Source organism: Durio zibethinus, chromosome 8, assembly GCF_047325235.1.
Source record: "Durio zibethinus cultivar Kanyao isolate XHJ-2024 chromosome 8, ASM4732523v1, whole genome shotgun sequence".
Taxonomy (NCBI): Eukaryota; Viridiplantae; Streptophyta; class Magnoliopsida; order Malvales; family Malvaceae; genus Durio; species Durio zibethinus.
The window spans coordinates 23345831-23407997 of NC_143169.1; the positions used below are offsets into that span (position 1 = coordinate 23345831).

The following is a 62167-nucleotide window of genomic DNA, read 5'->3' on the forward strand; positions in this document are numbered from 1 at the left end:
AACCATTGTCGATTCTCGAGTGCCCATGAGAGAGTGTCTCTATAGACTTTATAGTTGGTCTACTCAAGATGGATGGGTATGGCAGCATCTTTGTAGTGGTGGATCGATTTTACAAGTATAGAACCTTCATCCCAATAACCAAAGAATGCCTAGCAAAAGAAACAGGTCGATTGTTCCTCAAGAATGTGGTTAAGTACTAGGACATTCCTTAATCCATCATCAGTGTCGAGATGGTTGATTCACGGATAGGTTTTGGAGTGAGCTATTCAAGCTTTTAGGATCATATTTGAGGTTTTCCACCACAGTGCAGCCTCGGACGGATGGGCAAACTGAGAGAGTGAATGCCTTATTAGAGGTTTATCTTCGACACTATATTAATGCCTCACAACAAAACTAGCCTAAGCTGTTGGATATAGCCCAGTTCTCTTACAACCTTTAGTGGAGTAAGGCTACAAATCAAAGTCCTTTTGAGATCGTGATTGGGCAACAGCCATATACACCTAGTGTCATACCGTGGGATATACACGACCAACGTCAGTAGCCTACAAATTTGTTAAGGTATGGTAAGAATAAATCAATTTAGCTTGAGTATATCTGCACAAAGTAGCAAAACGATCGAAGAAGTGGGCTGATCGAAACTGATAGGATATCCAATATCAAGTAAAAGACTTGGTACTAGTCAAACTGCACTTAGTGCTATAGAATGTAGGGATACACAAAGGGCTTACTCACAGGTATGGTGGTCTTTTCAAAGTTCTAAAGTGAGTAAGCAAGGTTGCATACAAGCTTGAGCTTCTTTCAATGCTCAAGGTACATCTGATCTTTCATGTAAGTATGTTCAAACCCTACTATGAAGACTTGGATGATTTCATTTGAAGCCAATTAAAAAGAGCACCAGTGGGCATTAAAGCCTCTTATGATCAAGAAGTTGAGTGTATCCTAACTGACCATATAGTGTGATAGAAACAACACATGTCCAAGCATGAATGCTTGGTAAAATAAAAAAGCCAGCCAGATAGTAAGATAAGCTGAAAGCCAACTGAAGCATTATGGTAGTTTCAAGACCAGATCAATAAGTTCCACGAAGCAGACATGACGAGGGCATTAATGGAATAGGTAAGGGAGAATGTCACACCCTGCATAAGCTCCAGTAAAGCCAAGGCTTAAACATCAATGTAAGAAGGCCAGACCCTTGGCCAAACACTAGGTCGTATAACAAGTCCCTACCAGAATTGCCTGATGTTGAGCTTAAGGACCTTGCACTAAAAGCTTCTAGAGAGCTCCAGAATGGTGGTGCAGGCAGTGGACATGAAAAGGCTCTAAATAAGCATCATCCAGGCCAAAGGGGTGGGCATGAAACCTTCTGGAAAGGCCAAGTATGCAATTGGGTAGAAATATTATAGCGCCAAGACAGTGAAGCTTCAGGAAGGCCCTAGGGTATGTCACTCTGTCATGAGCTTTCAAACCAGTGCACCACAGAATGCTTGAAACTAGTTTCCTTCTAGAGACTGTCTAACTGACCTAGTATGTAGCTAGAAGCCTTGAAACCCTCTAGAATGTAAATGTGAACTACACATAGGCTATGGGGGTTTATGTATAAATAAGGGTGCCCCCTCCCCTTAGGAACATATAGGAGAATTAGTGATCTTGTAAGCCACCCAAGATACTCAAGCACATTTGTATAAAGCCACATCTGTTTCCAATAATAAAAGATCTTGTATTCTTTTCCCAAGTGCCTTCTTTGTGTGCATACTCACTCAACTTTGTTAAAGGCTGACTTAGGCGTACTTGAACATAAGTTTTCAACCTAAGGCCGCACGATTGCTAGGCTCAAGACCAAAGCACGTGACAAATGTATATGCTTGGACTTTTTTGTTCTTTAGTGCTTAGGTGCATGAGCACGATATGCTGTGACAATCCAATGATAATCACAGGATCCTAGTTTTAAAAAATGACTATTACCAATGGTGATCTAAGTGGTTAAAGAGTTTGATTTTCTTTATAATAAGATTTTGGTTATGAATTTTGTGAATAGAAAAAACAAGTGTTGGAAGAACTTGTTTTCTTTATGAGATTCGACCTTACTTGACTCTAGATTAATTGAGACCCAAAATAGTTATCGAACACCGAGAGATTTTAGACAAAAAAAATTAACTATTTTTGAAAATTATGTTGTGCAATGAAAGAATGGAAATTATGTGTTACGATTGTAGATGTAGATATATTTCAAATGGTGGTCCAGGAAAATTTGAATGTGAAAATGAATTATTTAGGTTCTGCCTATTTGATGGATAGAAATGGAATCATATTCATATTTTGGGAGTGAGTCAAACCAGGCCAGCATGGTCAACATCCCCCAGCGGCTCAACTTTGTGATTAAAAGGGACCATGATCTGATGATCCAGGTGTGACGTTTTCTCGCCTGCCCCTGACATGACATGGGTATCGAGTTAGCCTTAGTGCTCACTAATCTAACTTTGTCTACCTTTCTAGTTTTACTGGCTCATCTCAAAGGCTTGCACAAATCATCCACTTTGTAACCGAATTAACAATTTATGAAGAAAAGATTTCTCTTCTTGCGATGGCAGCCAAAAATTAAACCAAGCAACACCGAGGCCATTGCTTGCGCATATTTGCCATGAAATCCTTGATCTGTTGCCCCTTTCTAAAAGTGTGTCCTTTGAACTGGGCTATTGAAAAACTGCCCTCCTTTAAAGAAGTTGCCAAGTTGCCTGCATTCACTCGGGATCTTAGTTAGATTGGGTAATTTGTGTTTTTGTTTCATGTTTGACATATATTATAATATAAATTATTAAATAAAAATACTATACGAATTATAAAATATGTTTAAATTTTAAATACGAATAAGACATATTTATTATACGTGTTACACGTAACACGATATGATTAATAAATATATAATTAATTTATTTAAATATGATATAAATAAATATAAATAATACATATATATATATATAAATAGATACGACTAACACGAATATATACAAAAATATGACTAAAATAATAAATAACTATAAATTATTTATAATTTACAACTTAATAAAGTTGGCATATTAATAATATAAAAAAGCAATTACATATTAAAAAATTTTATGTGGTAACGGTTTTAGGACCGTCGGATGAAAAGAATTCTAAAATCAAAAAAAATAAAAAGAGTCGCCACCAATCTTTTTTAGGGTGTAATTGGTCACCCAAGAGTTTATCTTTTTAATAAAATTATAAAAACGAGTTTAAAGTTTATCAAAAAGATAAATTTCGATCTACAAAAATCAAGTTGGGTCATGAAGTTGGTTGCGTGTGAAGAAGGATTAGTACCCCCACAATGCTCATAAATTGATACCATTTAATCATGCACTATTTTCGATGTTGGATGAAATGGTTTTGTTTGAAATTTAATATTAATTCCCTTCATTTAAAAAAAAATATTTTTTTATGAAAATTCTTTATTTAGAAATATTGAAAAAATCTTTAAGTTAAATAATTATCTTAAAATTCTTCAACATCTAGGCAGAATTTAAAATAACTCTTTTCGTTTAAGATTTGACGTAATATTCCTTAAAATGAAAATAACATTCTTAGTGAAAGATAATTATTGATGACTTTTCAACATCTAAGCAAAGTATCGAGAATTATTTTATTTGAAATATTATTTTCATTTTATTTTATAACAATTTTAAAATACGTATATATATATTTTTTGTAAAAATATTTTATATGTGAAAATAAATGAGGTTATTATCAGGTAGCAAATAAGAGTTAAAGACTAAAAAAATGCAAAACTAGTGCCAACAATAATATGATAACATATATATGATAATGGATGCTATGTAAGGAGATGAAATGCAATTTAAAATGGATTCTTAAATATAATGAGACCATATTGACTCTCCAACATTTAGACAGAGCTTAGGTACGACTATTTATATTTAAGATCCCATTTTGTTAGTATACTTTTATTATTAATCAGTTATTAACCCCATTGTTAAAATGAATTAAGGACCCGCTTGAAAAACTTAATAGAATAAAGTTTCCTAAATACCTCATCATCTAGGCAGTATTCAGGAATAAATTACTCCACTTAAGATATTCACACGTATCCTTAAAGTTTAGGAATGGTTTTGAGTATAGATTTAGGTCATGGTTTTAAGATTTGGTGACTTTCGAATGATGATTCGGGATTATGTACCAAATTTGGTGTTTTTAGAGTTTTGGATTTTAAGGTTTTGGACTTTAGGGCTAGGGATTTTGGATTTTAAGGTTAGGGTTTCAAGTTTCAGAGTTTGGGATTTAGGGTTTTGATTTTAAGGTTTGGGATTTGAATGTTTAAGGTCTTAAGTGCTTAGGGTTTTGATTTTAGGATTTTGATTTTAGGATTTGGGGTTTTGATTTTAGAGTTTCGATTGTAGGGTTTTGATTTTAGGATTTAGGGTTTAGAATTTTAGTTTTAGGTTTGAAAGATTTAGGGTTTTGACTTTAGGGTTTGAGGTTTGAGGTTTTGACTTTAGGGTTTGAGGTTTCGATTTTAAAATTTGGGGTTTATGAGGATTTAGGATTTTAGTTTTAGGGTATCGAGGTTTTAGGGTTTTGTTTTAGGGTTTGAAGGTTTTAAAGTTTCGATTTTAGGGTCTAAGATTCAAGGTTTCGATTTTAGGGTTTGGAGGTTTAAGGTTTAGTTTTAGGGTTTGAGATATGAGGTTTTAAGGTTTAGAATTTTGAATTTAAAATAAAAAAATGAACATCTCTAAAAATCTTGAACATCTAAATGGACTTTAGGAGCAAGTTTGGTTTTTTATAATTTTTGAAAATTAGTAAAAAAAATCTTATATATTTTCTTTTTATAACAACTTATTATTAATAAAATTACTAATTTACTTAGTTTTTTTTATAATAATAATTCTCTAACATCTAGGCTTAATTATTATTATTATTTAAAACATGATTGTATTCTTTCCAACATTTAGGCAAGGAACATTTCCTTATAACTAGTTTGTTGTATAATTATTATTATTATTATTTATTATTTAACACTTGGGTTATAAAAAAAATATTAAAAGGAATTAAAAGTTTTGAAATCATTTTTATTATTATCATTATTATTGTTATTATCATTAATTATTATCATAAAACAACAAATATTTATTCTAATAAACTCTAAAAGTTTTAAAACATGCATAGATATAAATAATAATAAAGTTAAAAATTATATAAATAATATACAAAAAGTAATAAAAAAATTTACCTGAATTGCACTAGTCAACAGTACGGTTAATGCTGGTTCGTTTGGATAGGAAAAAGGTTAGGTTTAGCAAGCAGTTTGGTTGAACCAGCTGAAAAGTGGTTCGATGAGCAGTTTAGTTGAATCGGTTTAAGGCTGGTTGAAGGATAGGTCACTGGGTTAGGTCACACGGATCCCGGGTAGGGTTTGGGTCCATGCAAAGATCCTCTTTTGCCTAAAACGACGTTGTTTTGGACTTTGGTCTTCTGTATAAAACCAAAATTTTTTTTAGCTCATTTTATTTTTTCTACCAAAAAAAATTTTCAGAGCTAAAAAAAGTCTCTCTAGTCTCGCCAGAATCCGACGTCGTGCCATCTCACCGGCCACTGCTAAGGTCGTTGTTGATGGTCGCTGATAGCTGAAAAATGCAAAAATGCTTCAAACACTTGCAATTGACCTTCTGAGCTCAAATCTGCCATTCTTTTTGCGAGAAATAGCTCCGATCAATGTAGATCAAGGCTTCAAGTTTCAGTGTTTTTTTTTTTTTAACTCAACTAAACTGATGATCTTTTTTGCTTGTTTGTAGGGGGTTTTGGCGTTAAGGTTCCTCTATGCGGGAAGGCCTACGTGTTTGTTTTTTTTTTTTTGGTTCGTTTGCTGTAGAAGGGTAGGTTTTAGATTTTTTAGAGTGAAAGCTTGAATTTTTAGGTGTAGAAGTTATGGTTTTACTGGGTTTGAGAATGTCCAAGAGCTAAGTTTCTTCCAAACCCTTGGGTGTGTCCGAGCTTAGTATTTAAAGGGACTTGATGTCTGGGAAATAAGGAGTGCTGATGGAGCTACAATGCTCTAGTGAAGGGACTAGACATGAGGTGATAGTATTGGGGCATGATTCCTAGGGCATAGGGCGTGGGTGGCCAGTGGTACGGTGCATGGCACCCATTAGCACCAACCATACCTCTTTGTTTCTTCTTCTGTTTGAATTTTTTGTTTGTCTCTTTTTTTTTAAATTTTTTATTATTTTAAATTAATAAATAAATAAAAGATAATAAGGCTTTGGGCTTAAAAAAGAAAATGTGGTTTTGGGCCTGATTAAATCGAATTGGGCTTGAAGCCCAATTGAATCAAAATCAAGCCTGAAACTCAATTGAATCGAAATCGAGCTTGGATCCGAAGACCCAATACATCCAACGAATTTTAAAACAAGACTCAACTAAAATCCGGATAAATTTAATGTTTACAATTTAATATATATATATTTAAATTTTAATATATATTGCATAAATATATTAATTTTTAGTATCAAATTTAAAATAATAAACTATTAAAGATTAAAGAATAAAATAATAATGTATAAAACTAACATTAATATTTTATTGTATTTATATTATTAATATAAAAATAATCTTATAATAATTAATAAATGAGTATCATAATTAAATATTTAAAATAATTTTCATATGATATTAAATAATTAATAAAGTATCATAATTAAATTAAAATAATTTTTATATATTTATATTAAATTAAAATAAATATAAAAATATATTAAATATATACTTATATGATAATATTAAATTAAATATATTATTCATATTATGTCACATATTTAAATGTATCAATATATATATATAAAATATGAATTTTATCATATTAAAATTCGTATTAATATAAATAAACATAAAATATATTTTTTATTTAATTTTCATATTATGTTATCTAATCATATCTAAAATTATCTTAACTACGAAATTCAATAAAAAATCAAAATCATTCCCTTCCGGGAACCTTTTTTCACGTGGTTTTGATGGAAACTGTAAAAAAAGAAAAGTCAGGATATTTCCCATTTTGTCAAAAAAAAAAAAAAAAAAAAACACCTGAACAAGGTGTATTTGCCACGTGGAGGCAGTTTGTCAAATTTTGATTTCGACAGGGTCGTAGGTGGCGGGTTAACGCCTAGAAAGGAAAAAAAAAAAGGAAAAAGTTAATTCAATTAAAAGAGTCGTGGACAAGTCTAAGACCAGCCACCAAAATAACGGTTGTGGCTCGTGGGACACTGTTGCAACTCGTGTTCTCTTCCATATCCTCGTACACTTAGGTAGCCATTCATATTCCCTGACTGGACCCATTTCATTCAATGGGGTTTTGGCTTTGCAGATTGAGACCCCATTTCATTCTCGCCTTGGTTGCACCTCAGTTACACTTCATTAATAAATTAATTTTAAATAGTAAAAATCAATAAAAATAAACATAAATTTTGTGTGCAGTCGCCGTCTGCTGACCATCTAGCAGGGGTCCAAGTTTTCAAAGTTATAGAAGGTTAGCCCTGGGTTAAAGGTTCAGGTGGTTTTGAAGCCTCATGGATTGTTTACTGTGTATGTAAGGACATGAAACCTAAGGAATTGTTTGAAACGGTTTCCCAAGCTCTCCTTCATCAGTAGATCGTGTCAGTCTCAGTGGTTGGGGAGGACATGTCCATTTTGTCGCACCGATAGAAGTAAAGGAAAGAATCTTGAAGGGAAGGATGGATTGAATGCAACCAAGTGTCTTCAAGTTCATTGCCAAACCATAAAACTTTCGGTTTATTTGTCATTCGCTCGAATATGATATACTCTGCTCAATTTTTTTTGAAAAATGATAAATTAAAAAAAAAAAAAAAACACCGAACACTAGCAAGAAACTCACTAGAAAATTTTAAAATAATTTATTGTTAAGGTTATTTTAGGATTCAAAAGGTATTTTGATCAATTTTTTTATTAGAAATTGTTAATAAATAATCAAATATATTTTAAATTTTTAAATTGATTTGATATATGAAGTATACTTGATATGTTCATTGCTTCATCGACTTAATTACATCACATTATATCTTATACATCCCACATATTTTATCTATAAATAAAAACATGCAAGTATTATTATTTCATTCTCTTACTATTTTTAAATTTTTATTTTTTTCTCATTTCGATTTTCTTGTACTGTTTTTGACTTAGAGCGTCGTTTTCTTCTATTTTCTGTGATTTCAAGATTTAGCTCTTGAAGTCCAAACTCGGCACAAATAACCGTATATGAGATTTTGAAATCTATCAGGAAAATTTGTTTCATGGAAGAAAATTTTGAAATATATAGAGAGTATCAAATATAAATCTAAATAATAATTATAATAATGATAAACTGAACTTGGATAAAGCACCGAGCCAGGCACAGCACGGAGTTGAGTTTTTTTTTTTTTTTGCCTATAGTGGCAGTATTTCATCATGTTGCCAACTTTCCAGGTATAATTGGGAACATAGGGACAAATAACAATGGTACGTACGTAGAGTCGTGCCAAAAATCAATAGATAAAATATAATAAATTATAATAAAATAAAAGTTTTTGGTTTCTTTGGATTGGACAAAAGGCGTCCCAGTCATCACTGCGGTGCGTCCGTACAACTAAATGTTAATATATGCGGTGAGTGAGAAGCAGTCATCCAATTCCAATATCCTGTTTGTGAAGAGCGAAAATATGAGTTTGAGGCTGAAGCCACCGTCTTCTTCCACATTCTTGCTCTGCTTCTTCTTCTTCGTTGTCTTCTTTTGGTGCAGCAAATCCAATGCCCAGAATGCCACCACTGACCCCTCTGAAGGTAGTCTCTCTCTCTCTCCCTTTACATTTCTTTCTTTGCAAAATCCAAAGCCATGCATCTTCAAGCATGTCAGTGTAGAAATCAGTTGTCTTTTGATGATTAATCTTTGTAAAACCCTCTTGCTTTTCTCTTCCTAGCTCTCCGACAAAAGTTACAGACAATTTCTGTTTTTCTTTTGGAAGTGGTGGCTTTCTGTCAACATTTTATACAGTACTTAATTACTTCTAACTAATCATCTTTTAAAACATTATCTGAATCATTATATGTTTGTTATTTGAATGCGAAGCAACATTCAGACCTTTACATTGAAATTATCAGTTTGTCCATATCAATCATCCATTTTTTCTCATCCTGACAAATCCATAGATGTAGGCGTGCTTTTATTTGAAGTTCATCAAGTTAAAACTGGTTCAAAGATTGCTATTTTCAAAAGGAATCTGTCATGCACTTATATATTGGTTAAAGAAGAAAAAGCAATAGTACTAAGTAACTCATAGTTATTTAATTATGTAGAACATTTTGGCCAAAAAAAAAGATTATATAGAACAGACCCCCCTTATCTTAATGGTGCAAAAAGATGAATTGATTTTTAAATATATATATATAATTATTTAATTCCATCGGCCAGTTAAGTCTTCTTCTATTACATCATCTCATCTGGGGATTTAATGATTGATATCCATTTTTCATCGTAGTGCGCAAGCATGCTGAAAATTTTGAAGGCTTCCATTGACCTTTTTTTTTCTTTTTAATTTTTTATCTAACCAAATCCTTTATCTGCCTAATTCATAAGAGGAGGACAAAGGTATAAATCCGTTCGAATCAGTAACTTAAAAAATATCTGTCTAAAACTAATACTTAGATGACACTTTCTTCTTTGACATGTCATCAAAGAAGTTAATACATTTGGCAATATTTAAGTTATCTCTCGTTGATCTCTTTGTCAAACATTTATTACAGGTTGTTGACAGTTTCTATAATCTTCCAAAGTTAATAATTCAATTGTGTTTCAACATTATGTTAAAAAAAAAAAGGATTCTAATTAGTGTTTTATAGATAACCCTTTCCCTCAGTCAAGCTTGAGAATTTAGAAGTGTCGTTTTCATCACCAAATGTGAATTCTTTGAACTTTTGCTTTATGAAACATCACTTTAATTGGTTCTTAATGTCAATGGAAATATTTTTCATCTTTGAAAATTCTCTAGTCTAATTAATTAAAGTGCTAATGGGTTACGCATGGGTTGAAATCTTGATATCACCTACTAAAAACGTTAACTCATAATTTTTTTTTTCTTCTTGTGATTCACAAGTTAACTACACATGAAAACCCATCTCTACTTTGTAACTGATAAGTTTATTGTGAATTGAGTTTTGGATTTTAATTATTAATTTAAGTATAATATTTATCATCCTGTTAATCTTGTTTATAAAGTTTAAAATTTTGACTGTTAGCTTGATAATTTCTATTAATCTAGATCAATTGTAAATTGTAACCTTCTATATACTTTGAAGCTGAGATATGAAAAGAAAATTAATCTTTTATATATTCACATCTATGTAAAAAGTAAATCAATTAAAAATATAAAAAATAAATATAATTTATTAGATAAAATATTTTAAAATTTAAATTTAATAAACTAAAATAATTAAATGTAAGACACATGTCCAAAAAATAAACCACATTGAATGTTTTTCTTTTTCGCTAAAGTTTAGATTTTTATATATTTATGGGTTCTATATTCTTAGCCATGGTTGTTTTGTTGGTAATAAATCGCCTAACATGTTTTTGCTCGGAATTATTATTAATGGGAACCAGTGAGGGCATTGAACTCAATCTTCCAACAATGGGATACACAAGCAGTGGAGTCATGGAACATCAGTGGAGAGCCATGCAGTGGACTTGCTCGCAGTCAAAGTGACTCTGTCTTTGATGATCCTTCTAATAATCCAGCTATCAGATGTGATTGTTCTTTCAACAACAACACTCTCTGCCACATCACTAGACTGTATATGCTTGCACTCTCACTCCTCTTCTTTTCCTGTTTTGCTCTACATAGTTTTAAGCCATTATTATCACAGTATAGTAACTGTTAAAATACGGCCAGTTAGGTCCAATTCCAAAGCTAGTTCATTCAATTGACTAGTAATAAGTTGAAAATGGGTTTTCAGGCAAAATTTGAGCTATGGTTTTCATATTAATAGACAGCACAGATTTCATTAGTATTTGTCAGATGATGTGGAGAGATTTGCTTCCCATGTTATGGAATCCTTTCGAATCACATTGTGTTGCAAGCAATCCTGCCACTTACTCGCTACAGTCTTGCCAGATTATGACCAGAATTGAATCAACAGCCTTTTGGGAGGTTTAATGAAGCAGGGAACTGGTGGAAGTTTTTTGAGTCCTTTTCTATATCAATTATAGTAATAGTTTACATGTTTATACACTTTTGTCAGGAGGGTATATGCTCTAGATAGGCGAGGAGTGATACCAGAGGAGCTTTTGGATTTGCCTTTTCTGACGTACTTGTAAGAATGTTCTTTTCCTTCTTTTTTAATCATGTTTGATCTGTACAAACCTGCATTGATTTTTAAGATTTTCCAAATGGTTGCAGATTATTTTTCATCATAATATTTGCATATCAGTAAGGTTATGTCTTTTAGTCATGGAAAATGGTTAATTATGTTCATTATAATGAAACAGTTTTACAGTAACAGTAACTGATTATAATCATTCATTGTTTGGTGATGCAGGAAGATTGATCAAAACTTCTTCTCTGGTCCTTTGCCCGCATTTATTGGAAATATGTCTAGACTAACCTTTCTGTGAGTACTGACAGATGGTCTTCTAAAAGCATTTTAATTTTTGTAGACATTAATTCTTTGAAAATTTTCAAAATCTATCTAGCTTTTTAATGGTTTTCAGGCCTTAACAACAAGTTTCCAATAACATTTTTTGGATTATTTATTAAAAAAACACTATTCATTGGATTGTTTATTTATTTTTATTTTAATTTGTATAGGTCACTTGCCCACAATGACTTCACTGGACCCATTCCAATGGAGCTTGGAAATCTTAAGGAGCTATATTTGCTGTAAGACTTGAAGAAACTCTCAATGAGTCCTTCTCTCACCATATAAAAGCATCAAATAGTTCTGTTTTTAAGCAAACATTTCCTCTTAAATGCTATCATATTCCCATGAAAGGATAAATTAGTTGATGATGTCTTGTCAATAACTTCAATTAGTCTAGCTTTTGATTGGAAGGATACTGCTGCTTGTAGTTGCAGTTGCCTTGTACATATTCTACTATTATGCTGTTGCTTTAATATCATATGGATCTAAACTAGAGGAAATCTGTTCTTCTCTTCATTAAATTTTTACTAATTGCAATGATGATGATTTAAAATCTGAGGTATAATCAAAACAAAAAAACATAAAAAGAACCACATTACAACAGAAAATTTGGTAACACTCAAATATATTTTTGAGTACACCTTATTTATACTAGATTTTCCTGTGACTCCTCAAAAGGGTTAGCTGCAAAATTTCTTGAAAGGGTTTTTTCTATTCCTTCTCTTCTATGTTAAAATTGCATGATTTGCATGTATATGCAGGTATATACATTGTATGGTATAAATCCAAATGGGTTTTTTAAAGTTTTTGCAAATAATATTTTATGTGGATCTATGTCATGCAGGTCTTTTGGTATTAATAGTTTCTCTGGGACACTCCCTCCGGAACTTGGTAATTTAGTCAACCTTGAACAACTGTAAGTTCTCTGGAACATGAATGTGTTTACAGGTTTACCATATGAAATTTTAACAACATTGGTTTATGAATTTGACAGTTACATTGACAGTTCTGGATTGGGTGGTGAGATTCCCTCAACTTTTGCGAATCTTGAAAACCTGCAAATTGTGTAAGAAAGACCTAGGGATTGCAATCCTTCTATATGTTTATGGCCTTTTCTGTCTTCTCGACCTGCAAATTACCTTACCTTATCATATTAACAGTGAGCTTATGTGAATTTTAGGTGGGCATCTGACAATGCTTTCACTGGCAAAATACCTGACTTTATTGGCAATAACTGGACAAAGCTTGCATCATTGTAAGTTGTTGAAGCATCTTGGTTAATTTTCAAATAAATTCTCTCTGAATCAGCATCAAGAAGGATAGCTTTGTCTTGATTTTTCATCAGTTTGACTAATCTGTAAAATAATACAGGAGATTTGAAGGGAACTCCTTTGAAGGGCCTATACCGTCCAGTTTTGCAAACTTAACCTCATTGACATCTTTGTGAGTAGATATATTGTTCTTCCTGATACTCCCACACACCGAAGGACTTTCTCGCTTTATCTGCATGTTCATACATGTATGTATATATGTACTTGTATTTGATGCTTTTATATATTCATGCAGGCGAATTGGTGGTATTTACAATGGGAGCTCTTCTCTTGATTTTATAAGAAATCTAAAGAACTTGACTGACTTGTGAGTTAAGCATACTCTTAACTTCTTGTACTCATCTGTGGAAAAGAAAGTGAATATTTTTGTGTAAATTTATTGACTAACGGACTTATCTCATTCCTTTTTCTTTTTTTTTGTTTCTTTTTATTTCCTGTAGAGTACTAAGAAATGTCTTACTCACTGGTATTATGCCATCTTATATAACAGAATTACAATCTTTACAAAAGCTGTAAGTTTTATTTACAAATTAACTGCTTCAGTAATTTATGATATTTGCTTCTGCTTTATGTTTTTAATTTCTTTTCTCTTCCAGGGATTTGAGTTTCAACAACTTAACAGGCCAAATTCCTAGTGCTTTGTTCAATATGAATTCTCTTAGCTACTTGTAAGCTACAAAACGAAAACCATCCCCTTCAATGGCTGAAAATCTCATGTTATGACAGTTTTATGTTGGACTTTTGGGTCTGGCCTTGTGATGCTTTTCGCTTGACATTATTCTCCTCCGTGTCATTGAAATGGCCAGGTTTCTTGGAAATAATAGTCTTTCAGGTTCAATTCCCAGCCAAAAGAGCGAAACTCTTCAGACTATGTAAGTCATCCTATCACACTAACTCATTCGTTGAATCAGTTGGGCACTATTCTGACAAGTAATGTTGTGAATTCTCATATGACGCAAAAATTTTCATTTACTGTTACTTTTAAACGTTCACTATCTGATATTCACTATAGTTGTGAAGCCATCAGTCAGCATCTTCCATCTAGTGAACCTGCATGAAATTGTAAAAGCAGTTAAATTCTCCTGATTCTGGTAATATGTTCATACTTCCTACTTACGTTCTGCTAATTTACTTCTCAGTGCAGAGATTTATCGTACAATTTGCTATCAGGAAACTTGCCCTCATGGGTAAACTTAGGCTTACAACTGTATGTATCTCAAACCATGATGGCTTCCTTTACTTTTATTTTCTAATTTTAACACTTTGCTTTGACGCTTAATACTTTTTTGGTGCCCATATGGAGCTTAATTTCTTATAGTTGATATCATAATGCAAAAAGGAATCAATTGCAAATCAATGCCAATATTCAACAACTAATCTGTTAGCTCATTGTCTTAGGAGACACGGGACATATTATTAAAGACATTGATAACAGATTGTTTCATGGTATTTTATGGAGGAATTTTGTGGGCAACAACTTAACATTTAACAGCTCAAACTCAGGGTAAGTTATCGTTCCCAGCACCTTGTTTTACCCTCCTCCTATACATTTTCCCTAAGAATAAAAGTGTAAAACTTTCTGGAAAGAGTCCTTGTACGTCTATGAAACCAAACGTTCCCTATTATCTCTACCATGCAATGCATTCTTTTAAAGTTCATAATCCAGAAATTGTTTTGCAATTCCGCAGGCTTTTACCAGGATTGGAATGCCTTCAAAGAAGCTTCCCATGCAATAGAAATACTCCACGATGTAAGCTTAGCTAAAACTTTGGAATCAGCATCTGTTATTGAGGTTTTAATTATATATAGATTAATCATGACAAATGCTTAGTACTCTGTTGGAATTGGCAGATGCAAACTTCTCGATCAAGTGTGGTGGCCCACAGATGATTTCTAATGGAATAGTTTTTGAGGCTGAAAACAGAACTCTTGGGGCGGCAGCATTTAATGTAACCAGTACACAGAAATGGGCAGTTAGCAATGTAGGTTTGTTTGCAGACAGACAAAATCAACAGTATGTGCAGAATACCTTGGCACAAGTGAGAAGTACCAACACTCCGGAGTTGTATCAGACTTCAAGGCTATCCCCTGGATCACTCAGATACTATGGCCTAGGCCTTGAGAATGGACCTTATAGGATAACCTTGTTCTTTGCAGAAACAGCTTTCCCAGACAGAACCACACAGTCTTGGAAGAGTCTGGGGAGGCGTGTGTTCGATGTTTATATTCAGGCAATATTTCATTTCAAGTAGAAATTCGTACCATTCTCAGTTGCAGATCATACAATTCATGCCCTCTATTTACAGTATTTCTATGTCACAATTATGTTCACTTAATTTTACATTTAGAAATCTTACTGCTAAAATATCTCATCAATACTTCATCAGGGAACCCGCAAATTAAGGGATTTTGATATATCAAAGGAGGCAGGTGGTGCTGAGAGAGCAATAACTAGGAATTTCACTGCTAACGTAATGGAGAACCATCTTGAAATTCACCTGTTTTGGCCTGGTAAGGGTACCTGCTGTACACCTGAACAAGGTTATCATGGTCCAACCATTTCAGCTATTAATGTTGTTTCAGGTAAGACACCTGAACACTTATGAATCTTAATGTAATAGATGCTTCATGTGCGTATCATATATTTTCTGTTTCTAACACCTCTATATTGTTGCTTAGATTTCACACCAACTGTCAGTGGGATACCACCGGGCACTAGTAAAGAGAAGAACCATACAGGATTGATTGTTAGTATTTCAGTTCCTGTTATTTTCGTGGCTTTGATACTCATATTTGCAATTATTTATGTTATGAGAAGAAAAGAAGATGTTGATGAGGAAGGTAAGAGACTCAGTGTATCATAATATATATATATATATATATATATATATATATTATACAGTCATATAGTAATAGTAGTCATTGTATATCAGAAAAAGGTGCATCTTGACATAGAAAAATGAATCATCTCCTTGATGATTTTGTGACGAAATTTGAGTCACTTTTCACTTTTCAGCTAGGCCTAGAGGTAGTGGATACTATGTGTATAATAATGAAAAATGAATCATCTCATTGAAGATTTTGTGACGAAATTTGTGTCGCTTGTCACTTTTCAGCTAGGCCTAGAAGTAGTGGATACTATGTGTATAATAATCATCTACACTTTCTTGACGGTAATGGAGAATGGTTTAGTTTACTGCAATAGACAAACATAATTTTTCAAAGGCCTTAAGGGCTGTGGTCAAGGTTCAATGCAGCTGTTCTAGCCTTTATATCTCTGTTCAGTATAATTTTTTTTTGCATTTCATCCCTACAACTTATAGCCTACTAATTGCCTTACTTGACTCTGCAGTGCTTCTTGGCATTGGCCCCAGACCAAACACATTTAGTTATTCTGAGTTGAAAGCCGCCACAGAAGACTTCAGTTCTTCAAATAAATTAGGAGAAGGGGGGTTCGGACCTGTATACAAGGTAAACTATTTTAGCTTGTAACTATGGTAGCAGCTTGGCATGTGATGATGAAAATTACTGGGATAGGATGATTTATTACAATGTTACTGAATTGTTGTACTACATTTTAGGGTACGCTTTCTGATGGGAGAGTTGTGGCTGTGAAGCAACTTTCAGTAGCATCACACCAAGGGAAGAATCAATTTGTTGCTGAGATAGCTACCATATCAGCAGTGCAACACCGTAATCTTGTCAAACTATATGGGTGCTGCATTGAAGGAAATAGGCGCCTCCTTGTTTACGAGTATCTTGAAAACAAAAGCCTTGATCAGGCACTCTTTGGTACGAGAACATTCTATAATCTTTTCATGCTTTCCACCTTTGGAATCTGGAACCCAAGTCTTTTTCTGGTACCAAAATTATCAAAATGGATCTAACTATAATTGTACAACTTTATTTTGCAAACAAAAAGTAAAAGAATGGATTTGAATGGTATGATAAACATGTGCAAGATTTATTTACTCTTCAATCTTTTGACATGAATGCAGTATATGTGTAGTACAATTTATTCCTTTGCTGATTAATGAACATGCTTATGAGACTTCTTGCTCTATAAACAGGACATAATGACTTACATCTTGATTGGCCAACCCGCTTCAATATCTGCTTGTCAACAGCAAGAGGGCTAGCTTATCTGCATGAGGAGTCTAGGCCAAGGATTGTCCATAGAGATGTCAAGGCAAGCAATATTTTGCTTGATGCAGAGCTGTGCCCGAAGATATCTGATTTTGGATTGGCAAAGCTGTATGATGACAACAAAACTCACATCAGCACTCGGGTTGCAGCAACCATGTAAGCCTTTCGACCTCTTGTTCTGGAGTCCTTCCTTAATGTCATGCATGTGATTTCTGTACCCAAGTAGCTAGATTCAATAATCTTCACAATAAACATTATTCACCATGTAATTTAATTATCTTGAAGTGGCTACCTGGCACCAGAGTATGCAATGCGAGGGCATCTCACTGAGAAAGCTGATGTTTTCAGCTTTGGTGTTGTTGCTTTGGAGGTTCTCAGTGGTAGACCAAACTCAGACAATACCTTAGAAAATTACACAATTTATCTTCTTGAATGGGTAATGAAAAGGAAATCTTTATCCCTTTTTTGTAGTACTATTTGTTCAAGTACCTGTTAAAATTTGAAGGACTTGCTCATGGTTATTTATTTCTATTTTCTACAATATCTCTAGACATGGAACCTGCATGAAAATAACCAAAGCTTGAGTCTGTTGGATCCAACTTTAGTAGAGTTCGATGAAAATGAAGCTCTGCGAGTGATAGGAGTGGCACTTTTATGCACTCAGGCATCACCAGCAATGCGGCCATCCATGTCTCGTGTGGTGGCTATGCTTGCTGGAGATATTGAAGTGAGCAATGTTACGTCAAAACCGAGTTATTTAACAGACTGGGATTTCAAGGATATAACAAGCACCTTAATGAGTGAAGAAACACAAACATCCATTGTATCCGATAGCAGCGACATGAACAAGAGTAAGAGCAAGACTGTTTCAGGGACAGAACCAATTGTCTCCCCAGTAAACGTTACTGAATTAAGTGACATTATTGGAGAAGGAAGGTAAGAGTTGTTTATTCCATACTGCTACTTATACTATGTCATTATGTTGGAACACAGAATTTTGGTACTTTTCTTATGCTGTTTCTTCGGCTGCCTACTTTGAAGTTCTAGAAACTATCCTTTCTGTTCATATATATAGTTATGATCTTGTAATTAATATACTTTGGCAATATTTTGAAATTCAGACCACAAAAACTTGCGGTTGTTGGAATGTAATGTATATGCCATAAATATAAGGGAGAACTACTTTTCAAAGGCAAAAAAAAAAAAAAATCATATTGTCACTGTCATTTAAAAATGTCAAATGAGTTAAACAGGTCATGATGCGATTCGGTATAATATAAGTCGTGTTTAATACGATTTGTTATTAAATGATTAAATTGGGTCAAACATGATATATTTGAGTGTCATGTTGAGTTAAAAGTTTTTAAGTTCATGGATAGATGTGACACAGTCCGTTAAGATCCAATGTCAACACATGATACGTGAATTAACACGACATGATATATAAATTTAAATGTGTTGTATCATGTTGGTTCGTAATTGTTATAAATTATTATTTTAAATATACGTGGATTGTATTTATGTTATTTTTTATATTTTAATAAAACTATATTTATTTTTTGATAATTTATAAAATAAAATTATATTAAAAAAATTTACTTATTAAATATTTAAAATTATTGATAAATAAATTTATATTTAATTAATTTACGAACTGTTCAATGCATCGATTATTTTTATTTATTTAAATTTATGTGAAAAAATTTAACATTCCTTCAAAAGTTATCAAAATCTTCAAACTTATAACATATATATATATATTATATAAAGATTTTCGTTTTAAAATAAAAGGACGGATTAATTGTTTGCAAAAAGCATAAGAAAAAACAAGAAGTTTTATCTGTTGGTTCTAATGATCTCATGCAAATTATATTTAGTCAGTATTTTAATGATTTTTAAGTACATTTTATTTATCACGAGATAATTAACATAATCAATTAGTTAAATTTATAGTACAATTTGAGCAACCATTTGTTTTTATAAATGATTAACATTTAAATGATTCAGTTAGTAATGATATACCATCCAATTATAAAACAATTTCAAAAAATACAATTAGATCAAATGCTTTTAAAATAAATTTTTCTCAAATTATCAAAAGTTTCCTTTAGAATTTTACTTATGATATATGGACCAATTGTTTAAACCTTAGTTACTTATATGTATATTACTTGGCATTGGCATTGGATAGATGATGTGTGTGTGTGTTTTTCAATATTAAGATTATAATTTCAATATTTTTATTTAGTAGATTTTATTATCTATCCCTCTAAATGTAGATATTTTATCAAATCACGTAAATTATGTGTTTTTTTTTATTTTATTATGTATTTATTTATCTTTCGTATATTATTTTTAATAATAATAAATGAATTCTCTTAAAATAATTAAAATTTAAAAAATATTAATGGATTATATTTAATCCAACTCAATACAAAAAGTAATGTTATATTCAATATGACACATCCCTTGATAATTATAAGTTATGTGCCATGCAAGATCATATTCTAACCTTTATAGGTTGTGTCGACAAGTTAAAAAATAATACTAAACTTACACCATCCATTAACATATAAGCTAATATTTAAATGAGAATATGGACTATTTGCACCTTATCTTTTACTCAACACACCCATTGTTTTTAACATTCCATTATTTACTCAACACACTCAAAACACAAATTTATCTAAAACTCAAACATCCCATCTCCTTTTCCTTACACCCCAAACCTAAACCTTAAACCCTAAACTTAGGATTTGAAGCTCCAAATCATGCCAAATTTTATTCATTTGAAATTGGAATGTATAAAATCAAAGGTAAATTGTTTGTTCTTTTTGCTTTTTCATTTGATTTGGTGTTTATTTTGTATGTTTTTTAATGTTGAAATGTTTGGGTTTAGGATTTCGAAACTTTTAAAAATGAATTTTTGAAAGTTTTCAAATATTTTCAAAAATTTATATTAGAAAGATTTTAAAAATTTTCAAAAATTTATTGTCGAAAGTTTTTTAATATTTCTGAAAATAAATGTCAAGAAGCTTTTGAGAACTTCCGACAATTAATTCATTTATAGAAGTTCTCAAAGGCTTCTGGACATCTATTTTCAAAAACTTTTAAAAACTTCTGATAGTAGATTTTTGATACATTGAAGAAGTTTTTCATAAAAACTGCCAAGCAAATGTAATGATATCTAATTTAACATAGTTTCCTTACTCATGCAAATCCATGTCCCAAGAATTGTTTATTGTAGGTGACTACAACTTCTTCACATGATCACTAGTGTTGGTGGTTCCTTGAAGTCTGGTACTGCTTTGTCTAAGAGGAGAAGTTGATGCCTATTGGAAGTGGATAAAGCAGTGAAATGGAGCTTGTCCAAACTAGTGTTATTTTCTGGAGACTAGCTCCATTCTGCTACTTCATCCACTTCCATTAGGTCATCAACTTCTTATCCTAGACAAGCAGAATTGGTTTCACCGTTAACACTAGTGACCATGTGCAGAAAGTTGTAAACATCCATTCCACCCATTTTCGGGGTTTTCGTGGCACTAATGATGAACCAGATAAATCACTTCAAGAATTGTGTTCTAGTGTTTGCTAATGGTATGAATGAGGGGAAATGGGGGTGATTTGATGTGTATGGGACTGAATGCAAATGTCATTGCTTTAAAATGTAGGATGTTACTAAGGTACTTAGTTAAAGTGGTTGGTATTAAAAATTTGTCAATTGTCATTGCTTCCAACTTTTCTGAAATAAAAAAAAAATAATAATAAAGAGGTTTTAAACTTCTTGTATTGTATATTGAGATTTGAGAATAAGGCATTTGTTGTTGGGTTTGGAGTCTTTTTGGGAAAGGAAAAGGAGTGCAGGACTCTAGGCGAGAAACAATTTCACAAGATAAGGTAAATGAGGAGGTGTTCAGCAGAGGTTCCTAAATGCATTTAATAGTTTGTAACATGGTTTCAATATAGAATATATCTTTCCATGCAAACTAATTCACTAACTTTTTCTTTTGCTTCCCACCCACCTAGTGGTTCCAATTATCCCCTGAAACTTCTTAATTTGTTGTATCGCTTTTCAATTATATTGTTTTAATACATAGTTGGTGTTGAATTGAGTGGTTTTTAATCGATATAATGGATTGTTTGTTGACTGTTTATGTGTGTTTTACTTTTGGGATTTGGTGTTTGTGTTTTGGAAGGAATAGTGAGAGGTTTGAAGGGCTTATGGATAATGATGGGTGTGTGGTTGTGCTATGGACAGGCAGGAGGCATCAACAATTAATGTGTTGGTTTAAGTGGTGTTTTTGCTGAGTAAGTGTTGATAAACATAAGTTTGAACATGAGTTCAGAAAACAAGAGCCGAAAGTGGAGGAAGAGCCGGAGCCTCATGGATTGTAAGATCTGATTTTATCTCTTTTTTTTATCATAATACACCTTATAGGAGGGAGTCTCGTCGGGGTTTAAGGTTTTCTATTTTTCAATCATTTGGTTATTTTTCTTTCCTCAACTAGTTAAGTGGCCTGAGGAAAAAAGTGTTAATGTATTGTTTTGAAGAAATTTTCTCTTCTCCTCATAATTGTGATGTAAATCGTTAAAGAATAATGAATGTCCTAACTCTGTGGAGGAAAGTACATGGATCTGCATGTCATTTTCAATTTGAGCTACTTGTCTGGAAATTCACTTGGTTCATTTCACAAATAAAGGAACTCATGTTTCTCAGTTGTTTTAAGTAATGATGGTTAAGTGAAAATAATTTGGCTCTAGATAATTTGTCCCTTGTTTCACACCGAATAGGAACCTATAACATGGTTATTTCCTATAATATGATTATAACAATAAAAAAGCAATATTTCCTAATAATAAGAAAATCACTATCAGTAATGTTAAAAGTGTTATATAAAAAAAAATATTTAAATACTATCTAACAATTTCATTTTACATAAACCTAAATGAACTAACAGAGAGTTGAATCAAGAATTGATTTACTTTCGAAAATCAAATAAAATCATAATTTTGGAAAAAAATTACTTCATAAAATATATTTTCGGATCATTGTATTATTTTTTAAAAATGAATCTTTGGTATATTAAAAAAATTTTTGAAAATAAATTTTCAATAACTTTCGTTCACTTTCAGAAATAAAATTTTGGTAAATAATTTATTTTTTATTAGAAATGAATTTTTGAAACTTATTTAACCATTTCGGATATGCATTTTTTATTATTTTTACATTCTTCCTTAAATTTATTTTTCATAAAGTTTATCCAAAAAAGAAAAAGTAAAAAGTTATGAATAACAAAAAAAAAAATAATTAACGAGTATTTAAATAATTTTTTTAGAAGCTAAAATTTTTTAGATGTAATAGAAAAAATTGAGCTACAAATAATCCTCTCTTAAATGAGTTGTCATTTTGTTTCGTGACATTCAACTTTATGTATCCTAAAGATTGGCCATCAAAATAGCCGGTCTTGGGACATTGGCGACGAATATTCTTTGGTGTGTTAGTCTCGAATATGCTAGGTAGCCTAGCCTACCCATTTCCCTTTTTTAATAGCTCTCAAACTGTGACTTTTCCAACTTGAGGTACTGACTTTTCCAACATCTGTTTTTGTCTTGTGGATAAATTTTTTTGTAAAATACTCTCTCTTGACTAACAATGCGGTTTTTGCCTTTTGTCTTGCATAAACGACATGGCAGTTTACTAGAAAAATATACAAATTTGGCATGTGAAATTACAAACTAAAGTCGGATTGGGATGGGAACTTTTGTACAAGATTGGCTCCCATAATTGAAAACTTGTTTTTTTGCAGAAAAAGAAAAAGATTCGTGAATTAGGCAGACAAAATATGGAAGTTTATTTGGCAAGTGGCATGGTGGATGTATTATATGTGGAAGGTGGGCAAGCCATGCCAGCCAAATCTGGTGGCGATTTTAAGTGGAAGGTTCAAGTCACCCAAATCTGGCGGCTTGATTGACTTTCCAGTCCATATAATCCACCATCCAACTTGCAGAAACTGCTTGCATGGTTTAAGAAAGGGACTTCTAAATATACCATAAATTTTTTTTATATATTTTATAAATTTTTTTAAAAAAATCTACATATCAAATGCTAAATTTAATTTTTAATAAATGATAAAAATATCCTTATACTCTTATACACTTCATATCTCCCTCTCTTTTTCTTTTTTTTTCCTCTTTCATTTTTTTTTTCATATATTAAATCCTAAAATTTTAACACTAAAATTTAAAATTTAAAATCGAGCATCTCAAAAATAAAATTTTAAAAAATTTAAGACCTTTCGAAAGTAAATTTTCAAACAACTTAAAAACTTTTCAAAAATGAATTTTTTAAAAATCTTTAAGTTTTTAGATTTTTGAAAAACTTTAAACCCTAGTAGAAATGGATATATAAGAAGTTTTAGGATTTTTTAAAAATAAATTTTTAAAAAACTCAAAAGTTTTTTAAAAATGAATTTTTGAAAAAAATTTAAGTTTTTAGATTTTTAATTAATTTTAAAGCTTCTCAAAAATTTATTTTCAAAAAACCTTTAAATTTTTTGAAAATTCATTTTTGTTAGTTTGATTTCACTTAAATTTTATCATAAACTCTAATTTATACTCACATGTATTTTAACTAAATTTTAATCAAATCAATGAAAAATAACTTAGAAATTTTATTTTTAATCAATGTAAAACTTAAAAACATAAGTGATTTGAGATAAATTTGATGAATTTAGGATTTTTTTTTATTGAAAATGAAGAGAGAAAAGAGATTGAAAGAATGAAAAGGTAGAAAATGAAAATAAAAAAATGAGATATACGATGTATTTAATAACAATAAAAAATTTAAATTTAAAGTATATTTAATAATAAAATGTATGAAACAAAAATAAGATGTAAATACAATTTCCCTTTACAGAAACCACTTTCCTGGTTTTCCCGGAAAAATTGCTCGGTCAATTGAAATTAATTTTGGGTCAACAAAAAAAATACTAAAAAAGAGATGCACAAGTTGTCTGTCGTTTCCAAAGCGGAAGACACTATTCAAGAATACTGAAGGCCCACGAGCAACCCCCCCAATATTTATCATTGCTTCCCTAGTTCTTCCACCTTCATTCATCTCTTTCTTTTTGTTCTCCATAACTCAAGCCATGATTCTTCATCTCTTTCTTTTTGTTGTTTAATCTTCTCTCAGAATTTTTCCCAAATAATTTATTTACTCCAAAAAAAACCATCAAAACTTTGAATCAACCGCCACCATTTTTAATCCTACTTCTCTTTGTTTTCCTTCATCTTGCATTATTTTGTTTTCGGTTGAAACAAACAAGGAAAATATTTTATTTGAAGTCTTCTAAACAAGACAAAATTATTTCTTTTTTGAATAGTATCTTTTAGAAAATTTTTTAATTTTTAGAAGTTGTTTTCATAGTTACCAAACGTGAATAATCCATCTTGAAAGCAATATCTAGCACTGAATATATGAATAGATGAATTTGGATAATGCTTCAAAGCGTGGGTCAGGACCTTGAGAACGCATTTGTCCCTTGGAGTTTGGGTTCTTATTGCCCTAAGTTCTGCAAATCTCAAGAGGCCTCGGTGCCCCCACCAACACAGCAAGAAGTTACTAACAAGAAGTTCATATATTTGTGTATATTTGACCATGTAGCTCCCTCCTAGTAGTTGCTTTCAGATACAGAGTGCAAGGCTAGATGTTAAAAGTTGGCCACCAACTGCACTTTTATATACACACACACAGATTCCCAATAATTCTATAGGTGAAGAAAAGAAGAAAGATGATTTTGAGTGCGAAGCCGCCATCTTCTTCCAAATGCTTCTTCTTCTTCTTCTTCATCATCATCATTTTCTTTATTGCCTGCTCCAAATATTCCAATGCTCAGACTCAGAATGCTACCACCGATCCATCTGAAGGTAGTCTCTCCCCTTCTCTCTTCCTGATCTGTATCTCTGCACATTTATCTTAGCAAAATCTCAGATTAATTTGCTTTGTCCATCTTCAAGCATGAAGTGAAAAAAGAAACTAAGAAACAAAAGAACATCTTCATCCAAATTGAAATATATTTAGAAATCTAGTGAAACTATCCATGCTATTTATGCTGGGATGCATCAATCCAAATCATTAACAAACTCAACAATCAACATATTTCTCTACACTACACCCAGTCCCATTGTTTGTTGGGTTTATGCTTGGCTTTCAGGCTGCTACTGCATGCTCTGCTGTTACAATCCATGCTTGCTGTTACTTGTAATTAACTTAGTTATTTTTGAAAAAAAAAAAAAAAGAAAAAAAAAAACTATCACGATTAATAGCACCTATATTTTTTTTTATCATTTAATTGTTTGAATTGCTAGCTGGGTTTATAAGATGGAAAGTTTTACTTTCTATTCATATAATTCAAGTTTAATGGGTTTTCTCATGTACTAAAAAAAAACTTAATATTTAATTAATTGATTTATACAATAATTTTTAATCAATAATATTCAACAAGTTTAATTCAAATTTTAACAATTGTAAATTTTTTTTTATTCCTATATGGTCTTCTATAAAACAAAAAAAAAAAAAAACAAAAGAAAGAAATGTGTAATTAGAATGTAATTAGGACATTTTTTAAATTCTTTATGTAAGAAAAAAATGAAAAATAGAATAAGACAGTCAAACATGATAATTCTTACCATATTTTTTTATGTAAAAATTTATTTTTTACTTTAATTAATAAAAGATTTGTACTATTTTCTTGAGCTTCAATGGTCATGTTTTAATTATAACGTTTTGCAATTCCATTTTTTCATGTGTCAATGCGTTATTATCTTCTTTAATTTTCTATGCCTATATGTATATATTTATATATATGACAATGTTTACAGCATTTCTTTTTGGTTAGTCAATTGTTTAAAATATAGTTTCTACATTATTAATTTAATTTAAATTTGTTATATTAACTTTGATTTTAAATGAAAATTTGAAAGATACAAAATTCATATTGATATATCTATAATCTTAGACAAAGGGTAAATTAATAATTCTTGCATTTTCTAAAACTACAACCCAATTATTTTTTCTCTTGATTCTCCTTGAAGACTTCAAAATTTCATTTTGTATGAAAAAGATCGCAATTTAAAAATAAAAAAAAATTATAAATATTAAGATTTGAAATTTAAATATGTTGAATACTATTTGTTAAAATAAAATTACATGAATTAATTAAGTTAAATTTCGGATTCAAACTTAAACATTTTGAACATGTCCTATTTCTTCTACATGGTCAATCAAAAGGTCATATAGACACACACATAGGCACTAAATAATTATGGGAAAAAATTAAAATTATTTTTGATAAACTCATCAATTGATCACATGTTTGACTAATATATTTAAAAGTCATGAAATGATTATTATAAATATATTGCTTATGATTTGTTAATTTTCTTGGACTTCTTAATTAACCATATTATATATAATTTTTTTGGAAAAGCTTAATTAATTTATAGTGTATATAATATATTTTGATAACATGTAGCATATAGTAGCATATTAATCTTTTGCTCATTGATGATTATATATATGTATGAAGTGAGGGCATTGAACTCAATATTCCAACAATGGGGAACACAAGCGTCGGAGACATGGAACATCAGTGGAGAGCCATGCAGCGGACTTGCTCTTAGTCAAAGTGATTCTGTGTTCGAGGATTCTGCTAACAACCCATCTATCAGATGTGACTGTTCTTTTGAAAATTCCACCGTCTGCCACATTACTAGATTGTATATCCCGATAAACAATCATAATCATGCAGAAATATACTTGGATTCATCCTTTATGTAATTAATAATATGTTACTGCTTTCAGGAGGGTATATTCTCTAGAAACACGAGGACAGATACCAGAGGAGCTTTTAGCTTTGAAATATCTCAACTTCTTGTATGAGCAATATTAATCTGATCTCTCTTCTCCTCAATCCTCATGCATGCAGATACAATTCATTTTTATATATAAACCGACTTTTTTAATTTGGTGATGCTGCAGGAAGATTGATCAGAACTTCTTCACTGGTCCTTTGCCAGCATTTATTGGAAATATGTCTAGACTAGGCTTACTGTGAGTACTGAAATATGATTGTCTCCTAAAATAAAAACGTTTCATCATCACTTGATATTATTCTGAGAATGGCAATTGTGCTCATTTGAATAGTAACATGCTACAGATTTAAGCTAGTGTAATTGGTTGCCAGGTCAGTTGCCCAGAATTCATTATCTGGATCCATTCCAAAGGAGATTGGAAATCTTAAGGATCTCTATCTGCTGTAAGACTTGAACAAATTCTCCGTAATGGAACATGAATCATCATCTTCTTCATGAAGCATATATATATATACTATAGTTCTATTATATATGTCATGCAGGTCTCTTGGTATTAATAATTTCTCTGGGACGATCCCTCCTGAGCTGGGAAATCTAGTGGAACTTCAACAAATGTAAGTTGTAACTTTCTCTCTATTTAGTTTTTACGCATGTAATTAAGTATTGCATTAATATGTTTGTCATTTGAAAGTAAGACAACTTTGGTTTATGATTGTTGTTGACAGTTACATTAACAGTTGTGGATTGAGCGGTGAAATCCCCTCAACATTTGCAAACCTTCGAAATTTGCAAATTGTGTAAGAAGGGTTCATGGTTTTTGTTTCTTCTGATCCTGGAAATTGCCTTAGCTTATCTTGGCTTGTTGAATTTCAGGGGGGCATCAGACAACGCTTTCACTGGCAAAATACCTGACTTTATAGGAAATAACTGGACAACGCTTGCATCATTGTTAGTTTTCAGAACATTTCTTTTAAAAAAAATAAAAGAAAAATAGCCCTGACTAGCTTCTGCTATTTTCTTTACTAGTCTGTCAAATGTTTCTGCAGGAGACTTGAAGGGAACTCCTTTGACGGTCCTATACCATCCAGTATTGCAAACTTAACCTCACTGACAATTCTGTTAGTAAATATTTTGTTTTTGATCCCACCCTCCAAGACCCCATCCCAAGGCCCTCTTTCTCTAACATACTACACATGAATGCATGCTGATATATATATATATATATATATATATATGAATGTGTAATTTGATCACTTGTGTACAATCATGCAGGCGAATTACCGGTATATACAATGGGAGCTCGTCTCTTGATTTTGTTAGAAATTTGAAGAACTTAACAGAGTTGTGAGTTAAAACATAACATCTTGGTCTCATCTGTAACTTTTTTTTTTTCTTTAATTTTTCACGCTTTTACCTAAATTTATTGACTAACAAGCATTTTCTTTTTCTATCTTTTTTCCTGTAGAGTTCTAAGAAATGTTTTACTCACTGGTAGCATTCCCTCTGACATCGCAGAATTACAATCTTTACAAAAGCTGTAAGTTTTATTCACAAATTAACTGCTAGTACTGTAAACTAACAAGTTTTCTTCTGCTTTATTTCTTGCTATTAATTTCTTTTCTTATCCAGGGATTTGAGTTTCAACAACTTAACAGGCCAAATTCCAAGTGAATTGTTCAATATGAATTCTCTTAAATACTTGTAAATTCGAAGAACCCATCTCCTTTAATACTCAAAAATCTCTTCTGTCAGGTTTCTCTTTACCATTTGTGTCTGGCCTTATGATCTTCGGTTGACAATGTTCTGTCTGTTGTTTCTTATTTTCATGATGTTGAAATGGACAGGTTTCTTGGAAATAATAGTCTGTCAGGTACCCTTTCGAGCCAAAAGAGCGAAATTCTTCAGAATATGTAAGTCATCATATCACACTAATGTATTAGTTGACAGCAATTATTATGATGAGTGATGCTTTGAATTTTCACTCTATGAATCACTTTGAAATCACTTTGAATCCCAATCAAAGTTACCTCTGCCCGGTAAATATCTATAGTTGTAAAGCCATCAGTCAGCATCTAGTGAACAGAAGCAGTTGAGTCCTGGTAATGTGTTCCTACTCACTTTTTACTACTGTACTTCTCTGATGCAGAGATGTATCTTACAATAATCTATCAGGAAATTTGCCCTCATGGATAGACTCAGGCTTACAACTGTATGTCTCTTAATTCTTAATCCATGGCACTTCCTTATCTTTGATTTCCAATTTTAATACTTTGCTTTAAGCATGAGTCTTTCTGGTGCTCAAATAGAGCTTATTTTCTTATAATCACCGTGAATGTTGATGTAAATATGAATATAGAAAACATTGAATGTGTCAAACAGTCCCATATTTGAGGGCCTGTATACGTGTGGGATTAAGAGAATAAGAGATTGTTTCATGGAATTCAATGCAGGAATGTAGTGGCCAACAACTTCACACTCAACAGCTCAGACATAAGGTGAGATATTGCACCTAGCATCCTCAGTTTTGCCCTTTTCCTTTCCATCTTTTCCCCATGAGTAAATGGCTGCTATCGGTTCTGCTCTGCAATGCATTATTTTCAAATGTCAAATCCAGATGAACAATAAGTATTTTCAAATTCCACAGACTTTTACCGGGATTGCAATGCCTTCAAAGAGGCTTCCCGTGCAATAGAAATGCTCCACGATGTAAGTTAGCTAGAAGTTTGGTATCAGTGTACATTGTTGAGGTTTGAATTATATATAGAATCATAGCGAGATAATGAAAACTGCTTTGAATGTTGGCATGGCAGATGCAAACTTTGCAATCAAGTGTGGTGGTCCACAGATGACTGCTGATGGAATAATATTTGAGGCTGAGAACAATTCTCTGGGAGCAGCAGCATTTAATATAACCAGTACACAGAAATGGGCAGTTAGCAATGTAGGTTTGTATGAAGACAGGGAGAATCCACTGTATGTGCAAAACACTTTTGCACAAGTGAAAGGCACCAACACTCCAGCGCTTTATCATACTTCAAGGATATCCCCTGTATCACTCAGATACTATGGCCTAGGCCTGGAGAATGGGCCTTATACTGTAAACTTGTTCTTTGCGGAAACAGCTTTTCCAGTCAGAAGCACTCAGTCTTGGAAGAGCGTAGGAAGGCGCGTTTTTGATATTTATATTCAGGTAATGTTTCCTATTGAAATTCAAATCATTCTCAGTTGCAGATCATAAACTTCATTGTTTCCATTTGCAGTGTTTCTGTGAATACAATTATGTTCATTTAATTTTAATGCTTATGCCTATATCTCATCACCACTTCCCCAGGGAGCCCTACAAGTGAAGGATTTCGATATATCAAAGGAGGCAGGCGGGGCTGAGAGAGCAATTACTAGAAACTTCAGTGCTAATGTGACAGAGAACCATCTTGAAATTCACCTGCTTTGGACTGGTAAAGGGACCTGCTGTGTACCAGAACTAGGTTATTATGGTCCATCCATTTCAGCTATTAGTGTTGTCCCAGGTAAGAATGTTGGCACACATGAATCCTTCTTCATGATTCTTCCAATGTGCTTATCTTTTGTTTGCTGTTCCTGATACCTCTATTTTGTTGCTCAGACTTTATACCAACTGTTAGTGGGTTACCACCGGGCACTTCTAAAAGGAAAAACCGGACAGCACTGGTTGTTGGTCTTGTAGTTCCTGTTGTAGTTGTGGCTTTGATGCTGATCTTTGTAATTATTCACTTCAAGAGAAGAATAGAATATGATGATGACGAAGGTAAGAGCATCAGTAAATCACAAGTCTCCATTCTAGGTTATATGCAGCTTTTCTCACCTTTAGATCTCTGTTCAGTATCAATTTTTGAAAAGGCATAAGTTTGTTTCTTTAGAAAAGGCCTTCTGCCTTTAAATTTGGGATGCTTATGCAATGCTTGCACCATTATATCAAATAATGGTAATCTTAGAAAAAGTTTTTTGCATTTCATCACTACAACTTACGGCCTACTACCTGCCTTACTTGACTCTGCAGTGCTCCTAGCAATTGGTCCTAGACCAAACACTTTTAGTTATGCTGAGTTGAAAGCCGCCACAGAAGACTTCAGCCCTTCAAACAAGTTAGGAGAAGGGGGATTTGGAGCCGTCTACAAGGTAAACTATGTTTTACATTTGTAGCGTGGTAATCATGATGCTGGCATGACATATAATGAAAGTTTTTGAGAGGATGACTTGTATTTCAACATTACTGAGCCAGAGTACCTTATAGGGCACACTTCCTGATGGGAGGGTAGTAGCTGTGAAGCAACTTTCAGTAGCATCTCACCAAGGAAAGAGTCAATTTATTGCTGAGGTAGCTACCATATCAGCAGTACAACATCGCAATCTTGTAAAACTATATGGGTGCTGCATCGAAGGGAAAAGGCATCTCCTTGTGTACGAGTATCTTGAAAACAAAAGCCTTGATCAGGCTCTCTTTGGTATGATGACAATGTATAAAAGTCTGGACCTTGGAACCATAGATAGCAGATTCTCTTAACTTAAAAAATTACCAAAATGGATCTAACTTATTATTTTACAACGGGCTATTGCTGAAAAAAAAAAAAAAAAAACTATTACACAGAAGATGGATTTGAATGATCATATGATAAACAAGTGCAAGATTTATTTTCCCTTCTGAAGCCTTTGGCAGGCAGGAAAATGCGTTTATGCGGAAGCCAAATTATTCCATTGTTGATTACTTATTAATGAACAACTTAATAAGTTTTCTGGCACTATATATGCAGGACGCAGTGACTTGCATCTTGATTGGCCAACCCGCTTCAATATCTGCTTGGCAACTGCAAGAGGGTTAGCTTATCTTCACGAGGAGTCTAGGCCAAGGATTGTGCACAGAGATGTTAAGGCCAGTAATATTTTGCTTGATGCAGAACTGTGCCCAAAAATATCTGATTTTGGATTGGCAAAGCTATATGATGACAAAAAAACGCACATCAGCACTCGGGTTGCAGGAACCATGTAAGCCTCTTCAGCCTTTAGTTCAGGAGTCCTTCCTTAATGGCTTACTTGTTTATCATTATATATAATCTTCTTATATACTGACCACACTTATTAATGCAATTGAAGTGGTTACCTGGCGCCAGAGTATGCAATGCGGGGGCATCTCACTGAGAAAGCTGATGTTTTTGGCTTTGGTATTGTTGCTTTGGAGATTCTCAGTGGTAGACCAAACTCTGATACTACTTTGGATGGTAACAAAATCTATCTTCTCGAATGGGTAAGTACTAGGAAATCCTTTTCTTTTCTAGTACTCGTTGTTTTATTGCCTTCTAAAGGACATATAATTCCTGATACATGAGATATTTTTTTCTACAATGTTTCCAGGCATGGGCTCTATATGAAAATAACCAATGCTTGGATCTAGTTGATCCAGGTTTAGTGGAGTTTGATGAAAATGAAGCTCTCCGAGTGATAGGAGTGGCACTTTTGTGCACCCAGGGATCACCATCGATGCGGCCTCCCATGTCCCGTGTAGTTGCTATGCTTGCTGGAGACATTGAAGCGAGCGGTGTTATAACAAAACCAAGTTATCTAACTGACTGGAATTTTGAGGATTTAACCGGCAGCTTTGTGACAGAAGATACACAAACATCCACTGCATCTGAGACAATGACAACAATAATCAGAACAAGATGAATCCAGGGGCAGCACCAATTCCCTCTCCAGTAAATGTCACTGAATTCAGTGACATTATTGACGGAAGGTGAGAGGTGTATATATGTGTTGCACCATTATTTTGGATTTCAAACGACTAAGACTTACTGCAGTTTCTACTATTGATGTATGCTAAAACTATAAGGGAATACATTTCTAAGTAGAAATGAAATTTTTGAATGGTGCATACCCCTGATAGGTAGTACATTATGTAGAACGCCTGCAAGAGCATCGACGACAATCACCTTGTCAACCTTCCTGGAAGAAGAAACCATTGTAATTATTTCTTTTTACAAAGAAGGCTGCAGTCTTTGGATAAGAGATGGGTTGCATGTGGTAAAATTTAAATTTCAGACCTGTTAAATGTCATCTTTTAAGATAATTACATGAATCAATTGAGTTAAATTCCGGTTCTTATAATTAATTCTTTGAATAATACTTTTTTTAGTTGGAATTTGCTATGAATTTCAGTAAAGTCATTATCAGGAATATTTGCTATCTAGGATCAATTTCTTCCTGGTATACTTGGCTGCAAAAGTACTAGACAGTTAGAGATAAAAAAAACTAACTCAAGAGTGTAAAACCGAACTCTGTTTTTGCGTGTGCGTGTGTGTGTGTGCAAAACATGCATTAATTTGTTAAAATAATTAAGCAAGTTGTTTGGCAGGTGGGCAAAGTATTATTGGCCCATTTTCCTTTAACTTAAGGAAGGGGCAGGGAAGCAATAGCAGAATAGAAAATAATCAAATGACTAAATGAAAACACACATCAAAAGGAATTCAGAACGTGATAAAGATTTTGGAAGGAAAAACTAGAAAATTAAGCCCACTTGATTTTAGTTGACATTTGACAGGGCAAAAGTCAAACCCAAAACTTCATATTTAGAGTTTAGAGAACATGCATAGAAATTCTTCCTGGAATAGTTTTTTCAACATGCTTAGTTGTAAGAACTTTGAAAGAAAAAGGTCAACTGGATGCAATTTTCTTTGAGCACACAGTTCCTCGTAAATAGACATACATGATTTAAGACCAAAGACACAATTAGTCCCTCTGTGTTTGGTCTCTCTTTCTAATTGATGAGTGTCATAACATATAAATTCGAAGTTAGATTTAATAAAATGGATAGAGTCATTACCAATTTTTTTAATTTAAGTGTGATTAGCTACATAAGGAATTTATCATCTTAAAGAACTCTTAAGTTTGACGAAAGGTCTTTAAAAGAATAGGCTTAGATCTACAAACTAAAACAAAGTTAGGGAGTTCAGTTACATGTGAAAAAGATTATAGCACCCCTACATATCTATCTAAATGATGGTACCATTTTATTTTAAATTTATCTTAAGGTTATGGTTCTAATAGTTTTAAATTTATATGTGTAAATATTGAAAATAATTCTTAAAATTCTCTATCAATTTGATAGAATTCTTAAAAATATTTTCTTACCTCAAGAGTATTCAAGAATCACATTTGATTACTTGAAAAGGCTCCGTCGTCGGAAAAAAGTTTAGTTATTTTTTTTTTTGTTGAAAATATATCTAATCATTCCATCATTTTTGGTCATATTAAAAAAAAAATTTAATTTCTAAATTTGTCACCATTTGGGCCTATTTAAATTTTTTTTACTTTTTTTTTTGGAAAAAAATAATATAACAATTATTTTTCTTGAAATTTCATTTAAATTCTTCCACTATTTAGGATAAATTTAAAGAAATTTCTCACCTAGAGATTTTTTAGAAGATTTACCATTTGAAATTTCTAAAAATCTCATCTTTGGATAATTATCAAATATTTTCAACCAAAATTTTTTATTTGAAAAAGAATATAATTACTTTTATTAAAATTTCATCTAAATTATTCCACAATTTGGGACAAATTTATAAAAAAAATTTTACTTAGAGATTTCTTAGAAATTTATCATTTGAAATTTCTAAGAATCTCATCCTTGGATAACTTACATTAAATTCCAATTTTTTTTTTCTTTTTATGCTTTTTTATAATTTTTTTTGTTTGAAAATAAATATTAATTATTGTTATTGAAACTTTATCTAAATCATTTCACCATTTCGGACAAATTTAAATAAAATTTTGCACCTAAAAATTTTATAAAAATTTACCATTTAAAATTTCTATAAATTTCACATTAGATAATTAATATTTATTCTCAAAATTTTTATTTTTTTATTTGTTTTATAAATTTAATCATGCAAAAATACTAAAAAATAAACACATAAAAATAAATAAAAAATACCCAAAAAATAAAAAAATGGCTCAGCTTATGGCTGTGAAACGACTTGATTTCAAAAATAAAATGTGGCTCGAAGGTGCGGCTTGGGGCCTGACTCGGCTTAGCTCAACTGTAGAAATAGGCTGGGCTACAGGTCGTAGAAGTGGGTTGAGGCGTGGGTCGGGTTGCCTACTAGAAAATGCGTGGATCCTAGGATTTATTTAGACGTCGAAACGACATTGTTTTGGGACGATATAAAAAGCAAAAAATTATGTTTTTCCCTTCATATTTGCCCTCCCACTCTCTTTCCTCATCTTTTTTCCTCTCTTCTTCTTTCTTCTAACCCAGAAATTCGATTGAATATCTTATCGAAAACTGAGAAACAGTGCCGAAAATTGGAAACTATAGTAAAAAATTTCAAGTTTGGCCGAAAATTTTACCAAAATATGGATTTTTTCAAAAAATTTCCAAAAAAAATTGCCAAAAATTTTGAAGAAATTTCTAAAAATTCTAAAATTGCTTTGCTCTTCTAAACATCCTTTTTTTCTTTTTTTTTTTTTTTTGTGTTTTGTGTGTCTCCCTTCTATGTGTTCAAGCCTATATTTATAGGTATTGATTAGAATAGTTTTCTTATCAATGCTAATTTTTTCTTTGACTAGGATTCATGATCAATCATTAAATCCAATTCCAACCCTACCAACCCTCAGATTCATGGAAAAATCTTTTCTTTTTTTTATAATTTTAATCAGTATCTCTTAAAATAATAATTATAAAAAGATAAATAATTAAAATAAAATTCAAAATAATGAATAACAAATAAACCAATAAAAAAATAGGCCAATTTGCCCCATTTGGACTAGGCTTAATTACTCCAGGCTTGGACCAAATTAGGTATTTATAGTTGTCCCTCTTTGCGCATTTCTTATGTAACAAGAATTGCACAAAGATGTAGACACCCTGCACGTGATCATCCCAACATATTCACATTTTTTTATTGAAAAAGTAAACAAAGATCCTCTAACAGAAGCTCAACAACTTTGAAAAATAAAATGCTCCTTTAAACAGAGGCACCATAACTTTAAAAAAAATAAATTGCTCATTTAAACAGAGGCACTACAAGTTTGAAAAATAAATTACTCCTCCAAACAAAGGCACCATAACTTTGAGGCAACAAAATGCTCCTTTAAACAGATGTGTCATAAATCGTGTCTAAAGGAATTTGTAACGAAAACTTAAAGATTCATAATTTGAGTTCAAAAATCAAAGATTTAGATTCACAAGAACCTTACAGCTTCACAAAAATCCACTGAAATTTTATTCTCAAAATTTCAGTTTCACAAGAATTCAAATTTGCAAGATTTCAAGATTCACATTTGCAAATTGCAAGACTCGCATCCAACATTTAAAGATTCTCATTTGAATTTTGAAAATTCACATCCAAAAGTTTAAATCTTCTCATTTGAGTTCAAAAGTTCACATTTGACAAATTTGGGGTTTCACACCTCAAAATTTAAAGCTTTTTATTCAAATTTCGGAGATTCACATCCAAAGGTTCAAAGCTTCTCATTGAGTTCAAAGTTTTACATGCAATAAATTCTAGGGTTTCATATCTCAAAGATTCTCATTTGAGGGTTTCTTAAAAACTTCATCCAAAGATCCAAAAATTTTTTTTCAAATAACTTTCAAACTTTTACCAAAGTCAAAATTTTGTATGCAATGAATATCATGATCAATGATGCAAATGCTTTCTTAACAATGCAAATGCAACAATCTAGATCCTCATAATACTACATTCTCAACCATGATTCAAATGCAAATGCATAACTAAACCAAAGTTTCAAATATTCTCCAAACAACAATGCTGACATAATGCATGTAATGCAGATGTCCATGTCATGAAATTCTAATGTGCTGACATGGTTCTCAAGACCTTACCATCTTACATTTTTTTTTATAGCTCCTCAGCATTTTGGAACAAGTTTCATCAACTGATCTTCATTATTTTTATCATTTGATCACCATTCATAGGCTATTCAACACTAGCAATTTCAGAATAAATTCTATCAATTGATCCACATTATGTTCATTACTCGATTATCACTCACAGGCTTTTCAACACTAGCCATTCCAAAATGAATTTTGTCCACTGTCACTAGGTTATCAATCATAGGTTTCTCAACACAAACCATTTCAGAACAAATTCCGTCCACTAATTCACATTATTTTCATCATTCGATTACAACTCACAAGTTATGTCGATCAATTCATCCTCATATTCATCACTTGGTCATATCATCTTTTCAAATTTTATCCTCTTTTCATCAGCAGATTCATCATTTGGTCATAACATGCATCCTTTCAAATTATCTTTTTAGGTTTCTGCACTTTCTTCATTTTTTCCCTTATCATCTTAGATTTCTTTTCAAAGGAATGTAAGCCTTTTTTATGCACATTGTCATTCATTCATTATCATTTCAAATTATGACAAATATAATATAATCATACATTTCCTCGATGTATTCTGAGGGCATAATAGTAAGAGAGCATAAGGTGAATTAGAAAAAAAATAATTAATGAGGAATGAGTTTGGTACAAAAACAATTAGGCAAATGATCAAATTCAAAGCATGTCCTTGGGAATGGTATTGAATAAATGGAGTAACAATATCCAAATAATGAATACTCAAACAATTCTTAACATTAATCCAGAATTCTTTTTCAAAAACCCATTCCATTGACTTTTCAAAATCACATTGAGCTCATTAAACTTTGCCCCTGCTTTGAGGGATCTTTAAATGTCTTTATCCTTCCATACATGTGAACTGTCTATCCAACTCTCAACTCAAAATTTTTTTACCTAAATTGCCCTTTTAGGCTTTCAATTTGAGTATTCATTTTTATATTTTTTCCATCATTTCATTTTTTTCTTTTTCATTTTTTTTCTTTCTTGTTTTTCTTTTTTTTTCATTTTTTTATTTTTTTTCATCTTTTCTCATCTATTAGTGGTATCTTTCACACTTCAATCTCTAAAGCAATGTAGCACGATTCCATTGTTCTATTATGAGCATACCTTAATTCAACATATGAGCATACCTTAATTCAACATATGATCATTTAATTCGAGCATTCACACTTGATCCAAATGAACTTTTAAATGTTGTAATGTAAGTCATGGTGAGAGGTCATGAAACAAATGGGTAAAATATGCTCAAAATATGTGTTTAAAGGGTTCAAAACCAAAGGATCATTTCTCATCATTCAAAACAACTTAGCATTTCGTCCCATCATTTCCCTACTTTTTTTTTTCATCTCATTCCTCACAAAAAGATTCTTGTTACTTTGCCCCAACTTATTTGTAGCATTTTTCTTTTCTCTCTTTCTTTCATTTTACTTTTCTTTCTCTCTTTAAAACCTTTTTATGATCTTTTGCCTTTTTTTTTTCAAAAAAAATATTCTCCAGTGTAAAGGGTGATCCTTGGTCAAGATTTTTTAGAAAAAAAAATCATAGTAGGCTCAAAGGGGTAGTAATGAATAATTTTTTGAATGGTAAAAGAAAGATGACCCTTTTTTATCTTAAATGTGAATGCTTTTCTTGAACTTCATCTATTAAACAAAAACAAACTCATGGATTTTTGCATATTTTCAAGATATATCTATTCCACATCTACTAGTAACTAGCTTTTTTTACTCAAATAGTCTTCTCAAATTAATGTGAATGAGTTCTTAAAATTAAAATTTAAAATTATTGTTATCATTATCTAAATATTCATCATCTGAAATTTAAGAATGGGAATGAAAAGTTATAAAAGGTGATAAAGCATGGAACAATGGTTGAATGAAAGAAAAAATGTAATGAAATGCATTATCTTTGCCTTTTATTAAAATGATAACAAATGAAATCCTATTGCATAAAAGAAATCCTAACATTACTCTAAAAAAATCTTAAAATGACAAGTAGCTTCCAACTAGCCTTAACATTTTTCTCAAAATTATGCCTCTATGCATCAAGTAAAAGATTTTTATTGACATCTTACCCATCTGATTCGTCGAAACTTACTAAGCCTTTCCAGATCAAACTTTGCATTTTATGTTTGAAAGCAAGGTAAGTTTCAATAGAATGACCCACATTTTCATTATGATAATCGCACATCGCATTAGTATCATACCACTTTGGATAGGGTGGCTTCAATTGTTCTAAAATAACTGGAGATATCAAGTTGTTCTTGATCAGTTCTAAGAATAACTCAGTATAGGTCATAAGGATAGGGTCAATTTATGCTCTTTCTTAGTTATCTCAAAATCTTTTTAAACCATTTGCATGGTTATTAGGCTTTGAAGTTGATGCATGTACTTGAAAGGCTGATTGGTAGGTAAGTTGGTTATAGATACGATTGATATGGGTAGGGTGAGGTATTATTCATAGCAGAATAGTATGAAAAATAACCTTATGGTAGATAGAGTTGATATCCTCTGAATTATCTATCAAAGCTCACAGTTTAAGCTTTAGTCTCTTTTTTATTTGGCGCTTTCTTAGGTTCTCCTCCTTTCAACTTATCATTTTTAATGGCATTCTTAATAATTTCACATGAGATTACTATGTCGATGAAATTATTTGTGGCATTCCCGATCATCTTTTCATAACAAGTAGATTTCAATATGCTAACGAATAACATCGTAGTCTCCTTTTCAGTTAAAAGAGGCTGCACTTGAGAGGCTATATCCCTCCACCTCTGAGCATATTTTTTGAATGATTCAATCGTCTTTTTTTTTTTCATATTTTATAAAGATAGACGATCAAGGGCTAAGTCTATAATATGCCAGTATTGATTAATGAAATCATGGGCCATGTCACTTTAAGAATGAATATAGGTCCTGTCTAATTAAACATACCACCTAGCAGCAGAGCTAGTAAGGTTGTCTTGAAATACATACATTAATAACTTTTTATTATTAGTATGGGCAGCCATTTTTAATAGTATATGATAATATGAGTCTTCGAACACTTCGTACCATCATACTTTTCAAACTCTAAAACCTTAAAACCACATCTGGGACTAGACAGAGCCCAGCAGCATCCACTGACCCATAAAAACCAATTTTCTCTACTGCTTTCAACCTTTTCTCTAACAAGTTCATCTTCTGTTCAGCTTTTAAAGCTTTTAAAGTCTTCTTCTCCTTACGGTTTAGTTTTTTTTCTCTTATAGATCATTCAAATTAGAAATTGATATCGGTTCTACTATCTTCTCGATAAAGATAAGATTTACATAACTCTAATACTATCTTGGATTTTAAGTTGATGGTATTTCAAGGTAAATGTACCTTACAGGATAAGTAAATTACTGTAGTGGTGGACCTTATGCGAGTTGGGCTTGATGTGGCCCAAAATCAAGAGGTTAGGTCATCCACCTCTTGTGATGGATCGTCTTGTTAGCTAGTACTTTCTTCTATACCTTTTCCCTTGTTTAACTTGTTCAAAGCTTTCAAAATCTTATTCAACTCACCTTCTAGCTTCTATTGGGCTTTCTCTATCATCTCAAGATGATTAAAAAATTTTTGTTTCATCTGTTTGGCTTGAGCCCTTATATTGTATTGGTAAGTTGATTGTGTGAGATTATTGGTTGGTGGAGCTATCTTTGAACCTTGAGTACCATAATTATGATAAAAAATATTATGCTTTTATGTTTGATATGTTGATGCATAAATGAAATGTGTAATTTCATGGATGAAATAAAAATGATGCAGATGTAAAATGTTACATATGACAATGAAAATGATGCATGATATGGTAATGCAAATGCACAAAGTCAAACAAACAAAATAGTTAGATCACAAACTATTTCTTCATGTGTCCTAACTTTAGGTTACATCTATCATTAGGTAGGAATGGCTCTATCTTAAAACTTGCCTCTTAAGTGTGAACTATATGCAAGGTTAAGTGATTCTGACCACTAACGGTTCTCAAATTATTTCTTACATCATCGTCCATCACAGACTAGTAAGGTAATCCAATCCTCACCCATCATAGGCTACCAACGAAAAAGATTCAATTTGAGTGAGTATTTCTCTAGCTATTACGGATATTATCATCTTACGAGAGTATAGGTACTTTACTCTCTCCTAAAAGAGATAAAGCTTAGGTATAGAGCTCATGTAATGTAAATGCATGTGATAGTGTGTGTAAAGAAACATATAGATTTCATGCCCCACAAAAAAAAAGATAAAAAAGAGAAAACGTTAGTAAACAAATAATTACAATTCATTACAATTTAAAACCATTAGACCAAAGAATAGGATAAATTTAAAAGTTTACGGCTTGACTCTCTATGGCTATCCTCAGTGGAGTCGTCAAACTGTCATAACATATAGATAAAAAAATCTATAGCTAAACTTAATAAAATGGATGAAATCACCACCAATCTTTTTCATCTAGGTGTGATTGGCCACCTAAGGAATCTATCATCTTAAGCAACTCCTAAGCTTGACAAAAGATCCCTAAAAGAATAGGTTCGGATTAATAAATCAGAACAAGGTTCGAGAGTTCGATTACATATGAAAAATGTTATAGCACCCCCCACATGTCTATCCAAAGGATAGTACCATTTTATTTTAAATTTATCCTAAGGTCGTGGTTATAATGACTTTAAATTTATATATGTAAATATTGAAAATAATTCTTAAGATTCTTCATTAATCTGGTAAAATTCTTAAAAATATTTTCTTACCTCAAAAGTATTTTCAGAATCTCATATGATTTCTTAAAAAGGCTCTGTCGTTGAAAAAAAGTTTACTTATTTTTTTTATTTTTTTGTTGAAAATATATCTAATCATTCCACCATTTGGGCTAAATTAGAAATTTTTTTTTTGAATTTTTAAAATTTTCACCATTTGGGCCTATTTAGAAATTCTTTTTATTTATTATTTTTTTTATTTCTAAATTTTTCACCATTTGGGTCAATTTAAAAATATTTTTTTTCAAAATTTTTAAAATTTTCACCATTTAGACCTATTTAGAAATTCCTTTACTTCTTTTTTTTTTAGAAAGAAAATAATATGACAATTATTTTTCTTGAAATTTCATTTAAATTCTTCCACCATTTGGGATAAATTTAAAGAAATTTCTCACTTAGAGATTTCTTAGAAGATTTACCATTTGAAATTTTTAAGAATCTCATCCTTGAATAATTATCAAATATTTTCAACTAAAATTTTTTATTTGGAAAAGAATACAATTACTTTTATTGAAATTTCGTCTAAATTATTTTACTATTTGGGGTAATTTTAGAGAAAATTTCTCACCTAGAGATTTCTTAGAAATTTACCATTTGAAATTTTTAAGAATCTCATCATTGGATAATTTGCACTTAATTCCAAAATTTTTATTTTTTCTTTTTATGCTTTTTTATTATTTCTATAATTTTTTTGTTTGAAAATAAATATTAATTATTGTTATTGAAACTTTATCTAAATCATTCCACCAATTGAGACAAATTTAGATAAAATTTTTCACCTAAGAATTTTATAGAAATTTACCATTTAAAATTTTTATAAATTTCATCATTGGATAATTAATATTTGTTCCCAAAATTTTTATTTTTTCTATTTTTTATTTTTTTCTCTTTTTTTTGAATTTAATAATGCAAAAGTACTAAAAAATAAACACATAAAAATAAATAAAAAATACCCATAAAAACCAAAAAATGGCTCGACTTGCGGCTGTGGAACAGCTCGACTTCAGAAATAAAAAGAGGCTCAAAGGTACGACTTAAGGCATGGCTCGACTCGGCTCAATTATGGAAACAAGCTAGGATGCGGGTCGCAGAAGCAGGTTAACATACGGGTCAGGTCGCTTGCTAGAAAATGCACGAATCCTGGGATTTATTTAAATGTCGAAACGATGTCGTTTTAGGGCGATATAAAAGGTTAAAATTTTTATTTTTTCCTTCAAATTTCCCATCCCTTTTTTCTCTCTCTCTCTCTCTCTCTTTTAACCTAAAAATTTGATTGAATATCTTACCAAAAACTAGGAAATAATGCCAAAAATTGGAAAGTATCATCGAAAATTCAAGTTTGGTCGAAAATTTCATCGAAATATGGATTTTTCCAAAAACTTCTCAGAAAAAAATTGCCAAAAATTTCAAAAAAATTCCTAAAAATTTTAAAATTGCTTATGCTATTCTAATCACCCTTTTTTTTCTTCTATTTTCTCCGGATTTTGTGTGTGTCCCTTTTGTGTGTTCAAGCCTATATTTATAGGCATTGATTAGAAGAGTTTTCTAATCAATGCTAATTCTTTCTTTGACTGGGATTCAGGATTATCAATCCTTGAGTCCAATTCCAACCCTACCAACCTCCATATTCACAGTAAAATTTTTTTTTATAATTTTAATCATTATCTCCTAAAATAATAATTATAAAAAGATAAATAATTAAAATAAAATTCAGAATAACAAATAACAAATAAACCAATAAAAAAATTAGGCCAATTTGTCCCCTTTGGACCAAGCCCAATTGATCCGGACCTAGACCAAATTGGATGTCTAAAATGAGCAAATAGTAAAAGTTAGATAGATACCTTTTGAGGTAGCTTAAGGAGAAAATTTCCTTATCCTACTTATTCTTGGAAAAGATCACAAGATTGATAAAAAAATGGGATTTGTGCTAGTCATTTCATTTCCTATAATGGTTTTCTTCATCCTTTTAAGTTTTGGTTGCTATACATTAAGGAGGCACAAGGGTCAACAAGAAAGGCGTGTAACGGCTACTCAAGAACTTGGCATTAATCCTCAGTCACAAATAACGGTTGCAATTACAGATGGTGTTATGCCTCCAAGCATCCTTCTACCAGCATTTCTTCCTCATCAATACCTTGTGTTTCATTCTCTTTCTCCTCATCATCCTAATTCAATCTACTTAAAGCAACAGAATGGCACCAAGGTTGTTTAAATCTTCTCATTGGAGGAAGAAGTGGGACATCAACAAATTTGTATTCAACAAATATATATGTTTTTTCATGTTTTTTGAACTCAATAAGCTATTCGTTCTTATTGTTTATAACTACATTAGATGAGGTTTCTCAATTTAAGAACTATTTTTCTATAGGCTATATGCTATTATAATGGATTGAAAATTTTCAATTTTTTTTTATGTTCATTTTGGTTTGGTTACAATTTTTTTTTTGTTAACATCGCTTAAGTAAAACAAACTTTAGGTCTTGTTATCCAACAAGATCATCTAGCAACAATCCAAAAAAACTACTTACAAAAGTTAGAAATTTATTAATTTTAAACTCATTCGAATGTGCCAGTTTGTGCTGAGCTGCTTATTAGATGTAAAAATCTAAAATAAAAAAAGAATAAAAAAAAAGTGGTTAAAGATATAGGTTGAGAGTGTTTCCAACATTTATGTTTTGATGCATATGCCAAGATTGGCTAAAAAGAAAAATAAAAAAGAGATTGTAATAAAGTACAAAAAAACATTAAAGCGTACTTAGAAGATGCTATTTATACATGTAAGTTAGAGGTTTTGGATAGGTTAAGCCCTTCAAAATCAGTCTTAGGGTCAAAAATGACATGGTAGATCGAGTTGAGTTGGATGTTGATCACCTAGTCACAGAATAAAAGTCATCACCTAAGACAATTTTAGTGGATATACTGGTGAGGTGACCGAATTGACATAACCCCATGAGTTGAGGTTGGGGACATATTAACTCAGTTAAAAAGTAAAAAATACGTATAACTATTTGCTAATTGTCTTTAATGAGAAAAAGTATCATTTTACTTTTTATACTAAAAAATACCTTAAACTAAATAATTGACACAAAAGTTTACCTTTATAAAAATGAACAACTAAACAACGTCACTCCCTCTTCAAAATCAAATATCATCTAAGCATTGGATATTTCACATATGAAGATTGTAAAATTTTTCGTACTGCAAGAAATGAATCTTGTTCTACAATCACTCGTCAACAACCATGATCCCATGCTAATATCATTACGTCTAATCACTAAATTTAAGCATTATGACAAAAGATGAGAAATGCATGAAATTTTTACACAATATCAACCCTTGTCACTGACAATTCTTGGTAAATATGCTGCAACCTTTGATTTAGAAGTATTGCTTAATACTAAATTGAACGCTATTAGATAACCTTTGTGGTGGATGAGGCATAATACTAAGATTAAGATACATTTCACCTAAAATTCTTATTATTACAATTCCAAGTAAACATCCCATTCTTAAGAGAATAAAGATATAGTAAAGGTGATAACGGTTCAATTCGAATCGGATTTGGTTCGATTTTTTAAGATATTGCATAATATTATGAAATTTTAAAATTTGATTTGAATCCAAACATTTATTCGATCCAAACGAAATCAAACCAAATTTTATCGATTCAATTTAGTTTGATTTATCAATTTTTAATGTTTTTAAATTTTTATATATTATTTTAATACAAAATTTTAATATATTTAAGTAAATTTTGATATAACATTATTATTTTTATTTTATAAAAATTTAAAAATATATATAAATTAAAAAATAAATAATTCAAGTAAATTCAATTCAAATTTTTTTCAGTTTTTATCTTCCGACCCAAAATCTGATCCAAATTTAATATATACATTTAATATTGAACTTAATTTGAATCGAATAAAAAAATTGATCCGAATCAAACTGAAAATTACAATTTTAATTCAATTTTTAATTTTTTTTCTCACCCTATAATTAAGGGTGTAATCGATCGAATTTGAGTCGATACAGTATTAAGCTCAAGCTCGAGCTTGATTCGAAATTCGATGCTCGAAACTCCACTCGAACTCGATCGAGTTTTATTTTTTTAGCTTGAACTCGACTCGAGATAGAAATCGAACTACTCGAACTCTCTCGACTAGGCTCGATTAGCATGTAAGAATAAGGTCGATTCTTATATTCGACAAAAGCTCGATTATTTGTGCTCGAGTTCGAGATATTTTATTAATTAAAATAATAAAAATATATTTAAATATAAAAGTTTAATTAAGCTCGCGAGCTACTCGAGTAGGGTATAAAAATACTCAAACTTAACTCGATTGATTAGTCAAACTACTCGAGTTTAACTTGATAATAATTAAATCGAATCCGAATAACTTATGAGTACTAACATATCATTTATACTTTTACCTCTAATGCAGTGATATGACTGATAAAGGCCCACTCAAAAGCCATCAGTAATTCACTTTTCTCCGCTGGAAATGCCAAAAGCCTACATTGGGATCGGATCTCTGATCTGGCCCCCCAAAAAAACTAGCCGTTATCGGCTTGAACGTTAAGCTGCATACCGTTAGCACCGCAAACACATTTAAAATCCCCTACCTTGTCCTGGACAGAACCTGAAAGCCTGAAACCTCCAGATTGTTTAAAAAGGCAAAACCTCTTCATAAATATTCTCCCCATATCATAATATTCTCCCCATATCCTCCTTCAGACAACAAAAGAAACAAGAATTGGAAGTGAAGATGGGTATGGTTGTAGTCATCTCTCTGCCACTAATTATCTTCTGCATATTGCTTGGTGTTGGATGTTACTTCTTGGGAAGATATAAAGGGAGACGAGATATCCGTACCAACCGTCAGATTTATGGGGTACCAGCTCCGCTGCCCGGTGCAACAATCTCTTTCCCATCTCCTCCTCCTCCACACACCAAGCCTGACAACTTGGCCAATGTTTGATATGGCTACCTAAGAATCCAAACTACATCAAGGTCCAAGATTGGATTTTATATCTGGGTTCCTTTAGAAAAAAAAATTTTCCCACGTAGAGAAAAGTTGATTGATTGTGTGCTCTTGTTGCATATATATATTGTGTTGGGGGTTCAAATGTAAAATCAATAAGGTTTATAGCAGCTATAAATATATTTTCTGATGCATAATTTAGTTTAAACTTTTGATGTGAATTTTCTTTGCTTAACCCAGTTTGATCCAGTTGTTTGATGATGCCTGCAAATAAATTAGCCATAGCTAATGGTTGCAGCTATTTCTAATCCTTCAAACTGCAAAAGCTTGATTAAAACAATAGAAGAGATGTTGCAGCGAGTTCATCAGATTCATAACCGTGAATTAACTTAATTAAATTCGAGTTTGAAGATATTGAGTATTAAGGACAAAGAAACTGTGGGAATTTCAATCTTATCCGTTTATTCATTTTAAAGAAATTTGAAGCATTTTCATATGATTATCCATTCTAAATACTAGTATTATTAAATGTATTTGAAACATTGTGATCATTTTCAAATGCATTAAAATCCAAACATTCAAATTCCCTCAAATGGTTACTTATTTTATTATGGTCGGGTAAGTTTCTTATTTCTAGCTAGCAGTGTCCAACTCAATGTCCCATTGTGTTACTTCTTTCTCTTCTCCGGAGCTGAATATCTAAACATAATAAAAAAAATATTACTTTTTTTTTTCCTATTGGAGGGCAAGATCAATTGAGCAATTGATACTTACAGAAAAACACATGAAAACCGTGGATGGAGGACCTGTAACCTACACAGAAAATACAAATTTTACAAAAAGAAATCAATAATTGAAATTCAAAAATCGCATTTCGCACTACTTTTTTTAAAGGGATAATATCATGAATGACCTTTAAATTAAAGTAAAATATTTTATATGATATTTAAATTTTAAAATTTTTTAATGTGATATTTAAATTATAAATTTGTTAACTAATTTGATACTTGAAGAATTATTTATTTGTCACGTATCATCATTTAAAATTAGTTATATTAGAGATGAGTATCACATTATATGGATTCATAGTTCACGTACCAAATTAAAAAATTTTAAAATATAGATATCATGTTAAATATTTTATTATAATTTAATGGTCATTCATGAAGTTAATTTTTTTAAATATCAAATTTGAACTACTTATTAACGAATAGATAATATTAATTTAAAAAATATATTTAAAAATATTAAAATAAAATTTATTATTTTAATAATACAATAATATTATTGCTTTTATATTTTTTATAAAAAAGGTTGTAACCTAAAAATATGAAAAAATTATAAATGTTGAAATTGAATATTAAATTTGTAGAAAAAAAATCCAATCAACTTAATTAGCATCCAACCTAGTTTTATTAATATATATATATATATATCTAATATATATATATATATATTTTTATCCCTCGTTGTTGTTTAGAATTGTGACATGTGGACCGTCACATATACAATCTTCATTTTTCATGTAAGATCATTAACTTACCATATATTTATTTCGAATTGTCAAATCATTCAACCTTAATTATCTCTCTTTTATGTCTTTCATCCTTTAGGGTTAGTAAAAAATGCTTCATTTTTCATTCTTAATCTATTGTCTCATTAGTATTTGTATTCCTCTTTCATTTATTTCAAAAAAATATATTTTGTTTCTTTATTCAAGAGACAATAAATTTAATTTACAGCTTGGGAGAAAATAAATCTGCTTTATCCATATAAGTGATATTTTAAATGAATATTGATTGTCAAATTTTAGGTTATAACTCTTTATCTTTTCCCAAATTCCTTTCTATTTTTTGCATTTTTTTTTGAAAAAAAAAAAAATTCTCCCCTTCTATTGAAATATGAAAATAGTACAATCTTCCTTGGTTTGAAAAATCCACTTGAACAAAAAAAAAAAAATCTACTATCTTAAAAGGAATCAAATTTGTTTAATAATTATTTGATAATCTATTTTTTATTCTGGCCATTTGCAATCTTTCTTACAATGCACGTATTTTTTTTCTTTTCTCAATTATAAAAATTGTATTTTTATTATATTATCATTACATTATAGTTTTACTTTAATAATAAAGATTTTAATGAAAAAAACGTGTAATAAATTACGACAAATTAGTGATTTTGATTTTTTTTAATTTCTTTTATTTTTTAAGAAGAAATGAATAAGAGATTTTATTTGGGATTGTGGGTTAGTTCACAATTTCACTGAGATTTATTTGTTTTTTTTATTATGAAAAAAATGATATTTTTTACTTCTATCCATTATAAGTTTTTTACTTTTAAAATTTATGAGATATTTGAAATATATAAAAAAATATTCATGTTATTTTTAATTATTGTAATATATATTAGATAAAAAAATAATAAATCACAGCAACGTATGGGTTATTATTTTGTATGTATATATATATATATATATATTATGCTTTATTAATATTTTTTTTGCTATTTACGCTTTTGCAATAATACTCTTTGCCTTTCTTACTCGTTGAAAGAAATCTAAATTAAAAAAAAGGAAAAAATAAAAAAAAAAACCCTACTTGAACGGATGCCCGTAAGTTGGTAAAAGAATACCATGAAATAACTTCTCTGAATAGAGCGTTTTAAGTTTCAACTCTCCCACTTGCTTCAACTTCCGCTCTTTTCAGTTTTCTCTTTCTTTGGATAATAATAATAATAACAATAATATATCCACAAACGCCGCCGACAATGCCAGTTTCGTAATTCCAATTCCTGACAATATTTCCCTTCAAAATAGCTTTTTTTTTTTTTTTTTTTTCTGTCTTAGCAAAGCGAGATGGCGAGTACATGGAAAAAGCTGAAGAAATCTCTGATTCGGAAGATCTCTACCCACCAACGCCACTCCTCCTCCGGCTCCTCCAGTTTCTCGGCCAACAGCATTGCCTCTTCGCCTTCTCCTTCCTCTGCCTCTCGCTCTTCCTCTCTCCTCTCGTACAGCTTCAGCTTCCGATCTTCTAAGGTAAGTTTTTTTATTTCACTTCTTTTATCACTTCGAATTTATTTATTTGTTCTTATTTTTTCGCTTTGGCTGTGAATTAACCGCCGGTGGCGCTCGAGTTTTGTTTTATTTTTTTCCCGGCGGAGGAGTGAATTTTGGTTGCCGCGAAAAAACCGGCTGTTCAGTTTGCCTAACCGAATTGAGTTTTTTATGCTGATTGACTGAATTACCCCTGCTATTTCTTTATTCCTTGTTTTATTTTCCTAGTAAGGGTATACGGGTAAATCTACGTATGAAGGATTTCAGTTTGATCACATTTTGTCAAATAGATTGGTTATTGGAGTTTGAAAAGGTGATTAGAGTCAATCTATATATGGGAGTAAATTACGGATTATGCCACACTTGCTTATAACTACTGTGGAGTTAATGGCTTATCCGACTTGGAAACGTTAATGCAATAACCTTCAATATTATTATTGTAAATAACGGTATCGATTATTGGAATGACATTATCAGTCACATTTATTAGTTTTGGTCTGAAAAAAATATAGTCAAGGTTATATTTGCTGGTTTGAATTCACCAAAAAGACCATGAAAATATAATCAATTATGAATTCGTTAAATCCAATGTGCATATCTTACCAACTTTTTACGGTTTGAAGAAAGAACGTTTTGCTAGATATGTTTATAGAAATTTATTTTAGCATAATGGTAACATGGTTTGGTTGGGTATTAGCATTTTGTACAGCTTGAATTCGGATAAAAGTTTAGGATATAACCAAAGTGTTTGATTCAACGTCTTTAGGTGCATGTAAGCTTGAACTAAGAAAGTAATTGGGTGCGTATCCTTTATCTTTAAAGTTGATCTTCCAAAAAAAAAAGATTGAGATATATGGAATTGACGAAAAAGCTTTTGGTTTTAGCAAAATGCATGATTTTGTTTTCAGGCTATCGCTTTCTTGGGAAAAATTCTTTTACTGTTTGTTTTGTATTTTGTAGAAGAAAAACTTTGAATTGTCTTTTCATTTCTTGGCTACTGAAAATAATGGGTCTGCTAGTTGTCTAGTGCATGAATCATGCATTGAATTTTGTTTCCTTTCATTTTATTTTTCATGAGCAGGATACCTTTGTTGAGATTGCCTCTGTTATTTTCTGTCAATTTAGAGGTGACCAACTTGTGAAAAATGGAAGCTTTAGTGTTCTTCTGTGGTTGGTATCTTATTGGCATTAATGGTATTTTTGCACTAATGTCTCGTACTCTCATTATAATTCTTTTCGTGATCCCTCTTGCCACCATCAAACTGGCCCGCTTCCCTAATCCCTCTCAAAAAAAAAAAAAAAAAAGAGGAGATGTTGAACTTTTGCGGTTCCTAAATCCATGTTAATGAATTGAAATTCCACCATAAGTTGTTGATCCTTCTAATCATATCAGCTTTTCATGCCCCACTTTTCCATGTTTCAATCAAAGGGAAACATTTAATTCATTGTAGGTTAGGTCTATTCCTATCCGATTGGATTAAATTGTTTTTATTCTAAGAGTGTTGGCGTTTTCTTTTTGGACTGCTTGCTTTTTGTTTAATATGTTGTCCAACTGGAATCATCCAAGGTCTGATACTTCGACGCTGTGGAAGTTCATATGAAGTTAAGCACTAGTCACCCTTGTGCATGTTGTAGAAATTAGCTATATGGTAAAGTTAATACTACCATGCATCATATTCTTAAACTTTTATCTCTAATTCATCTCTCTTTCTGGGTTCAGAAGATTTGTGCAATTTGCTCGGGAAGCTTGAAAAAGGGAGAAGGCCAGGCAATCTTCACGGCCGAGTGCTGTCATCCTTTCCATTTCAATTGTATTGCTACCAACGTCAAACATGGAAATCTCATTTGCCCCATTTGCCGCTCTGAATGGAAAGACATCCCTTTCCAAGCACCTGAAAATGATACTGATTCCCGGCGTCATAACAGCATTGGCCAAGCCCGGGTGTCTCCCATAATGCTTCACTTGAAGATACTTTTGTATCTGGCTTCGGGCATAATCTGCATCAACCTGCCCTTCCTCAGTTGGAAAATGACCACTTTTCTGACGATGAATCTCTTCCAACCATCCATGCAGGTCCCGCGTTATCCAATCGTCTTCAAACCATAACCATCAAAGCATTGCCAGAGTTTCCTGCTGTCTTAGCTTCAGATGCTGTTTCAAAGTTTGCTATTCTTGTTGGCATCCGTTCTCCATCTTTTCATGTTGATGTTCGACAATTTCATCGTGCACCCATAGATTTAGTTGCTGTGCTTGACGTTAGTGGCAGCATGGCTGGCAAGCTTGCCCTTCTTCAGCGTGCCGTTTGCTTCATCATACAAAACATGGGCCCTTCAGATCGGTTATCCATAGTTACTTTCTCAGTATCAGCTAGAAGAATTTTGCCATTGTAAAGGATGTGCCACAGTGGTCATGTTGATGCTATCTGTGCCATCAATGCCCTTTCCTCTAGTGGTGGCACAAATATCGTGGAAGGTCTTAAGAAAGGGGTTAAGGTTCTTGAAAAGCGACGTGAGTATAATCCCATTGCAAGCATTATCCTCTTATCTGATGGCCATGATACATTAAATGGTGATGCTTGCAGCCTATACCACAGTGCACAGAATCACACTTTAAATCCAAGATACAATTTGCGGTATCTTTACCTTCTGCCTGCTTCAATTTGTCCCAGGTATAATGCATCTGGAGATGAGTCTCGACAGCTTAGCATCCCAGTCCACACATTTGGATTTGGCTCAGAACATGATTCCAATGCAATGCATGCCATAGCTGATATATCAGGTGGCACATATTCCTTTATTGAGTCGATTGACATATTACAGGATGCATTTGCAAGATGCATTGGTGGTCTTCTCAGTGTTGTAGCTCAAGATGTCCAACTGACAATACAGTCGATTTCTCCTGGAGTGCAGATTGGTTCAATCCCCTCTGGGAGATACAGGAGTGAAATCTTTAATCAAGGGCAGAAAGCTATCATCAATGTTGGAAGTTTATATGCAGATGAAGAGAAGGAATTCCTGGTGTACCTCTCAATTCCAGCGTTATCACTTGCTGAAGGTGAGAAAAAGTTGGATAACATGTCATTGTTGGATGTCTTGTCCTCGAACAAGGATTCAACAACAATAGAGGGTGTTCAGTTGAGATGTGAGAGAGTTGAGATAAGACGACCTGAGGTTTTGTCTCCAACGGACAGGATGGTGTGCTTGGAGGTTGATCGACAGAGGAACCGTCTCTCTGTTGCAGAAGCTATTGCAAATGCTCAACGGGTGGCTGAACGGGGAGATCTAGAGCATGCGTAAGCAGTGTTGTCAGAGCAAAGGATAGCTTTGTTATCTTCAGTATCAGCACAAGCTGGGGATGGCCTGTGCAACTGGCTTGAGGCAGAGCTGAGGGAAACCCGACAGAGAATGGCAAATATGCAGTTATATGAGCAGACGGGCCGGGCATATGTTCTATCAGGGTTAAGCTCACACTCATGGCAGAGGGCCACAACTAGGGGCCACTCAACAACAATCATACTTGGAGGAGGTGTAACCACAAGCACTAGCGCAGCAATTAGTTATGAAACTCCTTCTATGGTCAACATAGTGTCGAAATCACATATTCTGAATCATGTGTTTTCGCAACAACCTTAACAAGTCATGCAGCCTGATTCAGCAACATAAATGAGGGTGGCGTATGGAGTTTAACTTGGTAAGGTAGTGATCAAGAGCATCGAGGTTGATAGCAACACTGATATGGAAATTCAACACTGTTTTGGCACAATGGTTATATTTTTTAATCCGTTTAATTAGACTGATAATTTATGTATTTATATAATATAAAATATTAATAATTCGTGTATTTATATTATGTTTTACATAAACATTACATATTATATTTCGTATCGATATGAAAATATGAAATATATTTTTTTGATTTTATTAAACTTATTTATAATTTTTACTAAAATTTTAAATCATATCATCTTTATATTTTTTATTCATATATCAAGTCTACATTTATATATGTTTTAGTCGGTCTTTCACTAGATTGTTTTAAAAAGTATAGGGTAGAATTAAATAATTTTGTTTTATCGACTTTGAATAATTTTGAATTCCAATTATTAATTTTTAAAATTAAATTAATTTTATGAATTTAAAAGTTTATAGATAAGTATATTCATAAATTTGATTATGAGAAGTTCAAAACGGGTGTATGAAAAAAGAAAAAAAAAAGTAAATTGAGGAAGATTAATTAAATAATTTTTAAAAAATAATTTTATCATTAAAAAATTATAGCTGCAATGAATAATTTTTTAGTTTCATTAAGAAGTTCTCTTATCTTGTCACTTTTTACTTTTCACAATAAAATCATATCTTGATGATTATATATTATATAAAAAAAAAGTGTTGGTATATGGTTTTTTATTTAAAAGGTTGAATTTGAATTTCACATTTTTAACATAAAAATAAAAATAAATAAAGTCCTTTTTGATAAAATAAATTGATTTAGAAGGAAAAAAATTTTTTTTGGAGGAAACACATAATTATCATTTATCACAAAATTATACTTTTTCTTGGCCATCAATCACAAAATTATTAATAGAGGAGTAAATTATAATAGGCTTACTTTGCCTGGGACATTCTCTATATTCCAAAAGAAAATGGGGGTAATCATGTAAATTAACTAAACTATTTTAATATATAAATCTCAAATTTCTTTACTGATCCATTTTTCCACACTAGAAAAAAAAAAAAAAAAAGAAAAGAAAAAAAGAAAGACGCAAGAAGCAAGAAGCAAGAAGCAAGCAGTAAGAGAGCAGCGAGGAGCCTGCTTCCGCCTCCGCCTCCTCAGGTCATTATCTTTTTTTCATTTCTCTCTTTTTTATTCTTTTTCTTTCTCAAATTATTTAATAGATTTTAGTCTTTGCTGCTTGCTTTTGGTCTTCTCATTATCTTAGAGAAAAATAGAAAAGAAAAGCCAAAAAAATTGATGGTTTTTTTAGTTTATTCGAAAGATAAGGGTTTCAGATCTAAATTTCGAGGAATTTTAAGCTCCAAGAATTGAATATTGAAATTTGTGGGATATTTTAAATTCGGAATCCTTGATTGGTTCTCGTTCGAGTGGGTTATTCGTAACCTAGGTTTTTGGAATACGGCGTTTTCCTTTTCTCTTTCTTTTTTTTTTTTTAAAGTTTTTCTGTAAATGATGCATGATAAATACCATGTTTTAAGCACTAAAATTGTAAAATTTTATCAGTTATAGATTTTCCCTTTATTTTGCGACTAAAAATCTCATTTTTATGCTATTCGGACGAGTTTCTCTCTATTGTGAATCCTTATTTTTCATAGAAATTTAACATGTATTTTTATTTGTGTTTTTTTAGTGCTGATAATAGTATTTCTTTCTTTTTCTTTTATTATTTTCAAAGTTTATAGTAGTGTTTTTAACTTTAATAAAATTTTTATTGTTTATGGATAATTATCTGATAGTAGGATTTATTCTTATAAAAGTTTGACTAGTCTTTCCAAATTATGTGATTATGCTTTTCCAAACTAATGGGCATACAGATAATTGCAAGATGATCATTATCTAAATGTCCACAGATTTCACTTTTCAATCTATAATTTCTATATACTGATAATGCGATGTTTCTGGTGTTCTTTATTTTTTATAGTAATTAATTTTAGGTTTCTTTTTCGGAGTGTGCCAAAGGAAAATATTTAAAGAATGATGGTATTAGACTGTGCTTTTTGTAATTAACTTAATTTTGCTACATAAGTGTTGAAGAATATGGTTTTCTGGCAAGTAAATTTGTGGAAAAGTTTGGGATGCCCTAAAAAAGAATCTGATTTAGAAATATGATTAAATCATTAAAGATGCCTTTACGGTATGTTTTGACGTCAAAAACTGTTGGCCTTAACTGTCTCTACAACATGATCCATATGGGTTTTTGGTCATAAACTGGAGTGAAGACATTGTTGTTTATTTTCTTTTAGGTATATCATGTGTACGATAATTTTAGTTCTTCATGTCAACATGATCTCACATTGTCGTTATATCTCTGATCAGAATAATTCTAAAATCTGGTTATGATGAAATAAAGTCTTGCTCCTTCTACAGGGAGTTGTCTTGTGTTCGTGGTATCCTAGTGTTGGGAGATAAATATATATGGCGGGGATGTTACCTGGGGATTCCTCACATCATTCAACATCTGATAGCGGGCCTTCTAGAAATTCTCAAGAAAAGCAAGAGGAAGTAGGCCGTTGGTATTTTTCAAGAAAAGAAATAGAAGAAAATTCCCCATCAAGAATGGATGGTATTGACTTGAAGAAAGAGACATACTTGCGCAAGTCATACTGTACATTTTTGCAGGAATTGGGCATGAGGCTGAAAGTGTAAGTTCATGGTTTACATTTGGATGCAGCGAATGGGCTGATTTGTCCTGTTGAACTTGAATATTGGTTTTCATTAGTATCTATTCTGAACATGAAGCGTCATTTATAATGGAAATAGAAAGTTAAGGTAATTCTGTACATGCATGTCTGTCCCATCTGTGATCAATTTATGTATTCAATTTCTTCATAAATTTTATAGCATGAAAAATGGGGGTAATTTCTAATGTTTATTTTAGGTAGAAGGTTTTTAAATTTTTGTATTTGACATGGTTATATCTCCATGTTCAAACATTTAGATGTTATTTACCACAACTTACTAGTCATTTCAGTGCTGGTATCTGCATTGAAAGTAGAACTTGAAATCACTTAATCATAATTTTATAAAAGTAAGAAATGGTCTAAATGTTAGAATCGTGTTTTTAAAAATATAATAATATTTCATTTTCCTGTCAATAGTGTTCAATGTTCATAGATGCTGCTACTGATAATTTTAGGCAACATTGCCTGGTTTGGATAGGGTAACTTTGGTAAGTGATCCTTGGATCTCTATGGCCTGCTGTAATGAAAGAATCTTGATGAATAATTGTTTGCAAGCAGACTGATGCAGGAGATGGTCTTGAGTGTGCACATCGGCGCTCATGCTTGTGTGTGTATGTCATTCTGTCGTTTTTGGCCTTCTTTTGGTACTCATGTGCTTTATCTCTAGCAAAAGCTGCTCATGCACTAAAAAGTGTGAGTGCATTGGGTGTTTGTGTGTGCTTCTGTGTGAATTTCTGTCATTCTTTGCCACATTATATTTCTGGAAAAGGTTTTCCATATCAACAACCAATTTTTGTTAGTCGAGCAGGGCTTTTCATATGTGACTAGTCTGATCTATCAAGAGTTTATCAAACCCTGAAAGTGTACCATGTAATTATTATTTCTTCTTTTACTTTTTACAATCTTATGGGTGAAAGGAGTTGTTTTGACAGTCTGTTGTCTAATTCTAACATTACATGTGGCTTAGATTGATTGAATTTGACTGAATTTCTTACCTGATACAGGCCCCAGGTAACAATAGCCACAGCAATAATCTTTTGTCACCGGTTCTTCATTCGGCAATCACATGCAAAGAATGATAGAAGGGTGAGTTATTATTCTCATTGTCTGGTGAATCTTTGTTAAAACTTCTTTATTTAAGGTAAATCTGTTTACTCTAACTAATTCCTTTTTAAAATCTAAGTATTCTTTGTATTTTGATTCCATTTCATTATGAATTTTTATTCAGTTCAGATTTCTTTTGGATGACATTGTGTCGTTATGCATGCTAGAATGATTGAAGGGTAAAAACTGTGAAAAGTATTAGTATACAAGCTAAACATAATTTCTTTTGTTAACTTAACCTTTCATTGTATTTCTGATGGAGAATTTCATTGAGAAAGAGCATTGTGTGGGAACAATTTCATGATCATGTGCTTAACTTCATTTCTTTCCTTGACAGACCATTGCTACTGTGTGTATGTTCCTAGCTGGGAAGGTTGAAGAGACACCTCGTCCATTAAAGGATGTCATTCTTGTTTCCTATGAGATAATACACAAAAAAAATCCTGCTGCCGCCCAGAGGATCAAACAGAAGGTTTTCTTTAAATTAATGGTGCTTTTGCCCAGTTTGTCTGTATTCATCTTTCTGATGCTTTAGCTACTTTTCTTCCATGTAGTGTCACTTGCTCCTAGGGTGGGCAACCCAACCCGCCCCCAGAGGGTTCCGACCCGAACCGATCCCATAAGGTCGGGTTTTTTCTTTGAAAATCGGGTTTCGGGTCGGTTGTGCTAAGAAGAAGTCGGGTTTGGGTTTTAGACAAACCTGATCCGACCCAATATTATATAAAAATAATTTTTTAAATTAATTTTTTTATTTATATATATTTATATAATTATATATTTAAATATTTATATTTAAAAAAAATAATATTTTATATTTAAAAAATAAATATTTTATTAATTTCGGGTCGGGTTCGGGTATGAAAAATTTTTTTTTAAAAAATCAGGTCGGGTCGGGGAGAGCAAAAACCCGCCCCGACCCGTTGCCAACCCTACTTGCTCCCTGACTTGTGCAATTGTTCTCGAACCTGCTCTCACTTGCCATTCCATTTATGTAATTTTTTTCATTCCATTTGCTCTCGTGGTTTTTTAGTTAATCTTTTTCACTCATTTTCTTATTCATCAGGTGTATAATATTGTCCCTATATTTTCTTCTTATAAAACCTAACAAGCTAAAATTCCTATGCATGGTTCAGTATGAGGACTTCACCTTTGAGATGTTAGGCATGTGTAATATTTGTCCAATCTTTTGATTAGTGTGATATATTGCCAGTTTGTAAAATAATTGGCAAAGACATATAACTTGCCAGTATTGTGGTGTGTTCTCTTTCCGCCTGTCAGAATTTATTCTTCTGTTCCTCTTGAACTCAAAATTTTTGCTCAGAATCCACTCTTTTCCTCCAACAGCTGTGTCCTTGGTAAAATATCTTCCTGCTACCTCACTTTTTTTTTTTAATTATTGTTAAAATATAACATTTCTTGTTATTCTAGTTATTATTTTTGTTTTCAAATTTTTTGTTTGCATAATTGTAGTTATCAGAGTTACTCATTAGCCTCAATATGTCTTGCAGGAAGTGTATGAGCAACAAAAGGAGCTAATTTTACTCGGGGAGAGGGTTGTACTTGCCACTTTGGGTTTTGACCTCAATGTTCATCACCCGTATAAACCTCTTGTTGAGGCTATAAAGAAATTCAAGGTTGCACAGAATGCTCTGGCCCAAGTTGCATGGAATTTTGTTAATGATGGGTACGTTTAAGTGTGTTTCTACAAGTTTTTAAAATGATCTCCTGTGTTCTTTTTTGACACACTGCAAAGCGGCTTGCAGGCTGAGGACGTCTCTCTGCCTGCAATTTAAGCCCCATCATATTGCGGCAGGTGCCATTTTCCTTGCTGCCAAGTTCCTCAAAGTGAAGCTTCCGTCAGATGGTGATAAGGTCTGGTGGCAAGAATTTGATGTCACCCCACGCCAATTGGAGGGTTGGTGTCCTCTCCACAACTTTGTAATAAGATCTTGTGGATACACTTGGACAGTTATTAATGGCCCCTTGGAACTGATGTTGCTTGTGGTTGCTTGCTTATATTATTTGTCAGCTGTTGCTTCTCTTAAAATCGACCCATCAAATACATGATTATAGTATTTGTCAGCTGTTGCTTCTCTTAAAATTGATCCATCAAATACATGATTATAACTATCTGTTTCATGTAATTCCTTTGGTTTTGTTAGGCAGTCTGCTTATTGCCATGTTGTGTTAAATGCCATGGATGCTTCTCTGATTGCTTAGCTGTCCCTTTTGTGTCTTTTATCTTGCAGAGGTTAGCAATCAAATGCTGGAACTTTATGAGCAAAACAGAGTACCCCCATCTCAGGGGAGTGAATTAGAAGGAAATGCTGGTGGTACATCTCATCGAGCGCCAACAAAACATCCTTCTGGAAGTGAGGAAAAACAAATATCATCACGGTCAGCGGCTGATCACTCATCTGCAGAAAATCATGGGATGCCATCAAGAACTGCCCAAAATCAAAGTAATGATAATGGAAGTGGGGAGATGGGCAGTGTCGGTATTGATCACAAGATGGATACAGAAACCAAGGATAATCAACATCCTGAGCAGTTGTCCCAGAAGGAGAACATGAGGGAAGTTTCAAATAAATCTAGGTCCGGGATGGAGCAAACTTTGGGAGAAGACCTGGAAAGAACTGGTGGAAGAAATGAAATTGCAGAAACAGGTGAGTGGAGAGATGACGGAGCATCACGTAAGGCTAGCAGTGTGGTTGGGCGAAACTTGGACATTAGGGAAGGACCAGTTGTCCAATCCCCTAAAGAAGCTATTAAAATTGACAAAGATAAGCTGAAGGCTGCACTTGAGAAAAGGAGGAAGTCTCGTGGGGAAACAATGAAGAAAAAGGATGTCATGGATGAAGATGATCTTATTGAGAGGGAGCTAGAGGATGGGGTTGAATTGGCTGTGGAAGACGAGAAAATCAAGCGAGAACGTCGACAGAGCTGGTCTAGGAATGAGAATCAAGATCATGTTAAGGACCATGGGGAAATGGGGGAAGGTAACCACTTTGTTATAAGGGGGCAGTCATCTAGGGGATTTGAAACAGAGGCTGCCGAAGAAGGAGAAATGCTGGATGATGCTTCTCCCATGGTGAACAGCTGACAGGCAGTTGGAAGTGAAGAAGTGCCGTGAGTACATGTCAAGTTACAACGGGCAAAAATGGGTCGTGGTAGTTATGCAGATAAAGAGCATAGAAGGCATGCACACGAGAATCATTTATGAGGCAGTACAGTGTTCTACCAAAGTGGGCGTGATATTTTTGAACTTTGCTCCCATAAATGGTCAGAATTATCCTTTGGACACTGAAATAATTGCTGAAAAGTACTTTAATTAGTTTGATTTTGAATGCCTATTATGGCGCATATATTGGCTGTAAAAGAATGTTAGGAACGAGGATACTTCAGTCCCCACAATGGCAGGGGCATCAAGAGAAATTAAAGAGGCAGTTAATTCATTTAGTACATATTAAAAAAAAAAAAATGATATTAAGCATAGACAATGTCCGAAAAATCATATCCTTGGTCGTATTTTCTCCCCTGCTTTCTTGGTTTGGTTGAGGAACGCCTTCCTATTTTATTTTCCTCTTTCAGTTATTTGGTTGCAAGGAAACTCCCATAAATGCCAATGTTAACTTAGGTTTGATCTTTCATTCCCTCGGTGTTATTAATTGTTTGAATTAATCTGAAAGGATGTTTATATATATAGTCCCGTCTATTTCAGAAATTTCATCAACCAAAGTAGCTATAACTATGCTATGCACTTCCAGACGTAACTTTTGAACTAGCTTATCTTTATTAACTCTGTCTAATTGCACTTGGGTTTATTATTTATTGAATTGTGTAAACATTAATCTGAGCTGGAGGGTTGTTAGAGAAGCGATCAAATGGGTCATTTCATCCTAGATTAGAAGATATATCTGTTTTGGTTGTTGAATAGAATGTGAATTGCCTTCTACTATTGAATTTGAATGCATATACCCAAACAAAGAGTTGTCTTTAGTTTTGTTAGTAACACGTGTAGAGATAATGCAACAGTAGCCACTAGCTCTGGCTCATGGAAAGCACACGAACCGACGACCAGTAGCAAGCCTTTTATCCAAACTTTCAGGAAGATAGATATAGAGAGAATCTAAAACTCAACCAAACCCCCTTAACAACCAATCGCAACCATCCAACTCAGCTTTCTTACTCCCTGTATCTTATCCTTCCGCCAAGCACTAGTCTCTCCCTCCCTCCCAGGTTCTAAAACTTATCCCTCCCTCCCTCCTCCCCACTGTCTTTCTCTTTCTTCATCAACAAAGAAACCCCCCCAGAAAAAGAAAAAAAGAACAAGCCCAAGATGTCTCTTACAATCCCAACTAATCTCTCAAAACCGGTTTTGAAGCCAAAGCTAAAATCCCAAGTAACCACCACCCCTAAAGTTTCAAGATCATCGGTGGTATGCTCCAGCACTCCATCCTCAGACAAGTCGGCTTCACCACTCCAAGCCTTCTCAGCCGCTCTTGCCCTTTCTTCCATTCTTCTTTCTGCTCCACAGCCTGCTGTTGCTGACATTTCAGGGCTGACACCATGCAAAGAGTCCAAGCAATTCGCCAAACGTGAAAAGCAGCAGATCAAGAAGCTCGAATCATCGTTGAAGCTTTACGCACCCGACAGTGCACCAGCTCTCGCTATCAAAGCAACCATCGAGAAAACCAAGAGACGGTTCGACAACTATGGGAAATACGGGCTGCTTTGTGGCTCTGATGGGTTGCCTCATTTGATAGTGAACGGTGACCAGAGGCATTGGGGTGAGTTCATCACACCAGGTCTGTTGTTCTTGTACATCGCTGGATGGATCGGGTGGGTTGGAAGGAGCTACCTGATTGCTAT

At 32.3% G+C, this 62167-nt stretch overlaps 3 protein-coding genes and 3 pseudogenes across 6 annotated transcripts in view; all 6 read left to right on the top strand.

Annotated features, from left to right (window-relative positions):
- Positions 1-8702: 8702 nt before the first annotated feature.
- Positions 8703-18344, top strand: LOC111278449 (putative LRR receptor-like serine/threonine-protein kinase At1g56140). The gene is made up of 24 exons (XM_089764800.1): positions 8703-8862; positions 10679-10868; positions 11317-11388; positions 11614-11685; positions 11883-11954; positions 12560-12631; positions 12710-12781; positions 12896-12970; positions 13087-13158; positions 13282-13353; positions 13487-13558; positions 13643-13714; positions 13853-13918; positions 14191-14253; positions 14506-14550; positions 14735-14796; positions 14898-15277; positions 15434-15629; positions 15726-15887; positions 16399-16517; positions 16628-16838; positions 17117-17348; positions 17478-17628; positions 17743-18344. The coding sequence occupies exons 1-24, from the start codon at positions 8742-8744 to the stop codon at positions 18130-18132; spliced, it is 3111 nt and encodes a 1036-aa protein (XP_089620926.1). The 5' UTR covers positions 8703-8741; the 3' UTR covers positions 18133-18344.
- A 5953-nt stretch (positions 18345-24297) lies between these two features.
- LOC111279055 (putative LRR receptor-like serine/threonine-protein kinase At1g56140) lies at positions 24298-32967 on the top strand (annotated as a pseudogene). Its single transcript, XR_016344080.1, has 24 exons — positions 24298-25118; positions 26780-26969; positions 27055-27126; positions 27232-27303; positions 27437-27508; positions 27608-27679; positions 27791-27862; positions 27939-28013; positions 28112-28183; positions 28338-28409; positions 28531-28602; positions 28695-28766; positions 28910-28975; positions 29212-29274; positions 29516-29560; positions 29710-29771; positions 29876-30255; positions 30397-30592; positions 30688-30849; positions 31102-31220; positions 31336-31546; positions 31853-32084; positions 32193-32343; positions 32451-32967. The product of XR_016344080.1 is annotated as a putative LRR receptor-like serine/threonine-protein kinase At1g56140 (transcript).
- A 13401-nt stretch (positions 32968-46368) lies between these two features.
- Positions 46369-46909, top strand: LOC149517646 (uncharacterized). The gene has a single exon (XM_089765140.1). It carries the CDS (start codon positions 46504-46506, stop codon positions 46714-46716), a length of 213 nt encoding a protein of 70 aa, XP_089621266.1. The 5' UTR covers positions 46369-46503; the 3' UTR covers positions 46717-46909.
- A 2556-nt stretch (positions 46910-49465) lies between these two features.
- LOC111278450 (E3 ubiquitin-protein ligase WAV3-like) lies at positions 49466-53723 on the top strand (annotated as a pseudogene). The gene is made up of 2 exons (XR_016344244.1): positions 49466-49756; positions 51495-53723. The product of XR_016344244.1 is annotated as an E3 ubiquitin-protein ligase WAV3-like (transcript).
- A 756-nt stretch (positions 53724-54479) lies between these two features.
- On the top strand, positions 54480-60752 carry LOC111279056 (cyclin-T1-3-like; annotated as a pseudogene). The gene is made up of 7 exons (XR_016344081.1): positions 54480-54608; positions 55878-56152; positions 57196-57277; positions 57633-57767; positions 58804-58979; positions 59059-59210; positions 59545-60752. The product of XR_016344081.1 is annotated as a cyclin-T1-3-like (transcript).
- Positions 60753-61399: 647 nt separating this feature from the next.
- The window catches only part of LOC111279057 (photosystem I reaction center subunit III, chloroplastic-like), a 1378-nt gene continuing 610 nt past the window's right edge, over positions 61400-62167 (top strand). Inside the window, exon 1 of the mRNA XM_022865963.2 lies at positions 61400-62167. This exon is cut by the window's right edge and continues 151 nt beyond it. Coding sequence (XP_022721698.2) covers positions 61635-62167 — 533 coding nt within the window. The 5' untranslated portion in view covers positions 61400-61634.

Coding starts and splice junctions, on each gene's coding strand:
- LOC111278449 (XM_089764800.1), top strand. CDS start 8,742: ATGAGTTTGAGGCTGAAGCCACCGTCTTCTTCCACATTCTTGCTCTGC. Junction 13,715..13,852: donor ATGAATTCTCTTAGCTACTT/GTAAGCTACAAA, acceptor TGAAATGGCCAG/GTTTCTTGGAAATAATAGTC. Junction 15,630..15,725: donor AGCTATTAATGTTGTTTCAG/GTAAGACACCTG, acceptor ATTGTTGCTTAG/ATTTCACACCAACTGTCAGT.
- LOC149517646 (XM_089765140.1), top strand. CDS start 46,504: ATGGGTATGGTTGTAGTCATCTCTCTGCCACTAATTATCTTCTGCATA.